At 44.9% G+C, this 71,514-nt stretch overlaps 3 protein-coding genes across 4 annotated transcripts in view; 1 reads left to right on the top strand and 2 right to left on the bottom strand.

The window, feature by feature from the left end:
* The window catches only part of AGT (angiotensinogen), a 7,414-nt gene extending 4,422 nt beyond the window's left edge, over window positions 1–2,992 (bottom strand). Inside the window, exon 1 of the mRNA XM_085315429.1 lies at window positions 2,178–2,992. Coding sequence (XP_085171555.1) covers window positions 2,178–2,973 — 796 coding nt within the window. The 5' untranslated portion in view covers window positions 2,974–2,992. The remainder of the gene's footprint in view (window positions 1–2,177) is intronic.
* Window positions 2,993–15,348: 12,356 nt separating this feature from the next.
* On the top strand, window positions 15,349–45,083 carry CAPN9 (calpain 9). The gene is made up of 20 exons (XM_085315430.1): window positions 15,349–15,561; window positions 22,398–22,467; window positions 22,924–23,042; window positions 23,472–23,605; window positions 24,182–24,350; window positions 26,011–26,094; window positions 26,531–26,616; window positions 28,438–28,515; window positions 32,644–32,804; window positions 33,506–33,663; window positions 34,233–34,441; window positions 35,178–35,214; window positions 36,657–36,737; window positions 37,254–37,311; window positions 37,921–37,985; window positions 40,185–40,253; window positions 41,630–41,708; window positions 42,670–42,786; window positions 44,043–44,101; window positions 44,887–45,083. The coding sequence occupies exons 1-20, from the start codon at window positions 15,349–15,351 to the stop codon at window positions 44,911–44,913; spliced, it is 2,073 nt and encodes a 690-aa protein (XP_085171556.1). The 3' UTR covers window positions 44,914–45,083.
* Window positions 45,084–63,785: 18,702 nt separating this feature from the next.
* CUNH1orf198 (chromosome unknown C1orf198 homolog) overlaps window positions 63,786–71,514 on the bottom strand; it is a 25,886-nt gene continuing 18,157 nt past the window's right edge. For both annotated transcript variants that reach the window (XM_085315498.1, XM_085315497.1), the window contains exons 3-4: window positions 68,038–68,589; window positions 63,786–66,220 (exon numbers count right to left, since the gene is read on the bottom strand). In XM_085315498.1, the coding sequence (XP_085171624.1) occupies window positions 66,164–66,220; window positions 68,038–68,589 (609 nt within the window). In that variant the 3' untranslated portion in view covers window positions 63,786–66,163. The remainder of the gene's footprint in view (window positions 66,221–68,037; window positions 68,590–71,514) is intronic.

The raw sequence follows: 71,514 nt of genomic DNA on the forward strand, positions 1-71,514 counted from the left end.
AGTGCTAGCTCTCACTGGATGTGTTATTGCTCTGAATTCTCTAGGAGAAGGACACAGTCAGTATGGGGCTAAGGAACATCTTGTCAGCCTCAACAGAGTAGGGAAAAATCTTGTATCTGAAAGCGAAAGAAAGATAACAGAAAGGAAATAAAACTCACGGAAGCTGTCAGTCACAGGGTGAAGAGGTGGCCTAAGAGCCTGGGAAAATGCAGGCGTACCTTAGAGTACTACCTTGGGAGGACAGGAAAGAAACATGGGACCTCTCTGCTTCAGATAATGTTCTCCCTGTTCTGTAATACAGATTTTATGCCAACCTGACAACCTTAATGAGATCTCTACTTTTAGTGTAAAGCTATGGTTTTTTGATTAATAATAATAAAAAGGCAAGAAGTACCCCACCATGTTTCTAGTTAAAACTCAAGTTTTTCAAGGTTAAATTTGTTTGAAAAGCAGCCTAAAGGCAGGTAAGATGATTAAGATCCTGCAGTCTCACTGTGCAATATCATCCATTTCTATTTGCTCATTTTCAATTATTTTGCAACTTTTTTAAAAAAGACTACTACTTTAATAGTAATAGCATTTCACGAACATTAGATTTCTAAATGTAGTCCCTGCTTAGCATCTAGTTTGCAATATGACAGTTGTGTGCAAGAGAAGAACAAGTGAGACCATTGCAATATTTAATCTTTGTTTTTATCAATCCTATGACTATCAATAATATCTTATCTTATATCTTATGTGCATATGTGATGTGTTTCAGAGCAAAGTAATGCTTTTCCTTCCTGAAATTAAAGGGGCAGGATGTAGGACTTGCAAGCACCAGCTCTTATGGTTGACCCTCCATAACCAAATGAAGTCCGTCTCCAGAATTCATTAGAAAATAGTTATTTATCTATCTATTTCATTCATCTCTGAGCCAATTTTTTTCTAGCCCCCACGTGGAGACTGTATCGCAGGAGGCATCCTCTGGACAGAGCAGAGGAAACAGCACTTACCCAGTTGACCCTCAAACTTGTGCTTCTAAACTAATAAAATGACAAATTTCCAATACAGAACAAAAGGAAGGAATTGCTCTGCTAAAGGAAAAGTCTGCTCTTGCAATGATGCACAGCACTGTACAAGGTTAAAATACAAGAAATACTTTTATGGTGCCCTCTGTATTCTTGGCTATACACTGATGAAGAGAAAGCTGAGGTTATTGGCCCTGGTACTCACACCATTCACCCGAGGCTCTCAGATCAGTTTACAAGCATGATGGATTTTCAGCAGACAGCACCCATCAAAGGCAAAGGAAATCTGATCTCCACTTTACAAGTAGGAAAATGSATTTCATGACATCCACCTTTAGCAGTAAATGCCCACTTAGACACTTAGATCTCACTTGAAATTTTCTGAAATTTATTCACTGGGATGTAGGCTGCCGTAACGCTGCAACCTCTGGTCCGGAGCTCAGTTGCTAAGATGTTGAAAAGCAGCTGCGCTCAGCAGTGATCATACAGGAGCATATCTGGGCCAGCAGCATGGAACAGCCCTAGGCAATTAAGGAATTGCCTGAAGTCTTCTCATTTTGAGTATTCTCCCAGCTGGCAGCTTGCTCAGTTGTTTCCTGAGCCTCAAGTTGTCTCTGAACTTCTATGTTTAATAGTCCCAAGAGGAGCCATGTCTGYGATATATATATATATTTWTATATATATACACACAGCCTTTTTTTGAATATGCACATCTGGCCTGCACAATAGCCCATGACACACAGTCGCCTCTTAAACCATATGTTGTGCAAAAAGGTGTTTCCTTTCTGTTTATTTTACCTGATGCCTTTTTCTAGAAGCCCCTCACAATTTTTTTCCTTTTGTGGTGAGAAATACTGCATAATCCTCTCATCCTTTGCTTCCTGGCCGAAGCCAATTTCTCTGAGACGCTCTCCGYCTGCCTCCTTTCTCTTGCCCAGGAGAGCAGGCGCGTGGCAGGATGGGCAGCAAGGCAGGCAGGCCATGGGTACATTACACCTCCGGCACTGCGCCTTTTCCTATCGCTGCAGCCTGGCTCGACCTTGCCTCCTCCCCAGGAATAGAGCCCAGCCCAGAGCAGCAGCTCGGGGTTGTTAAACAGGATGAATGGGGAAAACTGGGGTGTTACCTGTGCCCCGCACAGTGAAGCAAACCCTTGCTGTTTCTTACCTGCCAAGTGAACGTCTACTGCGAACAGCAGGTTGGTGGCTGGATCGAGGTCTGTCAGTAAATGCTTGCTTCGGCCCCCGCTCTTGGCCTCCACAAAGGCGTTTATGTGTTTTGTGGCCTCACCTGGGTTTGTAAAATCGATGGCTCGGACATAGAGCGCGTCAGCAGAGGGGACCAGGTCGTGCACAAATGATTTGGACAAAGGCACCCCCGGGGCGGAGAACAGGTAGAGCATCTTGGAAGAGAGCAGCTCCTCGTCCCTGTTATTCACCAGGAGGCTCTCGATAGTCCTTAGTGTTGACAGGACTTTGTGTCCATCCACTCTGGAGGTGCAGTCGGGGTCTCCAGAGGGAGTAACAAATCCCAGCAAACCCTGCAAATCAGTTGCTGTCTGGTTTGATGCACCTAGGTAGAAAGACACCAAGGAGCCATACATACTGTTTGGGGACAGAAGGAGGTTTTGACCCCTCTGTGATTCCCTCAGCTCACTGTAAAACCGTGCACCAAGGACATACACCAAGTCTTTCAGGTAGCTCAGTTTCTGCCTCCCACTGATGCTCAAGCTCATGGTTTCCAGCTTGACATTGTTGTTCAGATCATCTTCATAGGCAGGTGTGGTTTCGGACTCAATTGAGACGGGGAAAAATGTCTTCTTTCCCTCCTGGACCAAGTTTTCCAGCTCCTCACAGGTACTCTTGTTGAAAGAAAACAAATTGAAGGGATGGACATAGACGCGGTCACAAGCCACTGCTGTGAGGTACGTGAACACACAGACAAGATTTGCTACCAGTTTCATGTTGAAAAAACACCTCCACAGTGTCTGCTTAAAGAAAGGAAGGAAGATTGATTAGTTTGTTACAAATATTGCTTTGTTTACTCATATGGGATAGTATTAATGTTGTGTTGCATTTACAGAGGTGAAAATCGCTGTATTTAATGCTGGTCTGACTCTGCTCCCTGGAATGTCCAGGGTGAAATGACCACCAGTTTCAGTGGCAGCACATGGAAAAATGCTAGGCAGAGATTAGACTGCATTACCCACGAGAGTACCCTAATGATTCGGGCCCTGGAAACATTATAGTCACGCACTTAGACCAGTTAGACTTGCTAACTAGAGTGTACTATTCCTGGTAAAACACAATAATAATCTGGCTCTATTGCCCCCGGGACCCAGTCAGAGCTACCCCTGAGCATTGCTGCAGCAGGTCTTGGTGACTCATGGACGGGCTAAGGGTCCTGCCTGTTGTTACGTGGGAAGCAGGTTGGGAAACCAGGTGTCTTAAGGTCCAGCCACTGAGACATTCTGCTTTGTACACCTAGGCAACATAACACTTGGCACTAACAAGGTATTTCGTGTTTTCATAGCCTGGTGCAAGCATTCATTCTTACTGCAGTGCTGAAATGGATGCTTCTAGGCAAATACATGCAAGGCTTTTTTATACAAATATACCAACACTAAAATCTCGAGAACGGCTCTAAACCTCTCAGTGTTGTGTCTGTCTCACCAACACTTTCATTTGCATGGGGTGGAAGTGTTCAGGTTTAAATCCAGCGTTCAAGGCCTGACACTTTCCCAGCCTGATTTTCGATGTACTACTATATTCATTACACTGAAGGACCTGCAAGTGTTTTATGACCAATAATACTCCAGTTTGTGGCATTACCACTCTTTTGCAAATACAAAACTCAAGATGCATAGATGTTTGGCAATCAGATAYACACCTTGCCAAGCACATACGCATGTCAATGTGCGCATCTACATTCCCGGATTGTAGGCTCTTATCTAACAGGACTGTATGCAAAACAGGATCATTAGCTGTTGCGATGGCCCCTCAGGATGTCTCAATTTCTTCCTAGCTAGAGCCTGCAGGTCAGACGCGCAATGATTTACTCCACACAAACCTGGGGTAAGACTTGCTGCAGAGCTCAAGTTCCATGTCTTCACCCAAGTTTTGCTCTTCCCTGTTAACTCCCATCCCATCCTCTAAATTAGCACGTGAGCAGTGGCAGTCGCTGCTGCTGTCCCTTCTGCTCCCTTCCTCTATCTCTCTTTGCCTCACAGCAAGTAGCACACGTAGCACGCTCCCAGCCCGGTCCTGCAGCTGGGGACGTGCAGCACTGCAGGGCTTCCATATTGCTTACGACTGGTTAAAAAATTACCTTAGGAGGTGTCCTTCCAACTTTCTCTCCATACTTAACCCAGTCACTGTGCTAGTGCATTTCCACACTTCTCTCCTCTGTGCTTTCCAGATTGGGCCAGGCTCAGGAGAAGAAACAAAAAAGTCAGGAATTGGAGGCTCTGTCCTGCCCTCTCTGTTCTTCTCTATCATGATTCTGTGTCTCTGACGGCCTCCTCAGTCCTTCCTGTAGCAGCAGTTGGAAAGACTCTGTGTCACCTGCTCCAAACCTATGGCTGTGTCATGAGGCTCAGCTAGTGCCTGAAGTTTGCTTTTCTGCCGCAGCTGGAGCCATGGCGTTAACTGCTTTCTCATGAACAGAAGCAGTGAGAGGGACGATTCTCACTGCCAGCACTTACACTAAGCCAGATTTGCGGAGAGCAAACATATCGTATTCCCCAGAGGAGTCGACCCACAGCCTTTCACAAAAGCATGAAATCTTGAGTTGAAAAAATGGCATTCAAAGCAAAACCAATAAGTGCGCTTACTAGCCTCCGTCCTTGTCTGAATCTTCCCCTCTGACGACAGGCAGGCTCCTCTCAGCACCTTCTCTGCTCCTGGAGGGCTATGTTGGGCTTGCAGGTGGATTTATGGCCTTTCCAAGGGGAGGTCCCTTCCTGAATGTCTCCAATGACACTGCACGAAGCTGCTTTGCACCACGAGCTGGGAGGCTGCAAGCRGTTAGATCAGGCTAGATAGTATCCGAAGAAACTTAACATTGGATTCGCAGAAGAGTCTACAGATCAATATACAACCTTTAACCCGACCCAGTGTGTGTGGGCAGCCTGCAGTTACACATTTACTAAGATGGACACCGACTCGTCATTATGCAGAAAAAACTTACTCTAGGACTGGAAAATAACTCAGCCCACTTTATGTCAGAATCAAGAAAATGCACATTTCCTTGTTTGTACCATCAGATTTTGTTGTACTATCAGATCAGATTTTTGTCTTTTGGATAAATTGCCTTTAATCTCTGACTTGTAGCTTGTGAGCTCATGAGTATGTGGGATATTTGTCTCCCATGTAGAGTGAAATGATTAAGTAAATTCTCAATTTCTAGCCTTTCTTTCCTTCTTAACCTATCCAGAACATCAAAAGTTTGTTTGCTTTTCTCTTAAAAACAAAATGTGCTGAAAAAGAAAGGATTAAAGCTAGGTGGACTAGGTCGCCAGATCCGGGTCCCATCCTCCACAGGGAATTTACCCCTCCCAGCCTCGGTTTCTCAGGTCCTAGGACACCCAAATAACATTGTGCACAAGGGATGGGACTCAGAGGTCCCTCTGCGGCTTTTGAAATGCCCCTCCAGCGTTGCCGTGCCGCTTCTCCTCTTTGGGCAATCAAACAGCAAAACCGGACGGGGGCCGGCGCCGCGGCCTGACGGTGAGTCCGGTWCAGCGCCCGCCGCGCGCTCAGCAGCCGCCTTAGCTGCGGGGAGCTCCGAAAGCGCTTCTGAGGGAGGCCCCGTGTGACAGGCCGCCCCGCGCACGGGGCCTGCACCAACGGCCCAGGGTGGTCCAGGTGGTTTCTCCTCCTCCTGCCCGAGCATCCCCATGCGAGAAGCACCAGAGCAGCCCCCGGGCCCTCGCGCGTAACCTGCAGCCCGACCCGCTTTCGCCGCCGCCGCTTCGCGCCGCGGGGAGGAAGCTGGCTCGGCCYGGCACCGAGCTGGCGGCTTCGGTTTCGGCTTTACGCCGCCTGCCCCGACGCGGCCCGGGGGGGCCCGCGCGGCTCCCGCCTTGCCCCAGCCCGAAGAAACACGCACCTCCGGAGCCCGCTCCTCGGGCGCGGCGCTCCCTCCGTCCCGCTCCGCTCCGCCCCGGCCCCGCTCTCCCTTTTGTACCCGCGGTTGCATAAGCGGCGCCCCGGCTCCCCCCCGCCGCCGCCGGCCCCATTCCGGCCCAGAGCCGCTCCTCCGCCTCCCCCCGGCCCGTCCGCCACTCGCGCCGGCGGGGCGGACGGACGGCCGAGGACCCCACCGGCCGACGCGGCCCGCTGCCGACGGAGCTGCAGAGCTCTGCACCTAGCGACACCGCCGTCCGCTACCGGCCTTGAGGACTGCTTTCTCCCAAGGCTAAGAGCACCTTCGCRGAGAAGCAGGCACGAACGTTTATACAGCCTGCGCGTTTAGTCTGGTAACCGTAGGCCTGTATTCCCCGTCGATACGCGCAGCCAACTTCTTTTCTCTCTTATCCAAGACGCAGGTACCACAGGGGTGGTAGCAGGGTCTGAAATCTCCCTCTTCGTCTCCTGCTGTTCTCGCTTCGGCAGCACACGGTGACTTCTTCCAGAGCAAATAAGTAGGGAAGAGGGGGTGCAGAGCTCGTGCAGTGTCGAGAGGTTCCTGCACAGAACTAAGCCCCTTTTGCCCTCTCCCGGTGAGAACTGTGGCAAGCTGCCCTAGGCCTGCTTTTATTTATTTATTTATTTACTTGTGCTATCTTTGGTGGGGAAAGGCTGGGCAAAGTAATTTTTAAAACTATTTTAATGTTACTTTGATAAGAAATGGCTTTGTATGACTTCTGCCCTTGTTGGCTGGAAAGACTTTTCCATAAAAGTAGCTAGTGAAGAGGAGGGAAGTAATCAGTTCTTGCCCAATTTTTGTGTAAAGAGGATTGCAAAAAAGCTTTTAAATAATAGAGTTCAAAGTACAAATGATGAAAGAGAGAGATAATCAGGCACCTCYGCTTCTGCAGCAGGTTCTCACGGTGAGGAGTGATGGAAAAATTTCTAAGGGAGCAGGCACAAAACCCAAGGACCACGTGCACCCAGCCAAATTCTAGGGTCAAATGTGCAGAGTAAAAGTGAACCAAAGCTGCACTTGKCTTTTCCCTCAGGTGAAGTTACATGGCACATGTCCTGCTAGGCTGGCAACTGGCCGCCACCAAGGTGGAGGTCCCTCTGCCCTGGCCTGTGCGGAGCTGAGCGCTGGCTGGTCACTGACTTTTTGGTGTGCACTGAGGCCCTGCTCTCGGCTGTTTTCTGAAAACCCAGAAATGTGCTGCTCCTCACAGGGCAGATCAGGGTGACGTTGGAAGGGGGTAYGGTCAGCCTCCCACTCTCCCACGCCTCTGGCACAGCGTGGGCTGTGCTGGTTCTGCCACAGCCAGCAGGGTTGATAGAGGCCAGAGGCCGGACTCCTTTTGTAGAAACGTGGCTGGGCACCCAGGTGCTTACGGCACTGTGACCCCCTCCCTCATACATGGAGAGACTCCTTCAGGCAGAGCCCGCAGCTGAGGTGTCATGGCCATGCCAGTCACTCCTGTAGGCATCACCTCCRGCTTTGCTGTAAATAGTCCATGATGGACCATGCTGGTCCTAGCCTGGCTGCCAACCTTCTTTGCAGGGAAGACAGCAGCAGGGAGAACACAAAGCAAAACCATTTCTGTTGTTTCTTGTGATGCTGTTATTCCTTTTTCCTTTGATTTACCACAGCGGGTACAGGCCTTAGCCAACACAAACCCCCTTGCATAAGACCTGGTACCATCACAGGCACCATCTTGCAGGGCTCATCCCTGAGGATGCCAGATAGACAAGAAAAAGCTGYTAGGCAGCAAGAAGCACTGATGACTTTTACATAAGTTGGAGTTAGTTCAGCAGACTGAGGGGGAGCCGCACTCAAKCACAGGAAGGCACATTTGGGCYGTATCTCTCTGGACAATCATTTGCTGAGTGATAATCTGGTTTGGTCTCAACGGGGCAAGCAGCAGTGCTTCCAGTATGCAGAGTGTGGAAAGCTTCTCCACGAAAATTTCCCGTCGAGGGAGGCCTTTGCATTGGTCATAGCCTATCTGTGGAGCACATCGAATGACTTATTACCTGCACATGAGCTTATATTAACACTATCTTACTTTGTTTCAGCTTATAATTATGTTTGGTTTGATAAGACTTATGTTTGCATGGCCTGGGTATACAGATTTCTTTAAATTTTTATAAACTTTGTTTCTTCTCCCAATGGAAGATGCAATTTTTAATAGCATTTTAAGAATGATCCAATGCACAGTGAGCATATGGACAAACATGCATGACTGCACATTTTTTACGTGGGCAAAGGACCTCAAAATACGTTAGGGAGCATAACAGTTATCATGGCACTCTATAATAGATTTTGGGTCCTTCACTGAGGCACATGTGGTACCTTTGCAGAGTTAAGAGGCAGTTCCTGCCTGAACAACTTACAGTGCAAKTAGCCAAGACAGAGTGAGTCTGCTCAAAAAGAGAAAACAGACACAAAGAGGCGAAATGATTTGTGCAGAGTAGATTGGTAACATCTCAAGGACAAGAATACATGTTTCTTGACTCAGCCCAGTGTGAATACCTCAGAATAGTCTTTTCTGACAGCTGCAAGGCAAGGAATGGCTATGCCTGTACAGTCTGGTCTCTGGGTCAAAGCAGTGGGGCAAACTATGCTATGAGAGCTGATACTTTTTTTGTGATATTTTCCTGCTGGATGCTTTTGCACTAGGGAGGCATTTTGCACTTTCTCCACATTTCCCAGCTGGTCAGCTGCTGAAKTCTTCAAGCTGTTCCCCCAAGACGAGTGAGGACAGCAGCCTGGTGACTGCTGTCCATGATAGGCCACAATATTCAGTTCCAAAAGGCTCCACCACCAAACATCCCACTCCCTTGAACACTGCAAGGTCACTGCATTTATGTTTAGTGAAGATTTTCTTGCTGAGGATCATCTAAATAACATCTCAAGAGGCTAAACTTTGCTTGCTCTACTAGGATTTTGACACTCTCCCTACAGTTTTTGGTCTTGAGCCAAATTTTTCCCAGGGGACCATGCAAGGTAGTTGTGGTATTCTAGGTTGGAAAAGGCTGCAATCTAGTGAAATTAAAAGCAGAGCCTTAGAAAGATGTTTTGGAAGCTGGGGTATCCCTATGCCTTTGGCAAGAGCAGGTTCCCCTTCATCTTCTCCTCAGCATCCCTCTAGCCACCTCCATCCCTCCTCCTCTGCCCACAGCTGCTTGCCCTTGATGGGCAAGAAGCAGGACTCATATCTTGGCTGCTACTTAGTGCTCTTTGGAGAAGAGTATCTGTGATGGTTTCCCCTTTCACCCTGCCTCACCTGAGGAGCAGCTTTATGTGTGCATGGCTTGTACAGTTCCTCAGTGAGAAACAGACTGGCTCCTCTGTTGCGGTGGTGAAGAGCTTCTTCCAGTCTGAGGTGTGCTAGCTGTTGCAAGGCAGCTCCCATGAGAACAGCCAGCAACAGKGGCAATGCTGCAATTTTTGGGGGCAGGCAGAAATCTTTTTCACTACTCCAAATATAATCTATGATACAAAAAAAGACAAAAGGTTTTGGAGATCCAAGACAAGGATGTAGCTTTCAGAGCCACTTTAATTTGAAGGATGCATAACTCCCCAGAGCAAAATCGATAGCCCTCTTGGACTCCCTCCCTCTTTTGGATTCTGCTAGAAAGAGGCAAAGACGATAGAAAACAGCTAGACTGAACCARGCAGCATTACATTAAGGCTGCCCAGGTTGCTACAGCTTGTTTAGTCTCTCTCCTTGGAGCTGCAACGTGCCATGTAGCTGCATCACAGCTTTTCCAGAACTAGCTTCACTAACTCTGTGTGAAAGTGGGAACCCAACTTCCATATGAATGCCTGTGTAGATCTCTTTGAATGTATGAAAGAAGGAAAACTCATTAAAGCCAAGAGCTGACCCGGCACACTGCAGAACTGCATRGATTTCTGTGTCTTCCTCTTTTCTTAGGCAAAGGTGCCTCCCTGTGGAGGGCCTCCGCATCTCAGCTATGCATGTCGTAGCAGCTGTGTTTAGCATCAGTATTTGTGGCTATAGGGCCAATAACATTTGGAAATGCCATTGCTTCACTTTACATTATTGAACCAGTAATTCTGAGAGCAAGGGAAGGCAAAGCTTAAATTTTTACCCACCTGTGTAATTTTTTTTACAGGAAATAAGGAAAGAAAGATTTTGAGGTTTCAAAGGTAAATAGAAAAAATACTTCCTCTTACAAATCAGAATTTTGTGCACTTTTGTTTTTAGTTGATCATTTTTAAGCAAATACATAAATGTTTGCTGCAGCTTAGGGTCCATTTTATTTTATCTTACTTTATTTTTCTCCCTTTTCAATATTAAGCATAAAGGCATGAAATAACATTTTAGCTTACTGCTTTAGGGGAATAGTAATTTCAACCCAGGATCTTCTTAGAGAGAAAAGAATAAAAATTGCCTTCTGCTTCCAGTCAGGATGCTGAAACACACACTAACAAAAGCCTCTGGAAATTATGAGGTCCCCAAAGAGCTCAGTGAGTGCTCTCGCAACCATTYGCCCAGGAAAATCTGAGTTCCCATAGCGATTTCCTCTGATTTGAGGTTTGAAGGCATTTTGCAGCTTGGCTCTTCCCCCACATCACCACTCAGTGTTTCATAGTCTGAAAAAAAGAATGAAAATAATCTTAAGAGCACCCTTATGTTTGTAAGGTGACCCCTCTTCTAGGTAAACGAATTAATGCAGAAGGGTATAGGTTACTCTGGCAAGAGCCTGCAATAGCAGCTCTGAAAGCAGTTCTTGTTTGTCTTGGTAAAGCGTTTAGTTGACTGTCTAATAACAGTACATCTGCTACCAGCTCAGAGAGTGTTGTTATTACTTACTGAAGCACACAGGAAAGCATGCTCCGTATTTCTTTTTGGGTGCACAGAACAGCCTGACAGGCAATGCTGGGTGGAAAGGACACACACACACACGCACACGCACACGCACACACATGCACACACACGCACACACACGCACACACACGCACACACACAGCATCCCAAATCAGGGTGACGACTCAGCAGCTGCCTCCACTTGCCCCAGGGGCGCCTGGCCCATGCCAGCATGCCATAGCTCAAGGCTCAGCCGCAGGCGGTGTGAACATGGATTGGTTCTAAGACTGACACCTCTCTGAGATCGACACCTCTTCAGGGCAGGACCTTTTGCTATTATGCAATGCAGTGAAAGCAGGCAGGCTGGCTGCGGCCTCCAGCCATCAGCTCTGTGCAAAATGCTACGTGATAATGAGCATTCGCTGTAAATTTGGCTTCCTCTTTTGGATGGAATTTTGATACCTTCTGTTTTCTTCAAGATGTTTCTCTTTTTCTTCAATCAGCTCATGGGTTTTCAAAGGGCACTTTTAAAACCTTTCCTCTTGATTTCCAGTGCCATCTTTCTCATTGTCCTCCAGCATTTTTCACAAAGCTGTCCATGACATTTAGTAGGTCAACCTAGTCCTCARGCCTGGCTTTCAATCCCAGCACAACCCCTAAAGCCCTACACGGCCTTTCTCACTTCCCCTCCCTCTAGCTCACTTCTGCCTCTAGAAATGAGAAAGAGAATGATGTTCCAACCCYTTTGTACAGAAACATCAGAGGAAGTTCAAAGTATTACTCTGTTGTTGGAATCCCCAAAAAAGTCCACAAAAAAAMCAAAAAAGCATCCCAAGCTGCACTCAATTTCATGTGGTCTCAGCTGTTGTTAGTGTTATAAAATGTCCCCAGTTTGCAAAGACATGTGCAGGAGCATGGGCAAACTCTGCCAAGAACAGAGCGGAGGGCTGAAAGCCCCTGGGTAAGGTCCCACCCTCGGCGTTGAGCCAAAGTAATGAAAACTGTAAGAAACAGCACTGCTTCATGTGACTGGAACTACAGCATTTGAATTCAAATCAATGTAAAGTTCAGAAGGTGCCAACCAGTATTAAATGAGACTAATCTTAGGACAAACATATCTTATACCACTTCATACAAATTCAGAGGAGGAATGAAGGACAGAGAGCTGCTGAATTTCATGGGCGGACATGAAACCTGAGTACACATAATAGCATGTATCCATAAATCTTTGCAAATACAGGGAGAGATAGAGAGGGACCAGGACAAAAACTATTGATGTCTCCCAAACTCCTGGAGAAAAGGCACAAAATGAAACCAGCTAACTGAGACGATCACTTAGAGAAGGACAGATCACACTGAAGGGATTAGCTAGAAGGCAACAAGTACTGGGGAACCTGGGATCAGTCGGATCAAAGGCTATGGATAAACCCTTCAATGTTAAATTGATAACAGGGCATGAGCTTTAATGACAGCAGGGTTATGAAAGACTTAATCAGGTCGCTGTCATTTGGGTAACCAACTTTAAATCCTGGATGACCAAGGTCTGCCTGATGTTGGTGGAGGAGGAATTACATAAGCTTGACTAAGAAAATCCATGCCAGATGCTAGCAGGTGCAGCCTGAAAGTCAGAGCTGTAGTACGAATCTGAAGTAGGAGGCCAAGGAAAATGGGAATAATAATTTCCCAGATCAGGTCTTTTGCGTTTCTTTATGGCACCTTGAATTACAACTGGTGAGAGAGAGAATAAAAATCCCCCTCAGATAAAAAGCGGCTAAACCCATAGAAAAACAAATCAAACATTTTTTTGCCTTCTCTACAAAAAGAAGATCCAAAAAAGTCTGACCTGATGACGCTGATGATTGATAGAAAAAGATTTGAAAGAAATAACTCCATATGAGCACCACTTGTGTGTCACAAGAACATAGTAAGATGCAATAGGGAGAGAAAAGACTCCTAAAAACTCTGGAGAAAAGGAGCAAATACCACTGGGCAAAAGAGAAAGCAGAATCTCCAGACTGCGTTCCCTGGCTGCGCTCAGTGACTCCCAAGCAGTGTATTTAACAAAGCCGTGGGCTCCCCAAGCTGCCTACACCCGCGGGGCAGGCGCTTATCATCAATAGCCAGTAAACTGCATCATTGCACGTATGGTCCTAACCTGGAAGAGTAAGGCCTGCAGGAGCATAAGGCCCCCAAATCCCTGCTGATCGTAGGCAGAGATAGATGTTCCTCAGCAGAGAAGGCACATCAGGGAAAAAATGAGTCAGCTATAAGCATGTTTGAGGCTGTCTGCTCTCAGCAAGTTTCACTCACCCGAAACACCTCAGATAGAGCAACCACTTCTTCAGYGCTATATGCATGTGGTGACCCCTTCGCGAGCGGTCACAAGATAAGCATTGTAGCTACGTGGAAGGCAAATGTCTAGGGGCAACTACTATTGAGCTGTTGTTCACAGTCTCTGTATGTTTTAGAGCCAGAGTTGACGTTAACAGATAAAACTCAGGGTGTTTCAGGAACAAGCATTTAATGATGGTGTCTGGAGAAAAAAACAGTGTTCAGTTTTAAAGGATGTTGCCAGCCTGTGCATCACTCATGATGCTGCTCTGTAGCCTTGAAATCTTGTTAGGTCATGCAGCTCATACAGTGATGTTCACAGACCACAGGAGCCTAGTGGTTTCCAGAGGTGGCCTATTGGGAATTAATTGCATTTRTTTGCAAAATATTTGCAATAATCATAGACTGGTGTATTAACAGTGCCTCATTGCAAGTAAGTAAGAGGCCTTTGCTATCTTGTCCTCCAAGCAGGCAGTGTTTACTCAGCCAGAAGCTATGACATGACTTGCCCTACCCTTGTTGAACAGGGAGTAACGTCATTTATTAATTATTGCATGGGCAGCCTTTAATCTAGGCATCTGCTAGTTTTGGCACTATGCTTTGCACCTTTTTAGTGTTTTCATGCCACAGATTTTTGTATGTAATTAAACTCTGAAAAGTGGGAATTCCCTCATGTGATATACGATCAGCCTCTCTGGGCTGTTGTAGATATGGAGTCTGCAGGTCCAGAATGCTGAACACCTCCTTTCCCTGTCAGCACATCAGTCTGGCGTGTGGAAACATCCCTTGGCCCACACAGAGCGGTAATGGATATGGTACGTTCCTGATTTTGCCACTGACTGAATGTGGAACACTGGGCACCATCACCTCCCTGGGCTTCTGTTTGCACTTTTCCCCTTTGCCTGCCTTAGCCCCTTAGCTGGGATCCGTTTCACTGGACTACATACATTTAATCGGTGGACTAGCTTAAGCTAGTTCATGAGCCTCTACAGGCAAATGAAAGTCATGGGCATCTCTAGAGGGACTTCAGGATGAGGACATGATGGATCACTGTCTGGAAGTGCTGGTCTTCTGCACTGCCTGTAGAAAAAGCCTAGGTGAGTAGCTCAGACCRGATGACTCCTTTCTGGAGACTTAAAGTTGGGTCAGCGAGCCCCGTCTTTGGAGCACAAGGCCTGCCTCACACCACACATTTGRACAGCATCCATACACCGGGGCAGTGGGAACCTGCGCTGGGCTGGGAGCCCACAGGCTTTTGCAATGGTTGCAGCCATGGGGAATAAACACGGGACTCTCYGCTCCCAGGAAGAACACTTTCCTCACGCACTGCTGTGAAAAAGAGTCAAACAGAGAGGAATTAATGCTGTTTCACCTAATTGCTCTCCATAATTCATCTCTTGGCAGTAGACTCCACTGGTCCATCACAGGGCTGGTTAAAGCAGAGGAGCGCTGAGCRGTGTTGGCACTCAGGACTGTGCTTTGCATTACGGGAGCTGTAATTTGTACCAACACGGTGACATCTTTTGCCTTTCCAGGCATGGAGGAATATCCATGTCCTCCCCACCAGCTACCACCACCCTTACCCCAGGACCGGACGGCCCTCGGCGCAACATCCCTGCCCTTTTACACCTCCCCGCTGCCACCTGCTTTCCAGCCCACCTTCAGCCCTGCTGTCCCCCCCACGCATATGCAATGCAACCGGAACAACCTGTGAGCCGGCCCCGCTTCTCTGGGGCACRGGGACTTGGGCGAAGACGCTGAGGCTGTCTCTGGCTCGGCGTGGTGCGGCTCGGGTTTCCCGGCCGGGCGGTGCTCCCGCCAGCGCAGCGCCCATCCCCATCCCCGGGGGAGGACCGGGTGCCACCCGGCCGCTCCCGGCCCTGGCCACTCCGCTTCCCTGTTTGCTTTCAGGGTGGGTTTTTCTTTTTTTTCCCCTCCGTCTCGCGACACGGAGCAGCCGGGCAGGGCTGGCACCACCACTCCGGCGGCTGCAACGGAGGAGCGATCCCGCACGCCGCTCTCTCCGCACGGGCGAGCCCAGCCATGCCCTACCCGTACCGGGAGGCGAAGCCGCGGCRCCCGGCGCTGCCGCGGGACGCACGGGACACCCACAGCTCAGGGCAAGGCTACGAGGCGCTGCGGCGGGAGTGCCAGCGCCGCGGGGTGCTCTTCGAGGACCCCGACTTCCCCGCCACTGATGYGTCGCTCTTCTTCAGCGAGAAGCCACCCGTCCCCTTCGTCTGGAAGAGGCCCGGGGTGAGTACGCCGCTTCCCAAAGGATCTGATACAGGTTTTCTTCTCTTTTCTTGTTACATAGACATGCTCTACGTGCATACACATATGTACCAACAACTTCTCATCAGCTTTCTCTTGGGCCTAAGAGCCGAAAAACAGCAAAGTTAGGATGGAAATAAGCGGACGTACGAGGGATTTAGGGTAAAATGCGTTATGAATACGTTATAAACATTTAAAAACCAAGTGCCGTTAATGGGGAAAGATTGTAACTAAAGTTAAATGTAAAAAARMCCAACAACAACAACAACAAAATATTTGAAGTATGAAAGTCTCATGCTTCCTTGCTTGCCTACATCATGAAATGCGCTGAGAGAGTGCAGACATGCCAAGGTTACTGAGCCGTTCAGCAGCAGCCACGGGCTTGATGAGTGCCTTCTAATGCATCTTGCATAACAGTCATTAATAACACCACGGCAGCCTGGAGTTTCACTAATCATATGCTCTTTGATCACAAATCCAACATCACTCTAGGTTCCTTCTCCCCATTAACTCCGCATCTAATAGCCACAAAAGATTTGCTGCTAAGTTTCATTTCCTTCTTAATGATTAAGACTTTTATTCTCTTTTTCTTCATGATCTAAAAGCTTCTCCTGCAATAGAAAACTTTCCTTTACCAATAACAATGAGAGGAGAAGAGCAAAAATCAGCTTAAAAAAGGCTTTAAAATTTGGCTAAGTCTGTAGGACTTAGGCCTTAGTGTCTGATCATTAACGTAGTGCCATTACAGAGCAGAGCTGAAGTTACTACTGCTGGAGAGATTTCAGCTGAGGAAACAGGAGACAGCCCCACACCGCACATGCCAGCGGCAGCAAGCCCAGTCCTCAGGGTGCCTGCCCTGGCTTTCCACCTCTTTCCCCTCTCYGCTTCCCCTCTGCAAGGACGGGCCTCTCCACCAGCACTGCCGCCGCTGCTTTTGCCTCCCGGGCTGGGATGCTGCCGGCAAGATGTGGCGGTGCAGCCATCCTGCAGCCCAAAGTGCAAGTGCCTGTGCCRCCAGGCCGGGAAGAACGGCTTTCCTGTGGCCAAACGCTAGGCGCTGGTCTGGCATTTTTCCCAGCCGGGGGTTCACGAGTATTGAACTTGGCTCCAAGATGTGACCGGCAGCAGCTGAGGGCTCCCRTGTTGCTGCCTGTGGTACCCGGGGCAGTGGTTTGTCTGGTGTACTTGTTGCTTCCTCCTTTGGGACCTTTGTAAGCTGAACTGGGAATATTTCCAGGAAGAAAAATTACCTGAAGTGGGATGTGCCTTTAGGCTCCAATTTCCGCTGTAAAAAGATGAACTTTTGTGAGCAGCACAGCAAGAAATACAGCTCAGGGGAGGCTGGGAGGATGTGTAAGGACAAGGTTTGAGTTACGCTCTCCGCCGGCTCCTCAGCATTTAAGCTGAATCAGCTTCATCTCTAATATCCTTCAGGATCTGCAGTAAAATAGAGGCTCTGTAACACCATTTTGAACTGATAGGTTTTACCTTGCAAGTGGGATATAGGCCTGGAGCGCGTGCTGGATTGGGTGCCATGGCTCAGCTGGCAAAGCCGTGGTASCTGCAGGTGTGATCACAAGCTCTTCATGTATGTGTGCGTGTGTTCAAACTGCTTTTCGCGGTGACTGATTTTTGTCACTTCTCCTACCAGTATTTTATGGTAGCCTGGATGAAGAATAGCACAATGAATACAGGTAGTTACRGGACCAAATAATATTTCTCCACAGATTAAGACCCAGTAAGAGTTTAATCTTTTGTAATGAGGGTAGAGGGGGCTTTCTTGTTAGTTTAAAATGTGTATATCTGCATGAATACATGTATGCGTACAGCGTGAACAAGACCCTCAGCTGACACTACCCTCTAGATCTCCCAGTGCAATCMGTGAGCTACACTGACTGGCACCTGGTGAATATCTCTGCATAAATCTGAAGTGCTCTAGGATTCAGGAAGATACTTAGTAATTTTATTTTGCTGTCCTTTTTTATTATAAATGAAACCTTTAAAATAGATCTTAAAATATAATTTTTGCTTTTCTTTTCCCTCTCCTCTCGTCTCCTCTTGTCTCCTCTCTTCTTTCTGCTTAATTTAAATCTAAATTAAACTGCTGGGATAGCCAGTATATCTACCACTTATTTCTAATAGTTACAGTGCCTAAGAAAGTCAGAGATATGTCAACTGAAGAACGAAAAATGAAAAAGAATGAAATGAAAAGAATGAAAAATGGAAAAGAAAGAAAAATAAACAAACAACCAAAAAGAAAGACAGATGTAAGATTAATGTCAAGTGAATCCACAGGGTAAAGAAGGAACTGAGGAGGAGTTTCTCCTGACTAGAACAGCCACTGACAATCGGTGTGATAGGATCTGTATGCTGCAGCCAGGTAGAGAAATCTAGTCACAAAAAATAAGGTCACTTAAACAGCCTCCTCCTCAGCCTTTCTTAGGACTCCATGTACCTCCTCTGCAAATGTGTGTCAGAGATTCAGGAGATGTAATTTGTTTTCCTTTGAGTCAAAAGAAACATAGCTTCAGTGCGGTAGTAGGAGAGTATAGGTCACCTCCTTTYGTCTCTCTCATATTACACCTTCCTGCTCCTAGGCAATTTCTTTGTGCAAGCAGATCCTTGAATTACTGTATTGTATGTGTGAATGCAAAATTTAGTTCTGGGTTTTGTCCCTTAACATACTGAAAATACTGATGCACGTAATTATACCATACAGTCTGAAAATCTCTTTAATATTATTTTTGCCATATACATTCAAAAACCATAGAGCTTGGTCTTCTTTTGCRTATCAGAGAACATGGAACAGGTGTTCAAAACCTTTTAAATTCCTTTTTATTGAATTTTGTTTATTATTGTTTGCTTTAGACATAGGAGATTGAAAGTACTTCTCCATATGTCAACGGTGGAGCTGTGTAATATGCTCTTTCCCAGATCTCTGGAGGAAGAAGAGGGAGAGGAGATGAGCTATGTTGACCTGAAGCCGTATTCCCAGAGGAAGTCTCGGTGCTCCCGTGTTTCTATGTTCTCTCAGTGAGGAAAACAGAGCCGAGGCTTTAATTTGAACATGAACAAATGAACAAATTTGGCATCTTCTGGTGCCTGAATCCTTCATCTCAGCGAGTGAGAGCCACTGCTGTGAACCGCTGCCGCCTGCTTGCAGCTTGCAGCTGGCTGCTGTTGGCAGCAAGAAGGGTGCTTTAAGTGTGCCACCGCACAGGGAAGAAACCAAAGGCTCCCATTCGATACAATAAATGCTTGAAGCAGCAACGTGACCTTCTTCATCCACCCTGGAAGGGCCACCACTTTTCTGCCTCTCCTTTCCCAGGGGTCAGGCTGACTTTTGGGTTTAGGCTGSTTTAATGGGCAGTCAGGAATGTTGCTCTGCAAAAAGGGAAATGGGCTCAACTGCCCGTAAAGGCGTTCGGGTATCTAACGCTGAAAGCAGCGGGCGTTAGTGCCCATGCTGCACCGCGGGCCAGGGGCGAGGGCCTTGCTGAAGCCACAAGCGGGGCTAAGGCTGGTCTGGGCTCAGTGAGCCCCATCGGAAGGGCGAGCACAGCTAACTCACAAACCTGCAGGCACGGGGGCATCAGCTTCGGCAGGGCGCACGCAGGCAGCAGGTCGGGTTTGGAGAGCAGATATGCACAGGGCTGGCGTAGCCAAAGCAGCTAGCTGCAGGGCACACGCTGCTCCCTAGGAGCCAGCCAGCTGCGAGRACGACGTGGACCTGGCAGCCTGCTAGCAAACCCTCGCAGCGCTGAGTAAGTTACGGTCAAGTCCTTGTTAGTGCAAAGACTTTTCATCTCGTTCCTTGCTAACAAACAGAGCTGTTTGGTCCGATGGAGGGACATTTTTAAAAAGAGAGCATTGGGAGCAGTGGTCCCAGGATAGTGCCAGACTTGGAGGGCTAGTGGATGCTCAAATTGGGCTGCCCTCAGGGCGCATAGAAAGTCTGAGTGAATATTACTGAACTGGCTTCAAAAAATTTTACAGTTGATGGGCTTAGCTTTCCTTGGAGCTTCTTGGGAACGGCTATATACAGTGCTTGCCATGAGATTTATGTTCCCCAGGAGCTAAAATAAGGCATGTTATTAAAGCTCGGCTACTTTATCAGCTGCTGTTAGATTTATGTCTGAGAGCAGTGAGCTGTGTTTTTTATTGTTCATGTGCAGTCTACACATAACTGAGTGTATTTACCAAGCAGGCGGGCCAGGTAACGCGGAGGTGCTGTTTGGTTTCCCTTTGCTCAGTGCAGTGGGGACATGGGGTTCTGCAGTGCCTCCCCCTTGGCACGCCTGGGACGATGCGGCTAGGGCACAACCTCACCGCCACTTCCTTTCCACCTCCTTTCCCCTTACACACACATACATTCACAGGCACACACACACCTACGTAGATAGATAGATGTGTGTGTTGGGGGAGGGATTGCAATGGGGACAACAGGTAGTGAGTTCCTTAGGACTCCTGCCTGTAGGTGATACCTCACTTGTCCCTTTTCTCAATGGGACATGCTCTGCAGTTGAGCTAATAGAGAGACATTTGCCAGATACATCCTATCTGGATAAACTCCTGTGCAAAGTGATATTGCCCAGGTCATTTCCATCCTTGTCACACCACTCTAGCAAAGATGCAATAGAAATTTAGACCTGCTATTGCTACAGGTTTTATAGGAGAGCCCCTAAACAACAGTGTTGACAAGGATCTGCAGATTTTTTTCTAGAAGACCAGGTCGCCTACTGCATGTCTCAAATATATAATTCGGAGAGGATTCAGGGCAGCCTGAGCTCCCCTTTGAGCAGTACTGTGGGCACTGAGTGAAGGACATCCAAAGCAGAGAGCTTAAATTAACATGAGGCTCCTCTGTGAGTCAAGCAGGRAACGGTGCTTCAGGCACCTTCAGCAGTGGTTTGCAAATGTACCCGTCTCTCCTTCTGCTTGTCCTGGCCACAAGAYGGTCTTTAACTGCTCAGCCCTCCTGAAGACTTTCAGCTGTTTGGAGGAATGCTGCCCCATTCAGCTCAAGCTACCCAGCGGAGGAGTGACTTCCCTGGGACAAGTTCACCCATGAACAGGAAGGAGCAGGTGTGGCAAGTGTGCTCGTGTAAACAGGGAGTGACTGACTTGGCATGGTTTGCTGTGATGCTGGTCATCTCTTCTCGTGTATGGCGACTTCATGGAAGGTGGATGGTTACTACAAAATGTAGTAGGCATGAGGAAAACAAGAAGCTGTTGTTTCTTGTCCTGGCTCACTGGAAAATGCTTGTGCTTTATCCCTCCTGGAGTGAGGCACTGCATCATCTATGCGTGCTGCTACTGCTCTAAAGCATCTCTGGTCATCCAAAAAAAAACCTTTTTGTTTAAAGATTTTAAACAGTCATGGTGACCCTTTGCAAATACTGTGTAGTATGTATTTAGTAGCTTTGCTGCATCCTCAAGCATGACATCTCCAAACAGCCACCCTGTTTGTATGGTGGAGACACTGCCCGCCTTGCTACCAATATTAGCCTATTGCCATCTGCAAAATTGTGGCAAAACAGTTTATGTTCAGACATGCCAAAATTTCAGGCTGCTTCATTTGCTTTGGAGTATGACCAGGCTATGCTGGCCAGCACGAGACTTGAAGCACCTAAAGAGCGTTGGTGGATCATGAGGGGAACAAAGTATCCAGGGATAAAACATGATTGAAAACAGTTCTGGTTTATCTGGGACAGYGTCACAGCTTCAACAGAGGACAGTAGCAGGTTTGTCAGGAATCAGCACAGGAAACTAAGACTATCAATAGCTTACCCCAATGGCCTAATAAAATTAAGTAAAATAAACCAAAAATAATYCAATTTTTTCTAGGTAATCACAGTGGTGGGAAGATGGAATAGGCTCAGGCATTCCTTTTTTCTCTGTTTAATTTCCTTTCTTTTTTTTCCCAAATAAACCTCTAAGAAGCTTCTGCTGCTTACATAAAGCAGCTTTATGCAGTAGCATCTGCCATAGAGTATCAGGGCCGACTGATTAAATAAAGGCATACTCCTCTAGCAACATATTGGATGGCCTTCTCCTCATTTTTCTATTGAGTTCAATCTATTAAATTCAATTTATAGTCCATAGGAAAGGGGAGAAGAGAGCCACATTTAGTGGTTTACCAATGTAATTTTTCTATCTAGCTGTGGTACTTGCAATTGAATCAGAAGTCAGATGAAAGCTCATAAAATAGTATTAATGCCACCATGATCATATATCTCAGTCCCTCTGATCTCTGAGCACACAAGGGTGGGTAGTGTCAACTCCTACTAAAAACCAACTTGACCCTGTAAAACAAACAAGGCTGGAGTTGGCCTTTTTTGTTTGCTTATTTGAGGAGGAAATAGTCTCATGGTTGTCAGCCACTGTATGTTCTATGCATTACACACAGGTAAATAAAAGGTTTAAGACTTTATTTAAAGAAAAATTGCCAGTTTTAGCTTTTACAGGTTGTGCAGAAAAACAAAAATCCATTAGCCAGGGTTGTATCCTAATTTCAAGATTCTGGACCAGGATGTGCTAGGGTATTTTAACAATTTCCTGGAGGTGAATAGAAGGTGTCAGCCTTTCATTAGCTGCCAGCTAATTGGGAAAAAAAAAGTGAGGCTGGCTGATTCTCTGGTTGCTCTGCACTCTAATGAGTTGGCAAGGGYTCCCCAGCTCATTTTCATGGTGGCTACACTGCGGTAGGATAATGTATTTCATGTGGCCCACACAGTGCTGCGCATCTGGGCTCAGAGTGACTGCGAAGTGTTCCCTGACATGTTTTAAATCATCTCTGTGTCTCTGTTCACCTCCAGGACATTGTCAAAGATCCCAAGTTTATCCTTGGAGGAGCCACAAGAACTGACATCTGTCAAGGGGATCTCGGTGAGTGAACCTCCTGGCGGAGGCGTTGGTGCCTACCCCGGTGCTGAGCAGCAAGAATATGCCCACAGGCGAGGAGGGGATGCTGTCTCATTTGGGCTGGTAGTAGCGGTGAAGCAGGAGGTACCCTTGAACTCACCTTAACCACATCTTCCCCCTGGGTGACACCTCCCACCTGTGCCAGGGATCATACCGGGGCAGCAGGAGCCAAGGTCGATGAAGGATCCCTGCATGCAGGTGCTGTGAGACCAAGGGAGCCCTACGTCCACCAGGGCCTCCAAACTGCAGTTGGTCTGTCCTGGCCGTGCAGGGCAGGGACATCTCACCTGGGGAGCACAGACCCTCGTTTGGATTTCAACAGGGGTGGCAGCTGACTGAGATAACATTTCTTCTGGCCCTTGAACCACCTTTTTTTTCACTTGAAGGAAAAAAAACTTCTTCCTTCTTCTCAATTCACAGGTGACTGCTGGCTGTTAGCAGCCATTGCTTCTCTCACACTGAATGAAAAAACATTAGCAAGGGTGGTGCCACCAGATCAAAATTTTGGGCCAGATTATGCTGGAATATTTCACTTTCAGGTAAGATGAACATCTAAAACATTTCACRTTTTGGGGGGGCCTCCCAACTCCACTTACGATGTAAGGCCTTAAAGATAAATCAGGAGTTTGACTGGGGTCTGTAATGTGCATGTGCGATGTAAAGATGGCTTGAATCATAAGGTGACCAGTTGTCATCGACCACATGGGTGACATTATCCAAATCAGGACCTACAATACAGCTGTACACTTGTAATCTTAGTCATTTACTTAAAAGTGAAAGACTTGKACAAATTACACTTCCTTCAGAACAGCCTCACACAGTGTAAGGGGAACTGATGGCTGACATATGCCTTCTAAGCAAGCCTGCGACTGTAATTAACTGATAATTAAAAGCACTCAGTCATCAGTGTGCTAGCTTCAGGAAATGACATGCTGTCAACCAACTCATGCTCCCTCCCTTCTAAATAGTTTTGGCAGCACAATGAGTGGCTGGATGTCGTGGTTGACGATCGATTACCCACCTTCAAAGGCCGCTTGGTTTTCCTGCACTCAGCTGAACACAATGAATTTTGGAGTGCCTTACTAGAGAAAGCCTATGCCAAGTAAGTCTGGTGTACCACCCTGTACATACATTATTCATAGTTCAAGTTAGTAGCTTCTATCTAGTGGATTTTTTTGTATTTGCATTTGCATTTGCATTTGCTGCCTTTCTGATCTTCTCCTGCAAGTTGGTCCAACTTCAGCGTATCACTAGGCACAACTAGTTGACTACAATAGGAGGTGGATCAAAGCCTGAAACTTGGCCTTCGTGCCTCCACGGAGACCTCAAATGATGGTTCTGGCTAACTCTTAATTTTTAACTGATTTGGTAAGGTAGCAAGCCAGTGTTACAGTAAKGATATCCCATCTTTGCCAGCCTAACAACTGGCATTAATGAAAGAAACCCCCAGGCTTAAGAGTTACAGAGGAATGAATGAATTAAAAATGGAATTAACACAAAAAGCAGAGTGATTCCAGTACTTCTCACATACATCCTGGGTATATTCTGGAGTACTTCTGTTGATTTCAGTGATGTTGCTGTGATTTTATGCCCACATGAGAAAGCACCCACTATGCTTGAGCACAGTTATCCTCAAAAGCTTCAGAAGCAATTCTCACGGCAAGCATGTGTTTTCCAGGCTGAACGGCAGCTACGAGGCCCTGAAAGGAGGCAGCACAATAGAAGCCATGGAAGATTTCACTGGAGGAGTAGGAGAAATGTATGAGGTTAAAAGGGCTCCTGATAATTTCTATGAAATCCTAGAGAAAGCTCTGAAAAGATGTTCAATGGTGGGCTGCTCTATCGATGTAAGTAAGAAATGGGGGCTGCTTTACTCTCAGTCCGRTTTGTGGTTTCTGTGTAAAAGAAAAAATATTTTTTCAAAGGCTGGCTAAATTAATGACAACTAGATGGACATGCACTAAACTATGCAAATAATAGGTGTGAACTGATAGATATATAATACAATTTTTCAAAACAATTCTATGAGCAATTTTATAAACAATTGTTTATAAACAATTTTTCAAAAGAAAATAAAATAATCACATCTCAGTATGTGATGGCCACACTATTTAAGGCAATAATGATGCTTCTGTGAGCACCTGGGGAGAGTGAACTTTATTTCTTGGCTTACTTGCTTACTCTGGGTCAGCATTAAAGTTGGCCATAACCTTGTGAGGATTTACTAGCTCCAGAGACAACAAAATTAATCTTCTTCTGGCCTGAATTCTGTAACAACACCTATAGGGACTTGGGGGATACAACACATTCTTCAGGATCAGTATGCTCACTTGGAAACAGTGACTGGGGCTTAGGGTGCATCCTATTTATCCTTCCAGAGACTGGTATCTCCCATTTTCCTATAGAAGAGGTTCTTGGTGGGTAGCAGCCGCATAGATGTCTTTACACCATCGTGTCCAGAAGTGTGAGAAACTACTCATGTGCCTTAGACTTTCTGTGAAAGAAGTCATCAGGACATCTGATGTCATCAAGGGAGAAAGTCCCATTATTGTTCCCAATACGGCTTTCTTGTTTGCTGTGCTCAGAGGARAATGCTGTTTGGAAACAACAATGTGCCGGATTTCTTCACTAGAAAGAGCAACCAGAGAAAAGAWGTTTCAAGGCAAAGAAAAAATCCCATTGAGCACAAAATGTTTCATATCCCTTTTGGGCAAAAGAAGTGTGCCGACTAGGGGAGAAAGAGGGAGGCTTTCATTTGCTCTGGCCAGTAGCCAAATCATTCCATTTGCCTCGGCTGAGGAAGACCTGTTGACTCAAATCTGCTGTCTGCTCGATTGTGAGCAAAGCTTCTCCACAAGCTCTCTCTTTGCTTGAGACTGTACCTTCAGCTCTAGGGTTCAGTGTTTTCTGAAACGAGTTTCCCTCTCTCTCCTGATGGAGCTTTCTGGCTTGCAAGGACTGTTTAAATATTCATTGAGCTAGAGAGGGAGCATGATACTCAGCTGGCTGATAGGACACTTCAGTTCAATCACTGCTCCCTCAAGTGCCTCTTTGCATGAAATGAGACCATATCAACTTCTGACCTCAGTCTGAGAGCACTTTTTCCCATCCCCTACCCAATACAAACTGCATTTGAACAAAAGCTTGGAGTGATGTCCTGGAAACCTGAATGATGTTGATTCAAAACCACAGAGGCAGAAAAGGGATTTGAGCCTGGATCTTCCACCTGATAGGTTAAATTCACACAAGTTTTGCATAAGCTGAAGCCTTACTTTGTCCACGAGTAAAAGATGTGCCAAAAAAAAAGTCTTCCCAGCTCTAGGGAATTCAGTTTTGTCAAAGGACACCATTGCATCATCGATGTCTGGAACAAGCAAACAGACGGTTTCTCTGTTCACAGTACTGGCTACCCACTGACCTCCTTCCTGGTGCCTTGAAGAGACCAAGTGGCACCATTTGGAGTCTCCTCCCAAAGAAATACATTCATATTTTTCTTTCATATTTTAGACCAGCAGTGCTGCCGAGTCAGAAGCCAAAACCCCCTTTGGGCTTATAAAGGGCCATGCTTACTCCGTGACTGGCATCGATGAGGTACGTCCCCACTGTCCCGTGTCACCAGSAGAGGCCTGGGCAAAGACAAGGGAGAGACCCCCTTATCTCAGGGGGATGGGAGGTGACATCCCAGGGTAGCACGTCTCAGCAGGCTACAGTGCAGGCCTCAGCTCCCCAGAGGACTGCGTGTGCAACAGCTCCTCCAGCCTGCGGCCAGAGCTGGGAGCTGGAGCCAGTGTGATGGAGCATGTATCTGCTTCCCCTTGTGCAGAAGGCACCAGCCCAGCTCCTGCTGAGYGGTTCTCTGTCTTAGGGGGAGTCATCCTGCTCCAAATTGCCTTCCATCCTTCCCTCTCTCATCTCCTCCATATAGCAGCACACCTTTTGCCGAACTRTTATGCAGCCTGTGCACACTGGAGAAGACTTGCTCCTCAGCTAGTGACACTCACGTTTTCCTTATTTCCTCTTTCCGCAGGTGAGCTATCGGGGCCGGAAAGTGCAGCTCATAAGAATAAGGAATCCCTGGGGCCAGGTGGAGTGGAACGGCCCATGGAGTGACAAGTACGTGCTGTCTACCACACACACTTGCCTGGCAGTGAGCTCATACTGCAAAGGCTAAAACCAGGCTGCTGGCCTGCATCTAGTTTTCTGCAGCCAGTGCTATTTTCCAGAAAATTAAATGAAGAGCTTGCASATGCTTAACAGTGTTACTGCCATCCTAACACATCACCCTCAACATTTTCAAGGCAGCTCAGGAAAAGAGACACTGTCAAGGCGGTTTACTCCCTCAAATGTAGAATTAGCAAAAATCAAGTATTAACATAAACAGGAAAAAAATATYTCAAAGACATCCCTCACTGGGAAARTACACATTTGGAGGGCTTTTTGGTTTATCTTTTGCAACTCTTTCACCACAGTACATGTAATACAACATCCATACATTGTCCTACTGCAGGTAAGCTGGAAATTGATGCTGTATTAGCCCTTCTGAGTAGCTTATGAGCCTCTAGTTGCATTTGCTCTGCTCTGAGTTTCTAGACATATCACTTAGTTCTTGCAGGTTGTAGATGACTATTATATGAGCCCATATCTCTACATGGCACCCTCCAAAGTTGTGGAAAGATGCAAAAATAAAATAGGATTGGTCTTAAAACCAATCTGTTTTTACCACCACAGCTAAATGAAATATAAACAATACCAAAAAAGAAATGTATCTAGTTAAAAGCCATACTACTTTTTCCCCTCAAATATTTTTTCTATGTATTTTTTCATATATACATAGCCTTTTCTTCTTTCACTTGCTTCTTATGTGTTTTTCTTGATTAACACAGATGTAGAGGAGAACAGCTGTAACCTGAATGGGTCTTTGAAACTGCTGAGACAGACATCTGGTCATCCATAGCACTCCTTTGAATGTCCCTTTCCTTGGCATGATTCATAAATAAATATTTCTGAGTCAGCTCTGATACTTAGTTATGTTAAAGAAGAAAAATGAGGATAATTGGCATATATAATTAGTGATGATCTCCAAAAATGGAGAGGTTAAGATAAGAACAGGCATCCAGCAATTTAGGCTGTTCATCTGAAGTGCTGTATCTGCAAAGTGGTGCTCTGACTYTGCACGTGGGAGGCTTTCTGGAGCTCAAGGTGCCAGCACAAAGCTCTGTTACAGCAGAGCAGCTTCCAGGTAAATACAGGAATCTGTATTAACATCTTGTGGTGGTTGCTGGAATTAAAAACTTCRCACAAGGTGCCAGGTATTCCATGTTTTTTCATATCAGACTGGAAATTCAGTAGCGTCATTTCCCGTTTTTTTTTCAAAAAGCCATCACAGAGTTTTTTGTTGTCAGCACAGCTACAGCTGGAGCTGTAAGGATGACTGAAAAGGAGGGAAAGACTTTACTGAGAACCCACATTATCCAGCAGATCTCTCTGTACAGGGCAAGGAGCCTGTTTTCTCCCTGTTGACTCCATTTTCAAGAGACCTCTGGCCCTAAATTAATGACGGACCTCAAGGCAGAGATGGTGCTACAGATGGAAAACAGATTTAAGATGGAGCAAGACTTAACAAAACTTTGAGATTTRCCAACAGCAGTATTTCAGCTATTACATGTGACAGCTCTGAATTCAGGGAACATCACAGATGTGGCGGTCCTGAAACAACATCCAGATCAGTYGCTCAGTCCTGCTCCCAGCTGCATCCATAGGGTTTCTGCCACCATGTGAGGTGTCCAGAGGTCCTCTTAAAGTCATCTGTGTCTGCTGCTCAAACCAAACATATCTGAAAGATGGACAGGCTGTTGATTTGGCCAATCAGCAGTTCTGAGCCAAGGAAAACTAATGCCATATACTCTAGTAAAGTTCAGTTTTGTTTTCCTGCAGTTCTCCAGAGTGGCGCTCGGTTAGCCCATCTGAGCAGAAACGCTTATCGCAGACAGCACTGGATGATGGAGAGTTCTGGTAAGCCAGGGCATTTTTAACTATGTGACTCTCGTCAGAAATCGACTGGCCAAAAGTGGCCAGAAGGGGAGCTCGGGGTGAAATCTGTGAGTGAGGAAATGCTCGGGTTCATCCAAAGAAAGGGCAGACAGAAATCCTTTGGTTTTCTGTGTGTCTTATTTGTGTACATGCTTATTTAACAACAGAAATTGTTTAAAAAGTCAGTTTAGGTAATGGTGTTATCATATTTCAAATACTATGCCTCTCCTATGAACATAACACTCTTTAAATCCTTATCACAAACACAGGCAGGCTCCAGAGCTCAGGGAGAAGTATTGTACTGTATTACATTGCCTATGAAATGCCTTCATTTCTGCTCTACAGTGGGTTRAAAGGGTTGATACTAGTCATATGCCAGTAAGGAAGGGAGTGCTTAGAAGCAACYCTACTTCTTACAGTAAGTAAGAGAAAACCAGGATATGGGTGAAATGATGGAAGGATTTAAGAAAAGATCAAATGACATGAAAAAATAACACAGTGAAAATTGCTCTAGAAGTGCAAAGTGTTCTTCATGCCAAATTTGTGATCTCAGACAGCAGATGGGTGACTTCTACATAATCCCCCTGTACATCAAGCATGCTGTGCAATACAGGCAGTATGTGTGGTCACATTTTCTGGGGCCAGATGCTCATCACTTTTACACAGAGGTAAATTTAGAGAAGTAGGGCTATTCCAGAGCATTGTGCAAATTAAAGCAAAGTTCACCTTTAGCCCTAATATACATTCCTAAAAAGTGATCTGAGATAGATGATGCAGCACATTGGGTCACATAAACAAGTTATCTCAAACTTTCACAGTTCCAGAAGAAAGTAGGTCTGGTGACAGATCTACCACTATAAGTATAGGATATTTTGGATTATTTTGCTATTGATATCCTTAAAGCACGTCCGGGTAGTAGAGATACAGATGTGCAAGTAGGCAACACATGAACAATGAAATTCATCTATCCAACAGAACTAGGCCAATAGATAAATAAATTCTTAAAGAATCAATAAAAATGAATGAGGTTGGGCGCACACAGGCAAATATTGGCCTTCATACAGCATCTGTCAGTTCTCAAACATTCAGAGCAGAAGCAGAAGTTATCGGACTGAAATTTTTCCTGAAGGGGTTAAGCRGACAAGAATGATGGGCAGAAGATATGAAATGCTTCCAAAACCAGTATGACAAGTTTGCTACCTGTGAAACCCTCCACCAAATCCATCAAATTTATTTTTCCTAATGCCTTTTGACTTGTGTGTATTTCTCTAAGGAGTGTTTGCCCCTTTACCCCTTCTAAGCCACACCTTGATGGTTTCCCCATCAGGTTTTGCAYGAACAATAAATGCTGTGTATCCCTAAAGGCATGTAAATGGTCAACTGCGGAAAGAGCAACCCCAACACTTCTCTCCTGCTCTCAGTTTGCTCCTACTGTGGTGCTTGTTGATGCAGTTTAGCTGAGGGGATGGAGAATCAGCTATATTCCTGCTTCTGCAGTGGGGACCTTCAGCCGGTTTGTTCACCACTCTTGGTGGTGGTTTGGCTCGCCTCCCTGGAAAACTGTGGTCATCTCTGTGAGGTGTTTTGAAGCCTGCTGCTAGAAATAGTGAGTAGTAGACGAGTAATTAGCTCCTCAAGAGTTCAGAAYGTGTTCTCCATGGCAGACATTAGCTTTTTGCTTTGCAGGAATGTCAGGTACAAGAGGGCTTTTCTCCATGTTGGCCATAACTAGTTCCTACTGAAGTAGTCCTGAAAGTTTTGCAGTCAAGGATCTCAGCAAATATTCTCTTTGCAAGTCATTTTTTAATGATTCTGGAAGCTGAAAGGGAGCCCAGGATACCATGCACTATCTCATATGCAGTTAACAACCCTGCAGGTGGTCTGTAGGTTTATGACTCCAACTTTTTCTTTTTGCTGAGTGTGCTAAGCAATGACTGTTTCTTCTACACAAGCTCAGTTCTTTAGATAAAAAAGAAGAAAAGGAAGAAGAAATACTCCTGTTTATTCTCATGTRTTGTGTTTGGCTTCATCCTAGGCAGAACAAGAAGACTAGGAGGAAGGGTAGTTTAGAGAGGAAAATTTGATCAAAASCTATGGGACATTTAAAGCAAAACATTAAAACAAAATTTAAAGCGAAGGGTGTTTTGCTTTATGCAGAAYATGCATATTCTGATTATATGTATTCATATCATCAGAATGGCTTCAGCTGATGAGAAAAGGCAGCAAAAGCCTTTGCGTTTTTGAAGATTGAACATGCTCAGGTTCATGGCAACATGCTCAGGTCCTGTCTTGACCTCATTAACTACACCAAAGACAACAGGGTTGTATATTAGCAGTAACTAGGGTCAGTTTTGTCAAGGGCAGACAAGACTATGCTTCCTCCAGATGGGAAGGAGGTATCCTGCTRTTGACTAAAAAGTAAGTTTCTGACTCTCTCTAGTCCCTCCCCTCCTAAAAGCAGAGTCTCAGAGTCTCTTCTTGCCTATACCAGTGCAAATCCCAAAGAGCCCGAGGGAAGTCATAACAGGTGTTTTACATCTCCATCAGCAGTAAGTAGGAGCCAAATCTGATCCATGAATTGCAATTGCTTCATCTGCTAGGCAGTGTGTTGCCAAAGAGCCCAAAATTGCCTCATGTGGCTGGGAAATCAAGCCAGTTAGAGAGAGGTTTTGTTAGGCTACCCCTGCTCTAGTGCGCTGAGCATCAGTCAGAATCAGCAGTGCCTGTGGCATGCAGAGCTTGCTATATGGGAATAGCTAACAAGAAAGAGGACTGATGCAAGGAAAGCACGTTCTGCTGTTTCTTCCCACACTAAAAACAARTTGTAAAATGCACCTTAGCACGTGTAAATGAAAGCCACTGTAGACATCTATTCTGTCTGCAGCAGCAAWTGGAACTTGCTGTGCCTGGTGAGCTACACTGAGGAAAACTGGCTCCTGTCTGCCACTGCGCCACATATACATGTTGTCCTGCTACTCCAGTCTATTGGTTTGCATCAGCCACCGGGGCACAGGCATAGTTACAGAAGTTCRTGTCAGGGAGGAGATCAGTACCTCTACTTTCTTTCTAGAGTCAAAGGACAGAGTGAGAGACTCTTTTAGGTAGCAAATCAGAGCAGAAGACATATCTGGATGCTAAATTGCCCTGTCAAAGGCTTAATACCTTGCATGGTTTATAGAGGGAGCCTGAACATTTGGCCTCCCTTAATCTTAGTGAATATGGCCTTCCTATCCTTGTGATGGCCACTAAACAAGCTGTTTTCCCTTAGGCAGCTCCCCTGCTCTGCTCCCTTTGCCCCGGGGCTGCACACCACGGCCCAGCTGGGTGCCTGACTCCAGCACTTCCTTCGCTAGCAGGCCTGTTTGTGTCTCTTTGCCCTTTTGCTTGCCAGACTAAGGTTGCATAGCATATCTGTTTCTCAGCACACCAATCAACTTGCAGGCTAGGTTCAGTTGGCCCAGCACAGTGACTCAAGAACAGCTGCATTTGGGCATTTCCTTCCTTCTTGCCATTGTCATGTACATGTATCCATCATGAGTATGGTGTACATATACTGCACTCTACATGGCACAGCAGCACATAGAAGTTTCAAAGGTGGGTTGGAGCCTCTACTCAAGCCTGCGCATACCTGCTGTCCCTCTGTTAGATGCATGTTTTTGCTAGGACAAGATCTCAAGTACCCGTAGAGGAAGATAGGGTAAGCAGCTTCAGCCTAGGCCCCTTAGACCCAAATTTGACTTCACCTACAGTGTGGACAAACCAGTTGTATCACAGCCTGGCTAATCCATCGCCATGTGTCCCCTGAAGTGCTGTCATGTGGCCAGCACTGAGCACACAGTTGATTTATAGGCAGATATGAGCCATGTACAGATGCCTACCACCTTCTGGTCTGCTCTCAGGCAATATAAATGCAACCATTAAGACTGGGATCTGTGACTCTGGAGGATGGTGTTGGTGAAGCATCTCTTCCCACAGCACATTTTACTCCAGCTGTTGAGATCCACAGATGCTGGTGATCTGGCCTGTGAATCCTGGGGACTAAGTGACTTCTGCTGGGGATCCTTTCCTGAAGTGAGAGAGTGCCAGTCTCTTTCCCTGTCTTTCACTCAGGATGAAATTTGAAGACTTCAAAATGCATTTTGATAAAGTTGAGATCTGCAATCTCACTCCAGATGCCCTGGAAGACAGCACTCCCCAAAAGTGGGAGGTGACCATCCACCAGGGGAGCTGGGTCCGGGGATCCACTGCTGGAGGATGCAGAAATTTTCTAGGTAAATAGATACTGTTTAAAAAATAAAAAGCAGGAACAGAAGTCCTTATCCACTCACAGCCTCCTCTACCATTACCCCTTAGCCAGAAGCATGGGCAAAGGACAGGACAACTGAGTCTCACCCATTAGGAACCAGCCAAAGGGACAAATGTTCATACAGTACTGCTTGAAGCATTAGGGGAAAAAAGGTGCTTTCTTTGCCCTCAAGTTCATTGAATCCAATTTGCCTCTCACTTATATTTGCGTGACCAGGAATAACTCCAAATAAACCACTTAAACTACAGCAGTCAGTGTAAAATGAGATAAAAATCAAGCTCAGCCAGCATGCTTATGTGGCTCTGAAGTAGGATCGTGGTTCTGAACTGTGTTACTCCAAGCTGGCAACAACACTATGGAATCATTATAGCTATATACTTTTAAAAAATCCCATCTGACAACCTTATTTAAACCATGGTAACTTGATAAAATATCAAGCCTAAAAACTTTTCTATACCTAGCTCCATGAAAGACTGGGATTTGGCTTATTTTCTGCAGAGCTGAGTGGAAAAAAAAAGTGTAACAACTAATGGAAAAAATAAATTTGAACAAAACCTCAGTTTCAGCTCTATTGCTCTTTCTTTATTTTTCTTTTCTAGTAACAGTAGTGGCATTATTGTTATTATTCTGAGTCAAGAAACTATCTGGTGTTCTTTACCTTGGCAGAGACTTTCTGGACAAATCCACAAATCAAACTGCATTTGACAGAGAAAGACGATGGGCAAGAAGACTGCACRTTCATAGCAGCCCTGATGCAAAAGGATCGCCGCAAACTCAAAAAGCTCGGCGCTGAAATGCTAACCATCGGCTACTCTATTTATGAGGTATTGCCTGGCTCTCTCAGTGCAGTAGCCACACTGTTGGTATTAGCATCTCCCTCTGGATCTATATCCCAGCCAATTATAATGTATTTTTAGGGACCTTGCTCTTAAAATAATCTCTGTTGTATCCAGGCCCAGGGAGAAGAGTGACTTGGTTTGGTTAGGATGGACTCTTGTCAGAGGAGGATTTGTCCCTGTGGGGACATGGTTTCTTAGGACAAACTCCCCCAGCCCTTTACTCTGTCCTCCCCTGTCTGGCTCTTTGGAAGRGAATTGCTTCTTCTGAGCCTCTCTGGGCCTCTCACATGCAGGGTGCCCGTCCCCCACGCAGCGGGGACGACAAACCTCTGGAAGTCTTTTCTCCATCCAGAGCAGCCCCAGGAAGGGAGAAGACCACCATGTCCTTGCCTGGCAGCAGGAGCTCAGCAGCCAGCAGCGCATGGACAAGGGCTCTGGGGACAGACTTGTGCTGCTCAGAGCTCAGYTCAGTGGCAGGGGAGGGACAGGGAAGGCAGCCGCGGGCCACCGCCAGCACCGTGGCCAGCWGTGATGCTGCCTTCAATTCCCTGCAGAGCCCCAGCGGAGACGGACACTTGAACAAAGATTTCTTCAGGTACCACCCCTCCAAGGCAAGGAGCAAAACCTACATTAATCTGAGGGAAGTATCTGACCGCTTCAAGCTGCCTCCTGGCGATTACGTTCTTATTCCTACCACCTTCGAGCCGCACCAGGAAGCCGACTTCTGCCTGAGGATTTTCTCAGAGAAGAAGGCCATCACCAAGTAAGTCAGCCCCAAGCCRGGGCCTCCAGTGCTCGCCCAGAGCCCTGGCGTGGGAAGCTCCTGGTGTGTATTTTGCCTCCCCAGGATTTTTATTTGCTTGTTCACAGTTAGGGAGAAACATGTGAAAAACGCTTTTGGCCTGCAGCGTGCTGTCCTAGGTTCGGCTGAGCTGGGTCAAGACTTGCTGCCCTGCTCCCTTCAAAGTGGTTGGAAAAAATCTGTCTGCAGACGCAATTTGCCTGTTTTTGCTGAATCCAATCTTTTTCCTTCTTTTTCCTTTTTTTCTATGGAGTGGTGAATCCTCTGGGAGCTTAACAAGGAAGAATTGCTAGCTGCCTGATGTTGTTCAGTGAGCTGCAAATGCAGCAGTGTTCCCTTTTGTTTCCTCTCAAAATTCATCCAAATGATGATTTAATATAAAAAATAGGCTATTGAGAAAAAATTGTGTATATAATGAATAAAGAATGAGATGTAATCCTTACCATACAGTATGCACAGGAGTCATGCCCTCCCTAAGTCTTGCTGAAAGTCTCTTTTAAGAGCTTATACCAGGATTTAAATGATACAAAATCTGACTATTTGCATAAGGGAGAATTTTACCTAAATTTAACTTGTTCAGAAAAGAAGCTAGTAATATCTTTTACCTCTAGAAAATGTAATGTGTAAGCCCGCCCTTTTCCACCCTGAGCAGATATTGAACATCTTCAAATATTGAATAAGGTTTTGTTTTCCCCAGGGATCTAGATGAAAATGTTGCCATCGATCTCCCTGAGGTAAGTCTACAGAGTTAAAATAGCAAGAGGATAGCTCAGCAGAAGCCAGCACACACTGCTTGTGCTGTGTTTGGCTAAAAAGCATTCATTTCAGAGCAACRTTACACAATTGCCTGCTTTGTGTATGTGACTAAAACATTCAGTTCTGCGGAATACGGTAAAAGAACTGTAACAATCCAAAATCATAACAATAAGATGCTTCTGCAAGCTACTTCAGTGCAGTTAGAATCAGACAGCAGCAAAAGTTGGCAGCAGCCATGGGTCAGCTCAAGGTACATCTGCTAGCGCTAGTGAGGCATATGGCAGTTCCTATCTTTTAAAATTCTGCCTACCGTGAAAAAAAAAAATAACAAGCAAAGAATTTCCACAAACCTACACTAATTTAGCAAACTTATCCATAGTCACAGAATGCTTGGGAGGGAAAGTTTGATTCATGCACATGGTGCCTAGTGAAATGATTCAGTTATTTTTCCTTCTGAATGGTCTGATCTGCCTGCTGAGCACTAACTACAGCTGACTCTCTGTCAGCTTCTGTTTAACTGTGTCCCTGCAAATAATCCATTGGTTGTGGTGTGATTTCCCATGGAAATAAGCTAAGCCAAGATCTCATGTGCTCCTCTTTATTGAAACTCTTCTCAAAGGACCAGCTATCAAATATACTTATCCGCTTCTAGGATCTCAGGGCCATGTTCAGTAGCGAAGTATATCTCTTCATCTACCCCAGAATCACTAGGGGCTGCATCCAAATATGAGCAGGAGKAATTGGGGAACATACATATGCCAAAAATACAAATGTAAGTGGCCAAGCAGTGTTTGTATGGTCACCCCAGCTAAAGCAGCAGCCCTATGCTACTGCACCTCTCTCCTCGTTAGTGTAAGCTGATGCTTTGGCTTTACACCTCTGTGACAGTGCTGAGGATCTCATCTGGCAGCTGCCACTGACCCATGCACTCTCTCCTGAGGCCCCAGCTGGCTGAAGGGTCTTTCAGCTATAGGATGGYGCTGGGCTAATGTGCAGACATGCTGCCACCACCGTTTGCTGACCAGTAGGAGGGGTGAGAGGTCCCTGATGTTGCAGCTGGAAAGAGCTCCAGAGGGCTGAGATGTCCTCCAGTGGCTGGAAGGACCAGGGAAGCAGCATGGTGCAGGGGCTATGACAGGAGAGGAGGCATTTTTCACAGTGTGCATGCTCCAGTTTCAAGATAGCTAAAGCAATGGCACACTGTGTCATTGCTTAGGCAAAGGAGTGAGGATGAGACTCCCCTAAGGCATCTTAGATGGTTGGGAGGCTTCAGATCTGCACTYGAAGGATGGCAAAGTTCAGGAGTGTGTACTCTTATTTCGAAAGGGACTGTGCTCCCTGTACGCAAGGAGAGGTGGTGTGTGGGAGAAAAGTTATGTTTTGTGATTCTGGTRATATCTTCCCGTGGTTGATATTATAGCCTCCAAACCCAACCCCAAGCCCACAAGAAACAGAAGAAGAGAAGCAGTTCCGGGCGTTGTTTGAACAGATTTCAGGAAAGGTGAGTGCAAACCCCGGAATATCCTCAGGACTCATGGCTCACAGAAACACATGAAAAGTGGGGACAGACTTRTGCTCCCTCCCAGGGCCAGGCAACATGAAAATGCCGTTTCTTTGGGCAGTATGCTTAGTTGCAGTGTATTGTTTAGGCACCAGATGTCACCATGCCATATGTCTACATGGAGAAGGGCACAGTCCCTGGTTAGCAAAAAAGGAGAAGCTAGAAGTCAAGCTCTGAGGGAGCCAACCTGGCTCAGTGTGCACCCGCGGTCTGTTTTTCTTTGTATCAGTGGTTCTTGCCTGAGAGCTCTTTCCAACACCCTAACTCAGAGCAGCACTATTGTATTTTGCAAGCTTTGGGAGTTTTAGCCTGTCCTGGGGGAGGGGGGGGTGATTCTCTTTTCCTGAACTGCACTGAAGTACAGATGCACAATGTTTGTGGTTTCTGAGGTTTTTGGTGTGTCTGAGTCCAGAAACACTCAAGTAACTTGATGCTGCTATTTTTTTTTTACTCTAGGACATGGAGATAAATGCAGAAGAACTCGAATATATTCTGAATGTCATATTAAAAAAAAGTAAGTAAGTGCTGATAATATGTACTTTTTCATTGGTGTGTAGCTAAGGGCTGTAAGGAACTTTTTAAAAGCTAGAATCAAATTCACTTACAAATAGGAAAACAAAGGCTCTGTTACCAGCCTCACTTAGTATCCTGCAGCCAGTCAGAGGCAGAGCCAGAAACGGGTCTGGGCCTTGATCTACCCGTTAGTTTGCACTGCCTCCAATATGATCCGTGTCAGTTCAGTGAGGCCAGTTCTCCATTGCTCTGCTGCTCTGGTCTGGAGAGACAGACACTGGGCTGGGACTTGCAACACTTGGACTGGATTTCTGACTCTGCTATGGGCCCTTTGTATGACTGGAAGGTCTCTCTGAACTTCTCGTGATTTACAAAACAAGAACAGTGTTTCCTTTCATGACTTCAGCAAATATCTGCCCTATCCGGAATCTGTCTGTAGCCCAAGCTGTCTTCATCCTCCAGGGTACAGGTTCTCACACAATGAGGTCTCAGAGCCAGCTAGACCTGCTAGGCACTATCTCTGCTTAGGAAATCCTATTTTGTACTATGAGTGAGTTTAGAGAAAGCATATTTGCCCAATTACTTCTTTCCTATTATTGTCCTTTTTCAGCAAAGAACATCAAATTCAAGAATTTAAGTCTCATTTCGTGCCGAAACATCATTTCTCTTATGGATGTATCCTTTCAAATAAGTGCTTATGAGGGTAAATGTATACTGAATACAATTGTCCATCACAGTATCTGTCATAGATAATAGAGAGGGATGTGGTAATATCAAGGAGGAACACTGTCCACAGGACAAAAATTTTGCCAAAGTTGTATCCTGGTTTTTATTTTAGAAATTTAGGGTTAGGAGTCTTAAGCACAGACAGTCTTCTGCCACAGATTTCAGAGAGAGATGCTTTAATGCTGAGTACTTGTAAAAGTTGCATTATTTACATGTAGTACAACATTTGCAAGCTATGGTTTACTTGAGAAGAGTCAGTAGGAGATAATTCAGAAAAGTCTGTTGTCTGGAGGGTTAAATTCAGCAGGCAGAGTTATGCACCTCACTGGAAAAAAAATGTGGGTTAGAAAATGAAGAATCAGAAGAATGTTGAAAATTACCGATATCAAAGTTGTGGATATTTTGACAACGAGACTAAAAGCTGGAAAATCTAGTCTTTCAGCTAGATACTGAAGCTCTAGAAAGTAGACATGTGGGTGAGATATGTCTGTCCAAGCTTAGACATTTGTGGTGTAGGTGTCTACATCTAAGCTAGCTTTCTAGACTCCCTTATTAGATAGAGAAAAGGATGGTGTAATTGTGCTCGTTCTGGAAGTGTCTGACTATGAGGGATGCTAWATGACTGCTCAGACATTAGGTGAGGTGAATCATAGCAATGGTATTTCCCTACCAGATTTTTCCTTTGCCTTGTACTGATTTCCACTGAATTCCCTTAGCACGGCTTCTCCTTTAGGCAGAGTAAATCAGTTACCACATATACAAAATGAGAAACAGGGGACTAGTCCTAAATTTCCTACTCTAGAAATCAAGCTTCAGGAGGGAACTGGTCCATGCTCACGTCTCATTTCTACACGGTGCTGGCACAGAGCCAGGGTCAGCACTTGACCCAGAAGCATGGCAGCAGTCTTAGGTTCRCTCTACAGGATAAAATCAAACAGTTTCCGTGGTTTGCAGTGCTTCCAAGCAAATCTCTGTGTAGTTTAGAATAAATATGGGAGACACGGCTTCATCTGCTTTGGAAGCACAAGGAACGCAGACACAGTCATCCCATGCTGAACACAGCGGAGGAGCAAAATGACATGAATCCAACCCCGCAGCAAAACTGACGGAGTCTCCCCAGTGTCACGGACAGCTAAATTCCCTGGCTGTGGTCACACCGTGCTGGAAGCAGGGCTGAAGTTGAACATGACGCAGAAAGAAAAACATTGCAGAGGCACTTTGATGTCGTTCTCTGGTCAATGTTTTCAAACCTGTCCAGTTAAATAGACAGACTGCTTTGCAGGACTGATAATGTCCCCGGGATCTGGGGAGACCCTCAACAGTGTCACCAGTGTAGGTGCTTAAATAACGGCAGGCATTAGTTAGGCCCCACTGGCAGCATTTTGGCCTGTGTGAATGCTGGCTGAGCTCACACCCCGCTGAGCAAGGGCTTTGTCCTAAAAAGCAAGATGGAAAGTGAAAAAATGGTCACATTGGGCCCATTGGTTATGTAGCATTTCTGGGTAAGTACCCCATCCTGCGAGTGTCCCCCCTCTGCTTGGGGGACATCAGTAAATCAGTAAAATAGATATTAAGATCTTCACACTTTAGGCAGTGGGAAGTCCAGGCAGATCTAGACTCCACTTCTCAGAACTGCTGCACAGGGCTTTTTTTTCTTTTTCAGATCATAAGGACCAGATTTTATCAACCTCACCCAGCATGTCTCGTAATTTTTTGATTGAGCCACTGTGGTAGAGCCTGGTCCCTAGCTAACACTACTGAATAGYGCATTGGTTGACTAATTCCTCTGAGAACAGTAGCAACTTTTTTAAAAAATCAGATAATTTAATTCTCTGAATCATTTATAGCCYATTTACATTCAAAGCTGTTCTTGCCTTAGAACAAGCTGTCTCTCTCTCTCACTCCCCTGCAGCCTGCGCTGCTCGGCTGCGACACGGTGTCACACCACGTCTCACAGCAGCAGCCGTGACTGTAACCGCTTGAGCCTCGCTGCATGAGAAACCCCAGCAGTTTCAGCGGCACCACAGGTTTTCGAGGCAACGTCGTGTAGTCTCCTTGAAGAAACAGCGCTGGTAAATGCATCCAGAATTCAGACCTTCATGTAGGACCTTCATGTAACACATCCTTTTCCTTAATGCAGATTACTAGTCCAGTGGCAATGGGAAACTGGAATTTAACGAGTTCAAAGTTTTCTGGGAGAGAATGAAGAAATGGATTGTAGGTGACATTATTCACCATATTTGCTTCTCCATTTTATTAGCTATTTCTTGCATAGTTTAATATGTATGTGCAGACAAAAATAGARACAGAAGACAAACCACAAATTTTAATTGAAAACAAGTGTTCCAAAAATAGAGGGGCTTCTTTTAGATAGTCAAAGATGTTCTTAGCTTTCTGTGATGCTAAACCATAATGGTTTGCTGGAAATAACAGAGATTTTTGTTTGGGATAAAGAATGCAATGAGCAGTAATAAGGAAGCCAATCAAAATGAAACCTAAGGCTTTTCCATTACTGTTGTTTTACAGAAGAAGAAAGTGATGATTCACGACTAGTAGGAAACAACCATTTCAGAGGACTCTGCGTTTCCATTACTGATCTCTCAAGAGCCAACAATACTGACATCTGGGAAAGTGTTGGTTCTAACTTTAAATACATTTCCCTGCCCCTGTATATGKCAGTAAAGAAAAAGGAGGCTTGCAGGATCGGGCCACAGACTGAATATTCAAAAAAAGGACTTTGTAATTGTTTCCTCATGGAGATTAATAGTTATTCTGAATAGTTATTCTGCATAGTTATGCTTCACCCAAGCATTTGAAATATGCAGTTCTCTGCTTCTTGTCTGGCCCTTCAGAAATCGCAAATACTTTTCTAGGTACTAGTTTCATATCCGCCTTATCAAAAGATGTATTGCTTTTTAACAAGGAGCCTTGAGAAATCCTTGTTTCCTACAGGAAGATTTGCAGGTGTATCTGACCAAAATTTTTAAGCTGAATATGACTACGGACCTAATTCACTCATAGTCCAAGGGAGRTTTGTATTTGTTGCCCCATTAAAAAGATGGAATTTAACTGCAGCTTAATAATTACTTAATATTTAGGTCAAAATTCAAACCAGTTCTACYAGTTCTCTTGGTTGTACCATCAATATTTAGATTTGATTACAAGGAGTAATGACAATCTTAACTTCACATTAAGCAATTTGTTTATAGCCTTCAGGACTATAACCTTTGGGAAAAAAGTGAGGAGACTGCTGCTAGAGGGAGAGTTTAGAAGATGAATAAAAATACACCCTTCCCAGATAAAATTATTTTTAAAAAATCGTGGAATTTTTTATGAAGAGCAACTAATACTGAATTCATGGGTTTGGCAGTACTTGTTAAGTTTCACAACAGCCTATTCAAGCGACAAAGAGAACTGGGGCCCAGATGTGCTCCTCAGCTACAAAATCAGACTGGATCTAGACCAAAGCCTTGTCAGTGTTCTCAAATGCTTGGACTACATGTTTAAGGATAAATACCTTTCCTCTGTGTGCCATATCTGTGCTCCCTTTCATATGGAAATACCGAAATTTCCATGTGCTTCTTTCATGACAGAATATCTTTCTTCAGTTTGACTTTGATAAATCTGGCTCCATGTCCTCATATGAGCTTCGTAGYGCTCTAAAAGCTGCAGGTAAGTCAAGCACTACCTTTTATTTGGGAAGTCTGTCGGGCAGATCCACTGTAGGTGGAAGGAGCTGCAGGAAATTACGCTGGCTGAGTGCCTCTTGGCAGGGAGGAGGACTAAACCCCAGAAAGGCACCTAGAGTGGAAAGCTCTGGCAGTCTGGAGGTGGGCCATGGCCTGAGGTGCACTCATGGCACCGATGGAGAGCACCAGGGGACAGGGGGCTTTGACTAGGCCACCTCTGAGGAGAAAGGAAGATCCTGATTTCTGGTGCTTGGGCTGCCTCATTCAGGAAATAGGATATTTTTATGAAGTGTTTTTGGGAGCCTGTCTGTGTGGGTTGACACTAACCCTTTCATCTAATTACCTGAAGAGCAGAAGAATGGGATTGGTTGCATTGGGTCTGCCATGAAAATACTTACAATGAGATGTTGCCTTATTTTGCTCTGGAGAGTGCCAGCTTCTCAGGGCAATCAGTCAGAAGAGCAGCCTTTACATTTTTGTTGAGCTCTGTAAAATACAACAGAGCTGCACACGGGCAGGGTTAGACCATAAAACAAGCCACTTCAGAGCCCGTYTCCACTCAGTGGCTGGAGGCGCTATGAGTAGGCTGTTTGTTATTAAGAGCAATTGGTGAGTTTGCATTGCATCACAAATTATTTTTATTTAAGCACCCAGATTTGCAGAAATCCTTATGAATTTCAAGGAGGCAGAATGGTCCCTCATACACCAAAAAATTGCAGTGACTGCAAAATTTCTTGTTTGAAGTTCGATATTCATTGCCAGCATAAAGGACTTTGCAGTCAGATTGCTTTCTGGATGGATGCATGCCATAGAGTATGAACTGGGAGGATACTCTATGGCATCCCGTAAAATTAATCCCATCAAGATTAACTAGTAGAGATTTGCAGATTTCTTGTGGCCTCTGAGGTTGCTCACTTTTCCTTTGTGTGCATGTGTTTGCGAAGGATACCAGCTCAACAACTACCTGCTGCAGCTGATTGTTCTCCGATACTCTGATGAACAGTTCCAGATTGAATTTGATGATTTTCTGAATTGCTTAATTCGCTTAGAGAATGCAAGTCGTGAGTATCTTCTTGCTCTGCRATTTCTTCCTATTCAAAAAAAATGTTCCACTTTCAGTTGTTGTGGAGCATATTGCATAGTATTTGAGATAAGTGTGTATACTGAACAGCTAACAAAAAGGAGCTGTGTTTAGGATTTTCTTTAAGGATGATATGCCCGTGATACGTCCTTTCTCGTGGCTAACCTATCCGACCAGCAGCTCTCAACCATCCTGTGGCCAAATCTCACATGCAAAAAAGTGGGTGGGTTGTGTGTCTCACTGACCTAGTCCCCCATCCCCTGAGCAATCCTACCCACAGCACCCTTTCCTGGCCTGGCACTTGCTCAGATTGCCACTCCTATTTCCTCATCCCACCTCCAAGCTCCTGCTACCCCTTCGCTCCGCCGGTGCTGGCCAAGCACATCCTCCCAGACTCCATGCCCAGGCCTTCCCGCAGCACATGCGACTCAGGAATGGGGCACGCTGCTCCCCGGGACCCCRCCACGAGGGTAACTCAGCCAAGAGAGCTCTTCCTTTCATGCAAGCGGTGAGAGCTTAGTTTGGGGTCGCTGAAGTCCAAGGTTCAAATATTGCTTGTGCCTCGTGCAAAGAGATACCAGCCATGCATTTGTGCAGGGATCTCTTGCATCTATTACGTAACTTACCCTGCTGACGATAGAGCTTGCTCTATATCAAGGCATCCTATACATCAGTTCATTCGCATGCAGGGTCTRCTTTCCAGAGCAGAAGCAATAGAGATAGATAGATAAAATGGCTGGATGAACTTTGAAGTGATCTTCAGTGTGGCTCCAAAYGCAAATCAGACTCAGCTCACTCTGTGAGGATCAAAAGCAACTTTCCTGAGAAATATTTTTTAGTTTTGTTCTCTCTACTTCCTGGTTCAATCTGCATTGGAGAAGAATTATTAAATTACTGAAAGAGAGAAGTTARATAAGATACATAAAGAAAGGCAAATTATGTGGCTTCTTTTCATAGTTTCATCTAAATCTGAGTGTTTAGCACAGCCAGAACATCTACTGCCAGTCAAGTTCTGAAGTGAGATTCACACAAAGAYCCAAGTCAACGAGATATTTCCTCTTGTAAGGACTTCGTTCTTCAGAGCAGCTACCACCACCAGTCAGTCATAYGTGATCAGTCCTTGCACCAGGCCTTTCCCTTCTTTGGCACGGCCACCCGTCACTGTGGGATGGAAAGCTCATGTATGAATATGAATGAGGTGTATTTATAGCTCTGGTGTCGTGTTTTTCATTCCAGGAGTATTCCAGGCACTGAGCGTGAAAAACAAGGAGTTCATTAACCTGAATATAAGTGAGGTATGAGCACAGTTTCATAAACAGCAACAAAATTAAGGGGCTTGTCTACAGCTTTGTCCTGTCATAGGAACTGGAATATTTTCACATGACACTTCAGGTGAAAACTGTCTCCATAAAAGTGCAAGGAGAGTTTGCCATTAGATTTCAGCAGAGCTGTGTTTTCACAGTACACACTGATTACATCTTCTCCATGCTATTTCCTTCCTCTCTTGCCCTATTGCATATTCACAGCTTCCCATCCCCCTTTCTGGACTCCCTGCTCTTTATTTCCCTGGGTTCCAGCTCACAACAAGGGAACAAGGAAGAAGCAGACTGGGACTGGGTGTCTTTTGCTGTCCCTGAATAGCCAGCTGAGCACTGGCTGCCTATTTCCTTGTGCTCTCTTTGTCACCTCGTGGCTCGTGGGCTGTCTCTCATTTTGCACTCTAGCTGGAAGTCTCCTGGGGCAAGGCACGCTGAATTCCCTAGCACAACAAACGTGGGAGCCCATATGGACTGCAGGGATGCAAATGCATCCACTACCTCTGGTGTCATCTGGTGCTAGCAGAGCTCTGTCTCCTTTTTCCAAAATGCAGGACTAAAGGCTGAAGGAGTCAGGCTTGCATGCTAGGAGAGATCTGTACCTTCTGAACTCCTCATCCTGACACAACATAAAAKCTTGCAGAGTTCCCCTTCCCTGTGCGGGTCAGCTTGGCGCAAGGCAGTGTTTTTGAACTCCTCTCTTTCATTTGGTTGGAGGTGGCTGAAATTATTTATTCTAAGTTTGTTTTCTCTTCTGGTACTAGTTCATCAACCTGGCCATGAATATCTGAAGAAGTCTGACTGGGACGCCAGAAGTTTCTTGTGACGCTTCTGCTGAAACTTCTACCCAAATAGCTGTGGTCCCCTGGTCATGCAGACTTTGCCAGGAGCTTTTGTAYGGAGGAACATGCATGCTGCCCACCCATTCTGGTCTCCAGCCCTGCTGTGTTCATGAGTTAAAAAATCAGATCACATTTAGGGGTTTGGGGGGGGGGTTGATTGATTGGGGTTTTTTGGGGGGGAGGGGTGGAGGTCTTGTTGTTGTTGTTGTTTTTGACAAAGCCTGATCCTAGATTTGTAACTCTGAGAGATATTTTGTTGGGGCAGACATGCATCTCAAGTAGACTGAAACTGATGTCCCTGAGTGACCACAGGCTTTTGTGAAATGGGACTGTATTTAGTCTCAGTACAGCAGAGTATAGTGATTAAAAATCTTTATTGCTGCTTGATTGTGAGGATTACTGTAAGGTGCTTTTTAAAATATAATGTTGCATAAAACCTTTTGTTCAATTTAGAGTTTGTTTCCAGATGTGCTGCATAACATATCTCTTGTCATAGCCAGACAAATTGCTGCCTGGTAGACTGAGAACTAAGGAAGACTAAGGATCATATAGATGAAAATTTGTTTTTGAATATTTGTAACAGAGGTCCCTGGTCCAAGCTTCCTCAGAAGGATGCTAAAGATACGGTCCAAAAGTCTTCACAGATTTAATTTAGGGAAAAATGTTGCTTCTCACCTCCCCTCAGTCCTTCCTCTAGTACGAACCTGGCCACAGCATGTCCCACGAGCCAAATGCTGTAGAGAGTTGCACACAGCTTGCCTTTGTCTTCAGAAAAATGTGTGGCACCCTGAGCTGGTGAGCTCTCCTGTGGGGCCACCTCCCTRCCAGCAGCCAGAGTTTGTGTCCCCTGCTAACCATGCCTCCAGAAGAGCAGGAATTTATGTCATTTCAGATAAATTAAATGTAACCCCCGGTTAGGGCTCAGAAGACTATGATCTATGCAGCTATTGCCATTTTCTATCTGCCAGTTACACAGTATTATTCATGTGACGTCGGTAGCCAGTGCTGATTTAAAAAATAACAATAATAGCAACCAGGGGCTTAAGAGGTCTTCGTAGGATTTGTTTTCAAGATTATCTTCATAACTTATGTCTATTTTATAATGAATCAACAATCCAGGTTTGTTTTCTAAAACCTTTCTTGCAGCAAAACAGATGGCCCTAGAATAGCCTCACATTCCCTGCTGTCCGGGATCTGTCACACTGAGATAGTCAGTGTTTTATTTTTCTAGATTTAAACCTAATGAGCAGCCCTAGAAGGAAAATCAAACTGCCATAAAGGTGAAATTCAAATGATGAAAAAACACAGGGATCATGATGTTTAAAATATCCACTTCTTTTTGCTATTGGTTATAATCTTGTATCTWTGCAGAAAATGCTCTGGAGCTAACTGGAAGCTGAGCAAAAGCTAATGGTTGCAGTATTTGATTAACTGAGATACTCAGCCCCATGAGGTATATTGATTTTCAAATTTCAGATTGTGTGCCCTTTTGATAGCATTAGAGGCAGCTGTCTACATTTGTGAAAGTCTGGATTAAAATCTACACCATCCTATAAACATTCAGCCATATACTGGAAACCAAAAATCACAGATTCTTAATTGGCTCATTGTGTGTACTTGGACACAGATACAAATTTATGTATTACATTTTCTTTCCATGTTCGCCAGCTGTGCAGAAGAAAAGAGATGTCTCAGTGCCTGGTGTTACTAGTGTAGTTTTCTGTCTTGTAGGAATCAGAGTTGATATAAAAAAGTGATAAACATTGGAAAAGGAGCAAAAGGGCAGGAAGCTAAAATTCCTCTACATTTAAGAGAAAATTCATGCATTTAAGATAAAAAAAACACCCCCAACTGTTATCTGCCCACTCAGAGAAGTTGCCTGCTAACTGTATCGCGAGGAATTGGAGAGCCAACATCTGAATCCTTTACAAATCAAGCCTCTTTCCTCGCCGGCCAGCTCCCTGCAGAGAGGCAAGACCCTGTCCCGCCTTGGGGTTTACAAAACACCTGTGGCCACAGTGCTCGCGCTTTTAAGGAGACTCAAGTAGCAGAAACCCTGTATAGGTGACGTGGCTTGCTCGTGGTCAKGCGGTTGGTCACGGCCCAGGACACGTGAGCCCAGGTCTCCCAAAACAACCTTCTGAAAGTCACGGCTCGGCCACTTTTGCCATATATCCACCAGTATAATCCACCAGTCCGTCCCTAACTCACCAGTTTGGCTCCAAGGATGCTGTGACGGCCCGTCCACAAAAAGGAAAAGTAACCTCAGAAGTAAGGGCAYGTATGGCTCTCCTGTAGAGTTGCTTTTCCTTCTGCTGCTCTTACACCGCTTGTGTGAGCGAATGAGGGGGCGAGCGAGAGGCGTTTGCCCTCCCAGCCCCTCCGGAAGATGACAGCCCTTCCCGGCAGCMCGTCCGCCCCACGCTTGGGGGGCAGGCAACGCGGCGCCCACGAGCAGGGCGGCTGGCTTGCTGCTTTGCTCTCTTCTAACMAAAGAGCTTGAGCTTAAAGCCAGGCCTTGCTGCCCATCCTGACGTGAGACGTAGCTCTGTTCGGCTGCCCGTCGTTACGAGAGCTCTGGCAAGTCGCTTCCTGCTGTCCGAAAGCCAGGCGAGCAGTACGCTGCCCAGTGCTGCTGAATCCACAAGGGGTGTAGTGAAAAGGACCATGAATAATTTCCATAAAATTGTAATTTCCATAAAAAATATAAAGGAGCTGAAATAAAATAGAGGAATTGTGTTTTGTCATTGCTCTCCGCGATCAGAGATAGAAACCATCAGTAAACATTTTGGGCACCGCTGTGCACAGGAGTAACTTCGGGCCTCTTTGCAGAGCCTCCCGGGGAGTGGATCGGCGATGCCGAGGTTTTGGCAGCAAKACCTGCCTGAGAAAACAAAATAACTCGTTTTTCACGGGCCTATTTTAAACCCTGCTGCTGGGCCCCAAACACTGCCTGTGTCAGCACAGTGGTGGCTGAGGCACCGCAGTGGAAGAGGACAGAAGAAAAGGTGAAGTTTAGAAGGCTGCTGGCAGAGCTTCTGCACTGCGAAGTCGTGGCTTCGGACAGGACAGCTGCTAGAAACRATGTGGCAGTTGACCCCATTCATAACTGCTGCAGTTGCTTACAGTATGGAAATTAAATATTTGTAAATAGATAGCCAGCTTATCTACACCGTTTTCATTTCAACTGCATAATCTTGCTTCTCCGCTGCTKGTCCCCTGAAACATCTGAGTCCTTGCGTTTTTTGATTATGGCAGCGTGCGATTTGGAAGCACATCAGAGCGCTGCGGATGGCTTGTGATGTTCCCCATCGGGCTGGAACTTCAGCATTCTTGAAATGAGCTACAAATACTTGATGGTTGAGGTAAGGAACAAGCAGTCAGCAGTTGCAAACAGCTATCGTTTGCGAGTCGGCCACTTACAAGGGCAAGCGTGCTATGGACGGCACTCCCAACAGCTCTTAAATAATCCTCATCTGCTGCCCTTTGCGCAGCCTTTCCAGGGATGTCGGCTCCACCGAGGAGCAGGGTCTGGCCTYCTGGGCAGCAGGAAAGCCCTGAGACCTCTTTGAATATAATCCGTAGAGGCAGAAGAGCCAAACTGGGCAAGGATGAGGACCACAAGGGCAGCAGATGCTACTCATCTTTTTGTTCTTGTTCTGGTCTGGTGACCATATAGCCTGAACTCTTTGCCACAATTTTTTCTCCATTTGTATTTAAAAAGCCTTGAATCAAAGTGAGGAATTGCATCCCCTAGACATTCAGTCAAGAACAGAGAATATTTTCGCTTTCAGATGTTTCAGGAGCAGACCCCAAATCTGCTTCTTTCCCGGTCTTCTAGGGAGCAAAAAACCCGTTAGTGCCGTGGGCTCTGCCCCGGGGCTGCTGCGTGCTCTGCCAGGGCACGGGGCTGGAGCCACGAAGCAGCACAGCCCACGCCGCGCACGGGGAGACGCTCGCGGGGGCCCTCAGGGCAGGGCTCCGCGCGGGCCCCCCGGGACGCGGCTGCGCCGGGGAGGGCRCCGCCAGCAGCCTCGCGACGATTTTATCCAGCTGCTAAGCAGCTGGCTCTGGAGGACACAAATGTGCAGAAAACAAGGCGCCCGGGGAGGGGGGGGGAAGTGGTGGCGTTGCTCTGCCGCTTCACACCGCGCTTTCCTCGCTCCCGTCCTCGCTCGGGCGCTTGCGGTTTCGCAGGGCTCAGTCCCAGACCCACACGGCATGGGAAGCAGGAACCCGGACAGGCTCCTCCTGCCYGCCAAACCCACGTCCATGACTCCCATCGGCCCGGTTCCCAGGAGCACCCACGTCCTGCGGCCTGGGTGGCTGCACCCGCCCACCAGCTGTTTCCGAAACGGTTAAAATCCCTGTCGCTGCTGAGYGGCGATTCGGCGTTTGTAGTCGCGCCAGGATGCAGCGCCCTCCCTTGGGTGGGAACCCGATGCAGCCATCATCTCTCCACCATGAGAAGGCACGGACACGTGYTCTTATGCTACGGCCTTGAACGAGGAAGGCTGCACCGAGTCACCTGGGACCCCCCAACCATCCGCCACAGGACGCGAGCAAGCGCAATTGCGTGCACGAGGCTCCGGGAAGGGGCTCCRGTAGCCCAGGGCTGTTCCCTGTTATCCCACAGATTTTGGCATGTGGTCTCATGGGAGTTATCGGCATCCAAAGCCAGAGGTCAGTGCAAAGGTCGATTTTAGTTCCTCCCCGGCTCATGCCTAACATCAGGGTTTCCACCAGAAAAATTGGTTCAGYGTCTCAAGGCGCACCCCAGGCACATCCAGAAGCTCTGGGTGTTGACAGTACCGGGTGGATAGTTTGCAGCCAGCTTGGAAGAGCCAAAAATTCAGTAAGTAAGTGTTRGCCTGCGGTCTGCTCCAGCAAGTGCCTCAGACAACACTACGAGGTGGAACTTCACAAGGGAGAGCGCTGCACTCTTTCTAGCATTAGCCTCACTAGTAGAGTGAAGGTCCCAGCTGAGCTCTCCACCACCAAAGGGGACTGTAGCTATGTATGCCATAGGGTGAGACATGGGCTTTCTGCACCAGTTTAATACCCAAATCAAAGTCTGTCAGCCCTCTGCGAATTAACTTGTGGGATCTTTGGAAAGATGCATCCTTCCCATGCAGCATGCAAGAGTGGCCCATGTCACACCTCAGCAGGGTACTTCAGGACACAATACTACGTAGCAAAACCATTTGTGCCAGTTGTCCAAGGGGGCACCAATACAAGTATTCTGGGATGCAGCCACACTACACTGTGAGACCCTTGGTCACCCAGCAGCAGGCTGGTGGGACAGACTTCTCAGCATCAGCTCCAGCTTGAAACAGATTATCTGGTGCGGCAGAGAATGGATTTGTCATGACTTATCCCCTTCATTCCCCAGAGGACATGGCATGTAACCAAAATAGAAATGGGGTCAGTGATTAACAGCAGAGCTCTCAGCCACTGTCACTGTATGTTGATATGATGAATGGCTGGTTTATGTATTCACCTGATAAATAACTTACTGAAAGTTTTAGCAGGACATTGTTCCAGGAGAGCTGAGACAGAAGTGGCCTGAGCTTTTGGAGAGCTCGAGGCACCGTTGTAGAGAAACTGCCTTCCCACAGATTTTTTTCTCCAGTGTGAAACCATGAATACGTATTTCTACAGTTTCTGTGGGATTTCTTTAGATTAATGGAGAAAGAGAAATGGATGAGTAGTTATCAATCAGCTGCATTCTCAGCTCAGCTTTCTGCCTCACTAGGCTGAACTGAAGAGTGTCTGACTTCATTCCTAACAAGGTTGTCATACATGCTACCTTTTCTTGAACTACGTTAGCAAAAGCTCCTTTGGGTGCAAGAAACAGAGGCTGAAAAGCATCTTCATGAATGCTCTACAATGGCAGTGACCCAAGCTGTGTCTTATGCTGGTGCCAAAAATCTCTTTAAGGCCCTGGGATGTCTTTAGTAACGCCACCACCAGGACTTCTTCAGTTTCTGATCCTTTTAATAAGTCTAACTTTCTAAAAGGTCACTGCAATTAATAGGTAATATCTTTCCAACGGAATCCGCTCTGCTGTTTTAGTGGCACATTATTATTCCTTCCTGAGACAGGAAATTTCAAGCTTGTCAAAGCACTTTTCTGAGCCAACAAGGGATGCAGTGAAAAATCTTGATCAAAAGCAGGTGCATGGTTGGCTGGCTGGCTGAAAAACAGAGTCACAGTGCAGTTTGCATAACCCCTGGGGGAAAGGCATGTATTCAACGTGAGGAAAAGAAAACGAACGCTGCGTTAAGCTTGACACTGTAAGGCTGAAAGGAGCCAGGGAATGACGGCTCCCGAGGCAGCTTGCGCTGGAGTCCACAAACGTTTCTTGACAAGCCTGGCTCAGCTGTGCGGCGAGCCRGTTTGCTAGCCTGCTTGGTAGCAAATGTGCTGCTTCGTTCTGCCGGGGCAGTGGAAGTGTGCAAGCCCTAAGCAGCCACAACGGTTACGATTTTAAGCCTTGGAAACCAGAAGCACAGGCTTCATCTCCACCCTGAAGTGCCTGAAGAGAAGAGGCCTGTTTCTCAGAGATGTTGAGGGTCCCAGAGAGCCCAGTGACAGCAAGGAATGATTTATGGGATAAGTGCTTCTGGGAAAATGAGGTCATATTTATTCAGGTATTTAAAACCTCATGCTAGTCCCAGAAGTCTGAGAATTTGGCCAGTCCCTTGGGGAGAAGGATGACAGTAAATGTCGACCGTTTGTGCTGTTGGCACAGGACAATGTTTGGATATACAGTGGTTTGCATTTTCTGGGTAAAGGTTTCTGCAAAACCAAGAGGAATGCCTTCCCGGCGAGCGCGCCGAGTGCTTAGCAGCCCCCCGCGCCCTGCGGGAGGTGGACAGCTATGCCCTGTACCAGCCAAAAATCTCAGAGAGCTTGGCTGCCCTCCCGCCTTTTATCATGGCTGGCCTTGAATGTGGGCAGCAGACTGCTTCAAAGGCAACACACACGGCTGGGGTGGGTGCCGGGGGAGTTTCGGGAGCCGACACAGGCCTCGGTCTGTGTTTTACATGTGGCCATTGGCAGTCGACGCAATCCTTCGCAGTCGCGCTTGCTCCAGCCAGTGACCTCTACTGCAGGTGAGCCCCAACCCAGGACGGGATCGAAGGAAGGCACCAGTGGTCACTGCATGTATTTCAGTCCCAGCGCATAGGTCTCCGCAYGTGAAAGGGGAGGAAGAGGTCTGCTGCCTGGAGTCACAGGCTGGATCTGGGCCAAGAGGTTGAGGACTGATAGAAGTGACCCGTTCCGCGTCCCGTGGCAATGTCTCTTTCTAGCAGCTTGGGGATGGGACACTTTTCTTCATTATTTCAGTCTATAAAATAAAAATCACCAGCAAAACATTAGCTTGATTTGACAAACAGCTATGGACGGCACTGGAAAGAAACTTTCCCATCTCCTCACGAATAGAGGTTGCCCTCAGGAATATCAGAAGCCACCAAAAGGAATGTCCTAATGCCTTTCCATCATATCCTAGGGGGGAGCCAACTGATGGTCATGTTGAACATTTGGTTTAAAAAGATGCCTCTTTGGGAATAAAAGAAGTGCACGTCCTTTAAAAGAGTTTGCAGAGGAAGCAGAGAAGGAAGAGAAAAGAGGGGCAAAGAGTATGTACAGATTTCAACACTTTTTCACATAAATATGAAAGTCTATTTCTTTCAGACTTATGAAAATATATTCACRTGGGTGACTAGCAACTCTGCAGGCTGGTGTTTGGTTAAACTCCCAATGTCAGACACAGAAGAGCAGCATATTGCATCCTCCACACCTTCCGGCATCTTGCAGCTCTCTCCTGTCGGCATTTGCCTTCACTGCAGGAGCATTTCCCCACTGCTGATTCTGTGAAAACACTGTGGACAGAGAGCCAGTGCTTTTCCCTGTGAGATCCCTATTTGTCCAGACTGATGAAGCCCAGGCTCATTTTTCTGCTAGYTTTTTCTATTTAAGAAAAGTGGGCCGTCAGGCGTCCCTCAGGCACAAGCCTGTTGGAAGAGCTGTGGGCACAGGACAGCTTTGCTGGGGGATGCGGTGGCTCCAGACCTGAGACACCCTGGTGCAGGTAGCCTGAAGAGAGGCCACAGGGCCACAGAGATTGCAGCCAGACCACCCCACTGCAGATGGTGACGGGAAAGTACCTCCTATGCCCAAGGGGCACAGGACCAATATCCATGTTTCGGGGCAATGTGGGCACTGTCCTTATTTGACTCCATAGGCCTAAGCAAATTTCCCCAGTCAGTGTGAAGCAAATGAGCAGAAAGACAGCAGGCATCCCCACATTTGCACTCCTTTCTTTCAGACAATTTGTTTCTTGGCCTTACCCTTCCAGCATACTCAAAGTCTGCGGAGCAGGGGGTCCAGGGTGTTACTGCACCAAAAGCTATTGAAAATGCTGCACAGCAAAAGAWGGAGCTACAGTAATGATGGGCTACTGTGTGCTTCCAACAGGAGATCAGATCCTCATGCTTGAAAGGCATCTTGAGAAGCCCAGCAGTAACTCTGTTCCCTTTAAAACCTGACATCATCGTGTAGCACTTGGGACCTGGGACATCCTGGAGGGCATCGTGCAGGATACCCCYGTGCCCCTGCCTTGGTTATGGTGGGAACATGCAGCCTGTGATTTGGGCTTGTTTAAAAGATGATCTATGCCTTATTGAGGGTGAAATTTACTCCATCGCTCAACATTTCAACCCACATTAGAAAGGCATCTTCCTTGTTGGCAGCTTTTATAGCCATACTGTCAGTGTCAAAGAATTTCGTGTTCTCCATAAAGCACCAGCTCCAGAAGTGCTATGAGAAAGGGAGCATTTTTGATCTTCTACTGAAAGYTTCAGCTTATGTGATGGTAGAGAAAATCTAGAAAATGGCATCTGAGTAGGCCTTAACACTTCAGAAACCAGAATACATCTAAAGATGAAGCCCAATTTATTCTTTTCTGATGTTTAAACCATGTTGATAACTTTGGCCATAACTTGTGACTTSTTAACACTTTGATGTGCCAGTTCTGCTCCTGACATGAAATATCTCCATGCTGCCTTTGTTTACAGGCAGGGATTTCCTTCCCTAATGAATGATTGAATGTGTTTGGACAATTAAGTCTCCAGAGCTGTTAGTTAAGTAAGTAGTTTTCTTGATTGCTAACAAACAGGTCTTGAAAAGTATTAACACTAACTTACCACATCAGTGGGACTTAGTGATCTAAGTATCTTTGAAGATCTAACATTAGCTTTTTAATGTCACATTTTTTTAACTAAGCAATATTCTGTTTCTTCCCATAGTCTCGCTCAGATACACAAACAAGGAAGGGACAAATAGAATATTTTTACTTCAGATACACATTAATAGATATGTTTACTTGTGTATATATACTTCATATGCAGCATAAATAATGGTTTTTATATATATATAAATATATATAGTATATTTACATTAATATATATATTAGGAAATATATATAGATTTCTTCTTGTCAAGCTTTTAYCTGAGAAGTGAGTAGGGATAAAGTGCTGTTAAACTCAACCTCCTGTCTGCTCTAAATCCCATCTCTGCCAGGGGTAAGTGTCCTGAAACACCCGCTGTCTACAGAAGCCACCTTTTCAGGCATATGTATGACAACTGACGAGGTCTTTTCTGTCAAACAGCCTGTTCATTAGTGTATTTTGAATCTAAGTGTCCCTGTAAATTGTATTGAGAATGACTTACTGCAGCACCACTCGGTTTTATTGCATACCGGTGACTACATCTTCTGCAAGAGGCCTTCAGGTGGGAATTGCCTTCACGTTACCGTTGATGAACTGGCAGGCTGTGATTTATTACAGGGGCGCTCTTGTGCAGGCCCTAGCATGAAGTTTATCAAAGTGAAGGGACATTTATCTCATAGTTAGCCCACACTTTCAGGTAGTGTTTACAGAGATGTCTTTTCCCRCTTCTCCAGTGGGTTACAAATGTCTGCTTCTTGCACTTCCCACCATAAGATTGCTTTCCAGCGATTTCAGCTGATGCTTTTTGTGCCTTTCCAGGAGACCAAAGCAATGCTTTGCGCTGTGTGCTGGCATTTAGCGCTCAGGTGAGTGTTGTCATTTGATACCAAGACCAGAGCCTCTTGCTTTCATTTGCCGTCTCGGAACAGGAGTCTCAATGTACTTACGGTTATCAGGAGAATATCTAAGGGACTTGAGCATGGAAAACTTCTTTAGAGTAACTCCAGTACAAGAGCAAACGATGTCCTGCGGTAACAATGTTTACAACTTCATTCATTCGTGGGGCTACAATCCAAAAAGTCTATTGATAAAAGGGCATCCTCTACAACTTTTTACAGCAAAGATCTGTGAGCTGTAATGTTGTAAAGGGAAACAGTGCTGTCTGTGGTCGAACTGAGGCTAAGAAGGGCCACATGTGCCTGCCTGGAGTTTTATTTCTGTTGGTGCACTCGGTGTACGAGTCTGATTGCACTAATCTGCGCCTGTAATATTCACATCTGTCAGGTCAGTGCAAAGGCCAGCACAAAAGGCACCATCACTTTCACATGCCACCGCAGTGTGAATATTAAAGAACACAGTGACGTAGTATTTATGAGATGTTTATATTTATGAAGAGGGTAAAAACAACTAACTGAGCACAGTTAGTATGGCACAGAGCCATACTATCTGAGCACACAACCTTCAGCATAGCTCTTTACAGCCACTTTGGTGAGGAACCTGCTGTGACCTCTATTTGCCTCATAAAGAACTAAAGCACTGAGCTGTAGTATCAACCTGTGATTCACTGGCCCCTGTGGCCTTCAACTGACCCGTCCTCAAAAAGTGATGACAAATATCAGCCACAGAGTCAGCAGGCTGGTACATGCTCTCCAGGGGCCTGCATCCCCTTGGTAAGCGAGTTATCAGAGGTCACGCAAAGTTTGCCATCAGGCAAAGACTTGGAGTTATTTCCTGCAGTCTGCTTCCCACATCTTATCTGAAACCATCCGTCTCCCTTAAATGCAGGGCCAGGGTGGAGGAAACACCTTCTGGTGGGAGGCCCAGGACCTGCTGCCAAAAGGGACGACAGAGGCCAAGCTGTGGCCACAGCCTCTTTGGAAAACAGGGCGACAGACGGAGCTGGCCCTGACCCTCTGAGCTGTGCTGAAAAGGGGAAACACTGGCAGATTTTCAGTGTTTCAATTTTGGTTATTAAGATTTGGCATTTCTAAACCCTGATTTCTTGTCTTTAAAAACATATGCATTTGTTGGAATCTGGCTGACACTTGGCGTCCTGGAGGATGGTGAACGTCCCTTCCCCACAACCACCACGGATTTCGAGTCCCACTGTCCCTTGCAACGACTGAGCGAGGAAAGAAAGCGTATCACAGAAAAATGCAATCAGCTTTAGATAACTTTTGAAACAACAGCATTCTGCAGGTTGTTGGTTGCAAGTGCTGAGGCTGTTTAAGTCAAAAGCGACTTTAACCGTGGCAGAAGTAATGCAAAGCATATGAGTTTTTAAACAGCAGAACTCTGGAGCGCTTTAAAATCTTTTTCTGCACCTCTCCACTAGCAGCTTGTTTCTGGGCTGCGTGCTTCCCCTCTCTCTTTAATTAGACAATAATTCCTCTGTTTACAATGCTAGCTGTGATTACTACACTCACACGTCTCCGCCTGCTCCTCTCGATCCAAAGCGGCAGCTCGGATCTGCTTCTTCCACGTCTCCAGCGAGCGAGCGGCCCGCAGCGGGCTGGGCTGCAGCCAGGCGCTGCCGCGGAGCTGCTCGGCTCTGCGCGGACGGCTCGGGCGCGTGAGCACAGCACAGATTTGATCCACATGTGCTGTATTTTAGGGGGATGCTGCAGCCATTGGTTTCTATTCGGCTTTTGCTGCCCTTTTTTTTTTTAAAAAAAAAAATCTGTGAAATACCTGTTTCATCCAGAGGCAGTGAGAAGCCCTAAAATGCTGGATTTTTTTTCCTATCTTTGAGCAGGAAATCGGTGGCATCCCAAACAGCAGCAGTACCCAGACACTGTCTCGCCAGGCTCGGTGAGGATGCTGCCGCTCGCTTGCCCACCGAGGCGTTTCCCAGTGCCACAGGGCCCAGCGGGCTCRACCCTCCCGGGACAGTGGAGCGGTTTTCGCGGTGGTGCTCGGGAGGCTGCTTACGCTGGGCAAGACGGGATGGGGGAGGGAGGCACGCGYGGTTTGGGTGTGGGAGAGAAACATAACCCCTCTATGAAATCTGCTGCTGCTTGCAAACCTTCTCCAAACCACCTCCCTGCCTGTCCTAAGGTTAATGGAGTTTAAACCTGCACTCCTGGGCATGGCCGTAAAAGCTGGTGCCAGCCAAATCCCTAGCTAGTGCCTTGCACAATGGTGGCTTTGTCTCAGTTGTTTAAACCAAAATTTTATGCTAATCAGTTGCTTTCTGGAGAGTGCTGAGCAGGCCTTTCTTCACTGCTCTAAAGAGCTTTACGGCCATTGAACCCAGTTTTATAGGAGACCACTGTGCCTGCCTGCATGCTCGGAGACACGCTCACTGCAGAGCTGGGGAGCAGGGTGAAAAAGGCTATTGAAATGTAATGTACACAGAAGAAGAAGGAGCGTTGTCGGGTGGGTACGGTTGTGCCCTGGAGCCTGGGACACCACAGCCCAGTAATCACTTCTCCCAGCCTTTCTGGAGATGCTGGCCAATGTGTCCCCCCGTCCATGCAATGTGTTTAGGTTGGCTGCTTGTCAGGCTGGACTGGGCCGTGTGTCCTCTGAGTAGCTCATGAGCAAGAGGTCCGACCTCATGGTCTGCAGGTTGGTGGCCTTACAGGAACAGTCATAACTTCCAGGTATAAGACGTTGGCTACACACTGATGGGTGTGCGTGCTAGCACATGCTGATGCAGCCGGTTCAGAATTTCATGCATGATGGACATCCTGAGGGGAACAGTTATGAAATACTAGATGCAATGCGTCCTACAAAAATATTTTTAAAAATGGAAGTTTAATAATTTCTTAAGTCTTTCTACTGCCTAGCCAAAAATGCTATCTAAAATTAGCTACTGCAGATAAAGACATTTTTGTCATATTTAGAACAACATTCCTATCCAAACACTCAAAGCCAGCTGTTTGGCCTGGGTTAGGGAGACATATCTGTTTGTAAGTATAATGATCTGGCATTGTTAGAGCTGGAATTAATAGGCTGGGTTTTTTTATTTTTTAATCCATCCACGWCCTATGCTCGTTTTTTCCATACTAGGATAGTGCCAGAGGAAGCATTATAAGGGCTATATAATTAAAAACAGAAGTGCTTTGCAGTGAACTTAACAGTAAATGCTAATGGAATCTCTAGGAAAATGTAGTGCCCCATGGGACTAATTGAAAATGAACGAAGAAGGATTCAGTGCTGTTGCTTTTATGGGTATTAACTGAATCTGTACAGTTAAAAGGAGTCAAGGTTTTGATTTTTACATGTTAGTTGAAGCCCTCTCCAACTGCAGTTACTGACTACTAAATAAAATCTGTGAAACTGGATTCAAAAGCCACCCCTTACTCTGTTGCTTGCCAACGTGTAACTTCTCTCACAAGGATATTGCCATCCCAACCTATTTTTTCCATCTTCTTTTCTGGCTCTATACTGRTGCAAGTCTTTTGGCTTCAGAGAACTACTCGCAGTTTGGATGTTGTAGCCAGTGAAAAGAAAGCTGTGCTGGAGCACRACCCAAGGGCACCGCAAGGCTGCTGATCTTGCCGTCCTTGCACCATTCCCGGGCTGGTGCTAGCAGAGAGACCGAGGTGGGACTGGGTGACATCTCTGCCCTCATCAGGGGGGGATAAAGAGATTGAGAGAGGCGGAAGTGATACATTTTAAAAAATGTCAACGAAATGCTGACAGTTTCACAACGGCCATTCTTTGCAAATACTTTTGTGCCTGATTTTAAAGGCATGCCTGAGAAGTTTGCGCAGGAAGTTTTAAACCAAATGTTTTAGGACAGACTTTTCCATAACTGAGAAATCCTTTATGTGATCTGGCTACTGGGATGTTTGCTCGAGGGGCAAATGGGTTTGTCAGGAAGGAAAAAAAGGGGGGAGGGGGACAGAGAGTAGCTGAAGACGAAGTCCCTTTCTCTGCTGAGGGTCATGAGGTCCTGTGCTAAAACAGAGGCGGTTTGTTGCAGCTGGGCTCTGGTGCCCGGATTATTCGCTAAAGACAGCTAAAAGCCTCGAAGGGAAATAGTCCTGTCCTGGCAGTGGGCCCTCTGTTAAGCTACTTCTGTAATAACAAACCGTGCTGCTGTGTCCCGCCGCACGTACCAGAGGCGGGCAAGCTGGCGTCCGTGGCGTCCAGCTCCCAGCTCCCGCTCTCTCAACCCCACAAAGCCCCTGGAGAGCCCGGATAATGCAAACGGCTAGCTCTCTGGGAGGAAACCAGACGGCCCGGGCTGCGAGAGAGGCACCGATCGCTGGAGCCGCAGCCGTAGGTTTGAGGGACCTGGCTCAGTGCCTTTCTCGGGCACAGGCTCCCTGGTCTGAGCTTGGGCTGGTTCCTGCCTCACAGGGAGACGGGGCCAAATGCTGGTCCCAGCTGAGCAGTGCTTGATGCCTCCGTGATGAAGAACTGCATAAAGCTGCAGGGTCAAGATTTACTCATATAAGTCCTAAGCAAGCTTTGCTCACTCCCAGCCAGGACTAGATTTGAACAGCTGGGGGAAAGACCATCAGGGAGCAAGCTTTGCTCTTTGCAAACCAGTTTCTTAGACCTCTGTACACATTTCACTGATAAAATTTCAGGGGTGAGGAGCTTCCCTGAGGCTGTTGCAGGGTTTCCATACAATCAGTTGAGTTTGTTTCAAAGTTGGCCTGATGATCTAAAGCTTGGTTCAAGGYTGGTGGTAGAGATATGGTACAACTTGACCAAAGGTTGGGCACTCCAAATGACTTGATCTGGGATTCTTTTTTCCCTCTCTCAGCTCCTTTTAGTGGTTTATAAAGGAAACACAGGCAGGATCTGCATGAAATGCAATATGACAAGYGTGCCTCAAGGAAAGCAAGCATCTGATAGGCAGCTATACTATTAAAATGTCTTGCAACTTTACATCTTTCTGAAGGACTTTCTGAAAGACATTGAATGAGTTTCAGTGGCTGAACGTCCATTCTCTCGCTGAGGTGAGAGSCAGCAAGGACAAAATTGAAGACATACACTAAGCGATATTCCTGCCTTGGCAGGGCAATGAGCCAAGAAAGTCTCACCTCTCCGAACTTTTGCTATGACTTGGGTCACTCAATTTCTGGAACTCATCTCAGACTACAGGTCATGAGGATTTCCTGAGGGTTTAAAAGGCATTTGTGAAGCAGTTCTCCATAGTTTCCCTTGGGTTCACAGCAGCTCAGTTCCTCAAAAAGGCTCTGGCTGCTGTCTGCACTTATATTACACTGGTGGGAGCTGCCCTGACTCACCGGCAGCAGCTCAGTTTCTYCAGGATGGGGAAGGGAAAATAAGCTATAACTACTGGCCACATGTATTTGCAGTCATTCTCTGTTCTGGAGGAACTCAGCTGYGGCCAAACAAGCAAGTGAAAGCAAAAAGGTTCAATGCAATGCACGGGCCAAGGCAGTGTTTCTTGAACACAAATTCATAGGCATGCACCAGACTTTTGCTTCTTGGCAGATGTAAACTCTGAAAAATGTTGTAAGGATAGCAAAATGTTCMGTCAATCCTTTAACAACAAACAGCTGTAATGAAGTCCAGGCTTCCTACAAGTCAAAATAAATTTTGCCACCAAGATAAATGGAGCCAATACTTTAGCTCATGTAGCTGGGAAATATCATGTCAGAGAGAACTCAACTTGGTGAATTTTCTCTTCCCCTTYCAGCTTCTTTCCTGTTTCTCCCACCTTTCTTTCTTCTCATTCTCATTAGGAAGCTGTTCCACAGCGTCTTTTCATAGCAGTCAGCATGTTACAGCAACAAAAARAATCACTATAAAATACTTTGCATCTAGCTGTAAATGGAAAATTTTCAAAAGTTTCCTTCACTATGATTATTTTGATTTCAGAAAATCAACTCAGGAGAGGAATAGCCAGCTTAACTTCAGGTTCACTGGCACTCTTGCTACTTTTTGGTAAGAAGGGAAATTAAGGCTGAGGTCAGGACCTCCTATAACCCTCTGATCAGTTATTGAAATTGTTTGGAACCACCCAAAAAGCAGAGAAAACTTTTCTCCCTCCCCCCCTTTTTTTTTAATTTGTTAATTCTTTTTACAGATGAACATTACAGGAAAATCACAGTGTGCTATTTTCAGAGCAGCAACATGTGTTTTTGACTTGTTGGCATCTCAGTAAAATACTGACCTGCCAAGTATATTTTTCCCTGTGTCTTTGCTCCAAAATACAGTCCAATTTTCCCAGGCATTAGGCAGCAGAGCTGATAACTGCTGTAATTTAGAGGTTACTTAATGAAATCTCTTACTCTGCAAGACATTCAGAGTAAAATCCAGAGTGCTGCTTAAAGAAAAATTAAAAGCTTTGAAAGTAATATGCTGTGAGTGGAGACACGTGGCTGCAAGGTTTCTGCCAAGCCTGGCTGAGGGAAAATGGGCAAACGGGTTGTCTACCATGGCAGCCTGCTGCCCTACGAACACACACCCTTACCCTGCTGAATGCATGCACTATGTCCTAGCAAGAAAACAAAGCTGCCAGTGAGGAGCAGGATGAACTGTGGCCTGTCCTTTAGCATCTTAGTTTCAAACAGCACGGAGGAGTTTGGAAGGAGCAAATCCCTCAGAAAAAAGTGCTATGTACCCTAGAGTACAGTGGGGATCTGAGCATCCCCATGGCTCCCTGTAGGTCCTGGGCCCTGGCCATGCTGTCATTAGGCCCAGGTTAGAGCTGCCCCTTATCGCAACCAGCGCTGTGGGTGAAGGGCCCAGGGCCACATCCTGATCTCACAGCACAGTCAGCCAGCTTGTGTAATTAGCCAGGAAACAGAAAAAGGACATCTCCAAGTCCTGCAGAAGACTGCTTGGGTGAGTATTAAAGCTCTGTTTTACTTGGACCAGCTGTACAGGCCTTAGTTTCTCCAGTATCCATATAGATGATTAGGCTCTTRGGGGACAGAGGATCTGCTGAAGGCCAGGAAGGAGCTGGCGGTGCGATTTCTTTCTTTGCTCCATTAGGATAGAAAAATTTTGGCCTCAGCTCTGTGTCCTTTGGATGCTGTTCCACAGCACTGGGGAGCTACTGGTTCAAGGTTGCRAATAGGCTTTGAGAACAGTTCACACCTCAGTCACTGCCTCCAAAGGGTCCTGTCAAGATGCAGATCTTCCTTGTGAACTACTTGGTTCTAATATGTGTTGAGATATACTTGTAATTTAAAGAAACAATAGAGGAAATCTTCTATTTCTCTCTGCAGGAAATCTCCTGTTGAGAACTATCACGCATGYCTGGCTTACTGATTCAGTAAGGGCTTTCATTCGCATTACATTAACTCACAAGTTACGGGTTTTTCCTCAGATATGCACTCATAATTCTYTCTCGATTCTGCTGGGTTTGCACTGTACAGAAACAGATACATACTGTTTCAARCAGGTCATGGGCAAACTTGGACAGCAAAGTTCAGGGGACAGTCTGTGAATAATGCCTACAAAGTCATATTTTGTATCTCAGGCATGTGAGTTCTTTGCAGGATGGTGTTGCTGTACAATGACCAGAACTCTGCCTACTGGACGCTCCTACAATACCCACAAAAGCGACCTCAAGGACAGCTCTAAACTATCTGCCTTCCTGATCCATTCTCAGCAACTATGACAGAAGTCACCAATAAATAAATTGACCAGCATCCTTAGGCAGATAGCCACAGGAACTTTTCTACCCTGTGTTTAGATGCCTTCATTCATTTATCAGACTGCTGACTCTAATTGTATAGCCCAGTTGCAAGATTTTGTCTTTAAGAGCCACAAATATCAAAGTAAAATTAAAATGCACATCTTCAGSTTGGATTAAAGATGGCTTTTAGAAATTCAGACAGAGCTTAAAACAAGACTGAAGTAAACTATATGCAGGAAAAGATCCTAACTACAGCTGGAGTATCACTTATTAGAAAGCTAGATTCTTCCTAAAATATATTATAGTTGTTGATAGAAATTCAGCTCAAATATAAAACAAATTGAGTTGTTTTTCAAAATACATTTCTGAAAAAGATGGATGCAGGCATGCAATACAAGAACTATCCCTACAGCTGCATGCTGAACTCTTTCATGCAGCAAGTTCTCAGAGTATCAAACAAAAAGCAGAAAGTGAGACTACCTAGCAGCCTCTAATAGCATCTTCCCTTCTGTGACACGCTTTTAAAATTTTTATGTAACCATCAACTGACAGCAAAACTGTGTGTGAAATTCTGCTGTTGGTAGTTCTGTTCATTTGCATTAAGTATAGTTTTCGTGCTGTCCTGCAATATTGTTCCAGATACTGCTTTAGTTCATTGGGGTGGGAGGAAGAAGGGAGAGAAAAAAGAGCATGATAGTTAGGTTTTTGTCCACTACAGTGAGGTAAAAATAGGTAATAATCTTCATAAAGTTCCAAATCTTGTCCTGTCTCAAGCTATTAGACGAAAGGATACTTGCCCAAACACTCTCACATAACAGTTTGAAAAAACAGTTGCAATGTAGAGAATTGATTTTTCTTTTTCCCTAATCTGAAAAAACTCAGTTCCTAGTTCTAAAGTGGATCAGTCTTGACTACCTCTCTGGCAAATTCAAGATGCATCAAACAACTGCAGCAGTAGTGAGGAAAGCAGAGTGTAAGTGCCAATGAACAGAAGCAGGACAAATGCCTTGCATGTTCTATTTAAAGTGACTTTATTAAAACATTGTTAATATAAAATGTGACCAAATACAATTGTTCTGTAAGAATGTTTAATAAAAACATATGAAAGAAGGAGGAGCATCAACTTTTGTCAAAGCACAGGAAAAACCTACAAGGATAAGTAAAAAGTTCTGCAGCATGTTCTACCAGCTGGTCCCAATGTGTATTAGGGTAGAGTCAGCAATGGAAGAGAAAGACAGCCCAGGTTCTTCAAGAAGCTTTAATGTGTTTAGTAGAGATTTAAAAGAACACTCCTCAAGAGTAAGAGATTTTGCTTTAAGAGCTACAAATACCAAAGTAAGGTTAGAATGCACATCTTTAGGTTGGATTTAAAACTTCTGAATAGCTGAATGTATAGAAAATTAGATTCATTTGTAACCGTAAAACCCAAGGTTAGCAATTGTCAGCTTTGAAAAGAAGGTGCAAGTCAGTACTAACTATACACCTAAAGAATTTTTGCTAAAACTGATTTAAGCTGTATTAATGCTGAATGCCTGTAACAAATCCTAAAAAGGTCAGCTAGGAGACAATATCAATGAATTACAGTAGTTTGTACATCCCAGCAAGGATGTAAAGAAGCTTTTAGAATTCCATAAATAAGGCTATGCAATGACCTAAACTCTGTGGCTTCCCCTCTTTAGCTAAGAAACCTTTTAAGAAAACACTTACTATAAAAAAAAATGGAGGGATTTTTTGTTTTGTTTTGTTTTCCAGCTTACAGCTTTTTTCCTTGATCAAGAAACAAGGTTTAGTGCTCTATCAGCATGCTTGTTCAAAGTGAGCAGTACACCAATTTGARGCAAGGCTTTTCCAGGACTTTAAGACTCTTCCTGTAACAGRCTTGTATTATGCAGAAGAAAGTCCYGCAACATCCAATTCTGCACATTGAACTGCCATTGGCAGTTAACCAAATGTCAAATGCTAATGCATGAGAAGCCTGGCACAATTATGGTCTAGTAGAGGGTGACCTTCTTATAGCTTTGGCTTGAACCCATTAGACCCATTTAGAGCCCTGGATTTTGCCTTCTACCTCAAACAAATGCTATGGGACTATTGCTGAGGTAAAGGGACAGGTCAAACCTTTGGCATTGGAGCAGACCATTCACTGGTTGTGCGTCGGGGGAATTAAGGCTTCAAGGTGAGGTAAACACAGTGAGAGTCAGTGTGTAAATCATGCTGCATTTCAGACATGGCAGATTCAAATGACATCTAGTCTTGTTCTCTACATTTAAAACACCAAGCAAAGATCATTCAAAAGTAGAACTAGAGACAAGCCTGCTGGGGGCCACCCGGAGATGCTACTTTGCATCTCAGAAACAAATGTAACCCACACCCTGAACACTGAAGAGAATATACCCACAAGGAGAAAAAGCACCAAAGTTGATGAGTCCTTGAGTCAATAAGCTGCTTAAAAACAAAAACAAAAAAACACAAAGAAGCCTTATACTGCTACCACCTGCCATGAACATAGTGGTTTCCTGAAACAAAGGTAGTCTACATGCCAGCAATTGCCAATGCTGCACTTCCAGCACTACTATTATGAAAAGTACGTTATAGCAAGGAGGCAGTGAAATCGTTAGGCTTATGTTCCCTGAAGATGGTTTCTTGCATCCATTAGGGTTTTCCTCCCCCCCCCTTTTTTTTTGTTTTGTTTTGTTTTGTTTTTTTCCCTCCTCTTCAGTCTTTAATCCAAACACCAGAAACACTCCYCCGCTCTGCCCTGGGTCACTTTCCTACACTCTTCTGACTATTTTATCAGCTACGTAGCATACACAGTGCTTCTTTGGATCTGTCATTTTGGCAATGCCTTTGTCCTCTTCAGAAGAGGAGTGTTTGCAAGTAAGTGATACAAAAATTACGCTCAAACTAAATGAAATACAGATATTAATGCAACCCTTCTGTATGCTTATTTTTCACACCTTTTTTGCTAGTTATTTAAAATACAGAATTACTTGTTTATCTGGAACCATTGCATGTTCTGTGCTATTATTTGCTAGCAAGATTTCAATTGAAAATAGCAACTTGTTCCTGTAGGTTCCATTTCAAGGATGGAGAGTCTTATCTGTTTATCTTTAATATATATATAGCAACTTCCTCCATCTTCTCAATACAGTTACTACAAAAAAAATTTTAACAGATATTTTTAAAAAATCCAAATGAGACCACACTTCTATCATTGTTTAAAAACCAAAAATGCATCTGGTATTACAAAAGTTTATACAAAGGCAACATTTAAGATTTTGAAAGTTACTTCTAGAAAAAGACACAGATGCTAGTAAATTAACATACAAGGAGAAAATGCGCCACTCCTTCCCCAAAATTAGTTTAAACTATTTTGAAGCATCTTTTACCAGTTGTCTAGAAAGTCAAAGCCAGTCTTCAAGATAACATTGCTTGTATTACTCTGCAAGAGAAAAAAAAATGTTGAAGGCATAATTATTAATTATGTATTATAAATTCAGAACATAAATTGCCTATCTAAAAAAGAAAGCTTAAAATATTGTCTGCAAATATTTCAAATTCTTCACCTTGTCTAGGACACCAAAAAATACTAGACATGGAGAAATACTCGTAACAACTGAAACAAGGCAACTCCAGGTAAAAACAAAACTCTTGTAGTGGTCTGCAGGCAAAAGGTTCTTCATTCCCTTGGAATAACCCATGAAGATCCACTTTTAGAATGGAGTGGGAATTGCACTAAATCAAACAAACTACCTGTTAGAATGAGTCAGTTTTCAGAAAATTACATCTCTCAAACTTTGTTAACAAAGTATTTACTTAGCTATCAAGAACATGCTCATTCCTGCAGCACTTAACTTTTAGCCAAGACATTTGAGGTGATCTTAATGTCCAGGAAGACCAAGTGTCTGGACTCTCTTCCCAGAAAAGGGGGCAAATTCCTCTGTACTACCTTCCCCCYCATACTACTTTCTGCATAAAAGGGGAATAAAAAAAAACCCCAACCACCAAGCGAAGAAAAAAACCACAGGCTTTTCAAACTATTTCAATTAGCTAGAAAATGTTCATGCCAGAACTAAAACTGCAACAAATGATTCATTTGTAGGTAATTATGCCAATACCTTTACCTACAAATTAAGTAACTAAGTACTACAGGTCTAATTTGCCTCAATACTGTTAAAGAAGCTTAATTTCTTAGCTTAAAAAAAAAAATCAATCTAGGGCTCCAAATACTGAAATGGTTTAAGTAATATTTACCTGTAAGTGTTAGCATTTACATCACTGTCAAGTTTTTAACCTCAGACTGCACCTTCCTGCCTGTACACCRTATGATTTGGAATTTAAACAATCACTGGTGTGAAAATAAAGGAATTTTTTWAAAAAAGTCATCACACCACTATGCAACATGTTAGACTGTACAGTAATATACCAGGCTTATGCCAGAATGTAATGCCACAGATTCCAAATATAACTGCAAAACTTTTGTTTAGAGAACTACTTCTCTACTTAGACTTCATATCTCTTCTTTTTTTTTCCCTGTCATACCCTGCTGTTCCCTACTTTTTCTTCACAGATCAGCATATGCATTTCAAATAGCTCCAATGGCTATTGAGCTACTTAAGATTATCTTTTTGTTTTTGTTGCTGCTGTTTATAACAAAAATGAGAAGGCTAATTCTGGAAGCTCGTTCCATTTCCATTTTAGACTTTAAAAGAAAACATATTTGAAAGCAGGCCAGCTGCTTGGGAGAAAGCACTGAAAGTGGCTGTTGGGCTACTGCTTTAAAAAGCTGAGAAACTAGTTTACAATTCACTGCTAGGCTGACTATGCCCATCAAAGAGGTATCCTGATTCTAGTTTATCTTCTTTTCAAGTTTAGCTTTTCGCAAAAAGTGTTTTGTTACTTCATGAGAAAAAATCTTTAATTCTTATTTGATATGTTAAGCTCTCTACCCTAAACTTTTAAACGGCTTAGTGTCAACAAAACACTGGATGCCCAAACAGCATTGCTGCTATTATCTTTCAATGATGCCTTTATCCTACAAACATTACTATACTGAAAAAATACTTGATAGGAAGAGACAGTGAGAGCTAACATGTTGATTAAATAGACTCCTCTAAGTCTTCTGGGTAAAAAGCCAGCAAACTCAGCTATAGCAGCTTAATGCTTTTGAGAATCCCCAGTATACCAGAGTGACCTTTTCAGATTTTAATGTGCTATATATTCTTTAAATTTAAGAATAGTGGATTTAGCAGTCCTTACCTGTGCAGGAATTTGTGGATCTGTAAGTATACCACCATCAGCACCTTCACTGGTTGTCCTAGCAGTTGCCAGGTCCCGTGGTGTGTCAGGAAGAAAGAAGTCATCTAGAGAASTAGAAGGGAGTTGACTGGGTCGAGGTTTTTCCCATTCTAGAGATGCAGAAGGTAGATTAGGGGTGACAAACTTCTCTGGTTTAGTTGTGCTGGGCTTCTCTGCTTTTGCCATCTCCTTTGGAGTAGACTCTTGTCTGTAGAAAGAGGGAAGGGATTTCTCTCCTTTTTCCATAGACTTGATCTGACTGGGGGTCAGTGACTGGAACTCAGATTTGTCTCCTTCAAACTTTGACCGCTCTGCATTTATCTTCCAAAAAGAGGACTCCTCTTCCTTTCTGGATGCTATTAGCCCGTCAGAGCCAGGGGTCTTATTAGCCTGAGAAGGTTTAGGAACTTGGACACCAGGTGCTGCTTTAACTGYCTGCCTCTGTTCATTTTGCAAGTGYGTACCACTTTGTTCTTGTATGGACAGAGATGCAACACTAAACTCCATCTGACTCTGTTCAGATTTAAAGAAAAATAGTATTTGAAATACCTTCACAAAGAAACATTTTGAACTTCTGATCTGCATGCTCATAGGTAACACCTTTTCCAATAACCAGACAATTCCCAAACAGCAGATGCCACAGCAAAATTGACTTATTTTCTCCATAAATATCTACCTTCCTAGTTACATATATACCTTTATTATATTTGTACATTTAAAAAACTGCAAGTGAATAAATACAAATATAAAACTGCAAGTGAATGCAAGAGTCCTAGACCTACTGTAGACTAGTCAACTGGAGGGAAAGTATATTTGAGTTATACAGTGCCATTCAAGATGGCAGTGCATGGCACAGCACTAAAATATTAGAATAGATGTGGATGCATTTAGAAGGCTATAAATCTTACACATGATAGGATTAAGCAAAAAAGCTTTATAGTGTAGTTGAATAGGTAGTCTTCAATTATGGACTTTGAAATAGTGGGCTATGTATTACAATTCCAACTAATTTCAAGATAAAGAAATGGATATAATGGATATAGGATATAATGGATATATATAAACAAGTAGTTTTTACAGTTATGCCTAATGCCCCTCTGAAAGAAAGAAACAACTCTAGCAGGAACAGTTCTATACTTCTTCGAGGTATGGGGTTTTTTTGCTTGCAATGAGGATTGCTGTACTCACTTCTTAGAAACAACACTGGGTCAAGGAAATAAGTGACCACAGCTAAAGCATAAGACAGATTTTGTAAAAGCCGCCCAAAAGTGACTAGCACTTCAGGAAGCACATTTGTGCAAAAAAAAAGGCTTTTATGCCAATTTGAGGAACACAAAAACAACACTGTATTCAGGAAAACAGCACCATAGTAAGTGCCAGAAAGGAACATCATCACATCTAATATTTTGTTTGGGAGGGGGGAGGGAGAAATACTACAAAAAAAAAATACATTTAAGTTAGAGCTTCTGTGTTGCCACTCAGGGCTTGACTAGTTTTGAAAAAGCACGGAGGACTATTTCAAATGCTAGCTTTTCTACAAGCTAGTAATAGTTACTTTTAAATGTCATTACAAATTTTGTGATCCAGTTCTACTTCATTACCTCGTCTTTCTTGAATAAAGTTCAACAGCGTCTACTAACTTAAGTATAGAAGAAGTCCCAACTGCATTACATTTTCATTAGAGGTGTCTGATCCCAAATTCTACATTATTTATATGTTAAATTCAAAGGGACTTYAGACCTAGCAGTTCTTGCACATCTATTATTTAGTACTCAGATACTTCTCAAAGAGCAAATGTTAACTCAGTAACTGATTATTTATAAAACAAGTTTGTTTTGAATAAATGGGCAGCTGGCTACACAACTGATTCATGGACTGTCATGAAATTTTTAAAGCATTATAAACTTGGGAAWATACCTAATGCTATCTAGGCAAGGAAGGATGCTGCCCTGCGTTTTTAAGAGGGTATACTGTGTTATCAAAGGATGCAGAACATAAGCTGTAAGTAATTATGGCTCTGCTAGACTAAGGCAATTAAACGGATACACACAGCTTCACCAAATATCTCAACTCCCCCCCCCCCAAATAAGAACAGAATTTGAGCACTAAAAACAACAACAAAACACTTCTTTTTCCCTTGAAATCATGAACAAGTTCAGAGCAGGAGATTTTTCTTTAGATAAATTCTGCATTAACAAGCTAAGAAATGGTGTTGAAGATTATTGACAGTGACAGCCATTCCCTATATTAAAATATACAGATTTATTTCTCTAAGCTCACTTGGCAATGCTATCAAAGAGATTTACCATGCTGAAGTTAAGATGCTTTAAGACTTTAGAACTGAAAAAATCCCAGCTTAAAAAAAATTATTATATACACACACACACTCATCTATATCTATCTATCTATGTATGTATAAAACAGACAAGTATTTCCCCAATATAGAAGGGGAAGAAAGAATAAGATCATTTATAAGGAATTTATGCACTTGGAAAACAAAAGTACCTCATATGCAGAAATTAAAACACTACTACTTTCTATCCTAACGTCTTTCTTCTATTGACCATCCTAACACTAGAGATGGCAATAGCAAATGCTGTCACAGCAGCAGCAGTTAGTTTCACTGAAATGATTTTTTCCCATCCCAGCTCAAGAGAGAGAGGATACAAGCGGCAAAGGGATGATGGGACCAAATACTAATGGAATAGCATCAGAAACAAAATCTGAGGCTAAATGTTAATGGAAGGGAAAGCAGGGGTCTGTTAGAACAAAAATTAGGGGAATTAAAAAAAAATCCATAAAACCCAACAAGATGACTGCCTTTCAACGGCAACAAGACAAACAAACAAAGTTATGCCTCATGGAAAATTCTTGTGCCGTGCAGCAAAAGCCACTTCCTGATGTCATGTTTTCAGTTCTTTCACTCAGATCCAAATGTCAATTTAGAGGTCTGGTCTGAAAGCAGCAAATTGTTTCTAGTGCCAGCATGAGTGGCACTGCAGCACAACTTCAGGCAGTTATACCCTTTCCAATCTACCTGTCAAGACATATTTGAGAAGTTACACTTGTTGTCCTTACAGAGTGGATACCTTGGGCTACAGAGGGGAGCTCCATACATTTTTGTATTCCCAGAGGATTGTGGATGAAGCAGTCATCCTAACCCCCAACTGATCTTTTGGAATAACATACCAAAATAGGACTGTAGTTTGAATAGCTGAAGCATTCCGATTAAAAAAAAAAAAAAAAAAAAAAAAAAAAAAAGAACACCCACACACATATACCAGACACACACCTAGAACGAGAATTTTAGTTTGAAAAGGAGAAATATCTGCTCTTCATTTTGGGTATAGCTTCTGTATATTTCCTTGCAGTTCTTGGAAACGTTCATGTTTTATTTGAGAAAATGTCTTTGAATATTCAAGAAATCAATTTGCAATA

This window comes from Rhea americana, unplaced genomic scaffold (genome assembly GCF_003343005.1).
Source record: "Rhea americana isolate MKP2758 unplaced genomic scaffold, rheAme1 scaffold_43, whole genome shotgun sequence".
In the NCBI taxonomy this organism is placed as follows: domain Eukaryota; kingdom Metazoa; phylum Chordata; class Aves; order Rheiformes; family Rheidae; genus Rhea; species Rhea americana.